Source organism: Archocentrus centrarchus, chromosome 11 (assembly GCF_007364275.1).
Source record: "Archocentrus centrarchus isolate MPI-CPG fArcCen1 chromosome 11, fArcCen1, whole genome shotgun sequence".
Lineage (NCBI taxonomy): Eukaryota > Metazoa > Chordata > Actinopteri > Cichliformes > Cichlidae > Archocentrus > Archocentrus centrarchus.
In genome coordinates this window covers 26,534,302-26,605,459 of record NC_044356.1, presented here as the reverse complement: position 1 = coordinate 26,605,459, position 71,158 = coordinate 26,534,302, and the positions used below count along the sequence as shown (strand labels likewise).

The following is a 71,158-nucleotide window of genomic DNA, read 5'->3' as shown; positions in this document are numbered from 1 at the left end:
TTCCCACTGACTTCTATAGTAGTCAAACCTCTTTTTGCAACTAGAGAACGACCTTTTCAGAGCTAAAAACTAAGCCCATCTTTTAAAGATAATTTGTGATTGTGAGGTCCTTTTAGCTTAGAGCAGTGTTTTCATATCTTGTAAGTAGGGATGCAAACTTTAAAGAGCTCTCCAGTATAGGCTGTTGACAGATTTATTAAGTATAAAATGACTCAGCAGAATACATAGAAAAGTCAGCTACCGATGGAGTTTTAATTTGGCTCACAGACTAATTATCTGACTGCAATTCCACTCATTTTAATTTCTGTCGCGTTCTCTTGTCATTTCTGCTGTCAAAATCAGCTTGGCCTGGAAAAGGAAAGGCCCTCTGTTTAATTATTAGTTTTAGTTTTGACTGCAGTTATTCAACAAGGCTTAGTAAATGGTCAAACAGGAACAAGAAAATACACTTTACAAATACCACAAAACAAACATTATCCCGACTGAAGATATTTAATTTTTTGCTTACTTTATACAACATCTTAACTCTAACTGCCTTTTGTCCTTCTTCGAGTACAATAACTCTTTTTCTTTCAGATCCTGAGACCAACAGAAAGCCATTCTCAGAAAACATACTGAAGAACAGATAATCCATTACAGAAACTCTTCTTGACACAATGGAGAACTCTACAGCTACAACAGGCACAAACCTGAACTTGCAAAATGAAAGGCTGCAAAACAGTGAAACAGGAAACACCAGATGATAAAACTGGACACAAGATATAAAAATGGCCATCGGACAATTTCTTCTCAACGAGGACTGCTTAACTCGTATGTTCCGGTTACTCGTCATCGGTGGCGTCGGATCTGGCGAGCAGATCGTTAAACGTGAATGTCAGCTTCAGGTTTGTATCGTCGGTCAGAGGTGGCAGAAGTGCAGACTGCCACGCACGAATAGCTGGTCCAGGTACCAGTCAGCACACAACAAAACAAGCTAAAGACTTTCTCTTTTTCTATGTCTGTCCATCTGCATTACCTCCTTCCTGTCTTTGTTACAGCCCTCTGTGTAGCAGCTCCTCTCTCTCCCTGTCTTTCTGTGTCTGTGTCTCAGTGATAAGCACATTGCTGTTTGGTGCTTCTCCTGTTGTGAGTGTTCGAGCCTTTACAATCCCGGTCTTGACTATGGAATGATTATATTGTTGGGTCAGATGAATTGCACACTGCACATTGATTTTTTTAAGGTTAGGGTTTTTCTCCTTTCTTAAAGGGAATCTTAACTTCAACTTGTCAATTCGGGGATAAAAGATGACTTTTTTTTATTATAGCTCGCTGTTTTGCTGATATGAGTTGGGTGAATACAGCAGTAGCCAAGGATGCAGGATACACCTTGAACAGATCATACGATCACCATAAAGCAAAAATCCATGCATGTGTACAATTACAGCCAATTTGTTAGTAGTTAACGTACCATGATTGTCCGTGCACCAGGGGAAGAAAAATAATGGCATAGCTGGAAAGGAACTGATTTCTGCTCATTAATGCATATTCAGCACCATATGTCATCTGTGGTCTGCAGCAGGATGTGCAGGGAATTTGGATGAAGATAATGTAGGGCATCATTCCTAATGAAATGTATACAGAGGGCAAAATGTTTGCCAGACTTTCTTGAAGACCAGCGGGAAAGCCAAGAAGTAGAAACTCAGAGACGACGCACTTGGCCAAGCGGCTGATGCTTCTTTGTCCATTTTCTGTCTGACCTGCTTTCATGCCTGGCGGCAGCTATGGGTTGGAATGGGTTCAGCTTAGCCAAACAGGTGTTTTGTCCAGGAATTCTTTTATATTCAGCAAATAGCACAGAAACCACCAGTACTGTTTCAAACCTATGATGGGATAAGTAGCTTCTGTGGTGCAGGAGGTAGAGTGGGACATCTACCAATCGCTACCAATTGCTCCCCGGTTCCTCCTTGAAGCATCCTCGGGTAAGATACTAAACCCCGTGTTGCCCCCGATGTGAGTGTGTGCGTGAATGTTAGAAAAGGGATGCAGTGACATGCCTCATCAATCATCCTGCTGCTGGAAAAAAACTCACCAGTGCACCAAATGCGTATTTAACTGCAGCTCAAAGTAGACCCCAACATATATAATCTGCTAATTCCTGATTAAGTAACATTTGTGACACAAAAAAATATGAGTGCCCAGATGCTTCATGTTTAAAAACAGAAAGTAAATGTGTTTATGGCAGTTCTATAGGTTTATGTCTTCAGCGGGAACAGATGGGTGACAAATGAGCGCTGCAGGCAGTTTAGCGAACAGATTGTCAGTTTTGGTCTTTTCTTGGGATTTGCTGACAAAAAAAAAATACAATAAGAAGAAACAAATTATCAAAACCAAAAGTAAATGGAGATATTTAAAGTCAGGGGAACTCATTATTTGCTACTCAAGTTCTTAAGCATGTGGATATTGTATTATTAAATGAGAAATCCAGTGTACATTTTTTATATTACTACTTCAAGGGATATATGTGCAGGAGCAAAACACTTCATCCAGCTAAAGATAAGGCTTCATTATCTTTTTTTTTTTGTTTTGTTTTTTTAGTTTCCTCTTAAATTATGCTGTATTAATCTACACAGTTACAGATATACTGGACCCCGACCCTTTCACCGATGCTGTCTAGTTGAGTTCACTCAAAAAGTCAGACAGACGTGCTGCGAAGCTGAACTCAGCAGAGTTGCATCCTTATTAGAGATAATGGGTGAATGTCTGAATGCCTCGCTGGTTGAGATGACTGCTAATAAGGAGCACATATACACACGTACACGTGCACACACGCTCATGCTGGATTTAAGTATTGCCATGTGCTGAGAGATAGCCAGGCTTTGTGTTCTCATCTCAATCAATTCTGCCAACCCAGCTCACCCTGCCATCCATTTTTCACCCTCTCCCTACTTTATCAGCCTTCCTTTTTCTTCCTCTGTCCCCGTCCACCTTCATCCGCCTCCATTCTCCCGTTTATGACTTTACCCCCACTTTCTACCCCTCTGTCGTGATGCTCTCTTCCTCATATATCTCTTCACCCTTCCTTGTTTCCACCCTTCACCAGTCTTGTCCTCACTTCTCTTCGCTCCCAGCTTTCCTCTCCCCTGGTTCTCATTATATCCACTCTCAGGCTCCCGTTAGCTGCTTTTTCCCTCTCGGCATCAGCTCTCCGCACTCTCATTCATTCGGCCCCGGCCCGCTGCCCACCCCTCGCTCCTCTGCCCATTTATCACCTTTTTGTCTCAGACTGGCTGAGATGGACACTTTACCTAGTAAACAAGTAAGAAAAAATAGACCAGTGGGAGGAGGAGAATGACAGAATCAATAAAAGAGAACTCAGAGGAAAAGGACAGATAAGATGCAAAGTGGAGAAGAAGCTTTTTTTTTTTTTTTTTAACTCTTAAGCACATTTAAATACAGTATGAGCAGCACTTAGGCCTATTACTGTACCTTTTTAAGTTTGTGGCTTTTCTAAAACAAACAAAAAAGAAAACTAAAACCAGAAGTGGAAGAAATTGTACTAATTTGAGATATAAATGTTAGCATGACTGGTTAACTAGCTAACGAGATCATCCTCGTCCAGACCAGGCAACTTAGCATTTATAGTTGCTAATTTGCAACTCTGCTCCTCTCTTTATTGGATTTGGATGAGGAGCATTAATTGTGACAGTACCAAGCACATTGGTTAGTCTTTATCCTTAAAGCATTTGTGTCCTTTGATGTGATAAGTGAAGGTTTGAATGTAATAGTTAATGTCCTCTGAAAAGCATCAGTTGGTGATTTTTATACAAGTCTTTTTGCATGATAGCATCATAGGCAAATCGTATTCAAGAGAGGGTTTTAAACCTGTATTTGGGGTTAACTCTAGCGTCACTAGCTTGATAACTATAGCACATATAATATGCTAGCATTCAGTGTTTTTTGAAGGCCAAAATCGGCAGTCCCTGGTTAGAAATGAGAAGCTGTTTTTGTCTAAAGTTGTGCACTTATTCAAAAAGATTAACAAGAATTTCAACTTAGGGGAGGTTTAGCACATGAAAAAAGGACATTTGGTTCAACACCTACAAAACCTTGTCTTTGCTGACCGTTGGTGGCTTAATTTATATTCCTTGTCATACAGAGGTGTACAGGCTTGACACTTTTGATCACAGAAGGCATAGAAACATGGGTTTAAAAATGAACTAATTCATTCACATACCCATTTCTTAAACCATATTGATGTAAAACAAGTGTTTCTGCAGAGCAGAGGGATTAAAAAAAATTACTTCTAATTAATGATGTGGTCATCTAGTAAAGTTTACGAACAGATTTTCTGACATTGAGAAAACCAAGTGTTTTCCACTGGAACAAAAACACAGAGGCAAAGACTAAAAGAGAAGCCTTGTGATTTTGGGGAGCACATGATACTTGAGGCGATGACAGAAGTAGGGCACCATGACCAGCACTGTAGAGCGCAGCAGAATTAAAGAACAAGCATGTCAAACAAAGTAGACTCCGGGGACGTGAATGTCAAGCTTTTCTAAAGTGTAGCTGGTCTTTTAGAAGCTGGAGTTAGACTGAGTGTTGTTGCTCCATCTGCACATGTGTACAAGAGGGAAAGCAGAAAAAGGTTCCAGTCAGCATATCTGGAAGTACTTTTAAATAACCCTCTTGTTTCCTGTTTAATTTAATACTGTGAAAAGAGGACAAGAAGCATATTCCTGTTGTGTCGATGGTGACCTGAGCACACTTGTAGACTGCTGTTACTGTCTTAATTCTATTATTTGCACCTCAAAGACAAATTCTGTTGACTGTTTTGTTATCAAAGCCTGTCCAATGTGAATTAGACCAGCTGTTAGCTAGGATAGATTAGTTCCAAGGCTCAAGCCAGGTTTTAAGCTAAGTCTTGGTGTTCAAAGTCCAACCTAACAGTTAATACCTGTTGCAGCATCCAGGCTTAAGCCTGGATGCATGTTGCGTATACGCAGTCGGGAGCACAAACCTGTAGCACTGTTGCACATCGTGCCAGATTAATGACTTCTCAGAAGGCAGGGACAGAAAGCAAAATTATCTGCTGAGAATATGCAACAATGAGGAGCTGACTGAGAGGTTTCATTTACAAATTATGTGAAGAGCGGTCACATGAGTAGCAGTTGGTGTTGGACCATATTCTATTGGCACCACTGCTCTCTATGTTGAGCAAACCAGGCAAACGCAGGTGAATCCTCTTTAAAATCATCAATAATTAAGTTGGTGCCCATTGATGTGCTTTTGCTTTCATTTCCCCTCCTCTAAGCAAGACAGCAGAAGACAGCATGTGCACTAAGATCAGGGTTAGTAAAAAACAGCTGGTGCAGTCAGCCCCAGATCTCAGAATCACTGCAAATATCCCTGATTATATTTGAAAATCAGGATGGATGGATGGATGGATGGATGGATGGAAATTGGTGCTAGCAGCTCTGGTTGGAATGAGGGCAGCATCTTCCTAGCTGGCTACACCTGGAGAAAACCATACGGTATAAAAGATGGGCATACTGTGACATCACCCATTGATTAGTGAAGTCTCATCTTCTCATCATTTTCACCATTGTAATTTTGGTGTTTTGAAACCAGATATGGTGAGAGCTGGGCAGGTCTGACTGTGAAACTGCATGCTCATTGGCTAACCTATTACTGACAAGTCATTAGCCAATGAGCTGGAGAGGCCTCCTTTCTTAACCAAGTTTTACAAAACTGACCTTATTTTTGTTCAATATGACCCAAAATGAATGAACACAAACTCAGCAGAAAAGCACTTCCAGAGGTCAAGTTGGATAGGACCAGTAGTCTTTTTGCATCTACAGTTATCGCCCCCTGGTGGCCATTAAGCAGAATGGATATTTAAGGCAAGTTGTGCTGCACAAGCTGTCATTCAGATTTAACAAATACAAGCTCCTATATTTACTTGTCTTTTTAACATCACTTTCTATATCACTTGTAATATGTTCCTTTTGGGGGGAAAACCTTTTTCTATAATAGTTCCATGATTCTGTCTCATAATGTTAGATTAATTTGACATCCCTTTGATAACAAGAATAATTTTTCTTTTAATAAAAGAGGATTTTTATTGTTTTCCTCAAACTCTGGTCATGATGTAAGAGTCATACTTTTACCAATTATGGCTTACAAGTCCATAAATATGATGAAATTTCTTTTGTTTTATAGTTTTTTATTTTGGAATTTAAAAAAAAATGTGGACTTATGAATGCACAGATCCAAACTGCTATTGCTTTTGACTCATAATAAAAAGGAGAACTACTGATTGAAATTAAGCTATTTGTAAGTGCCGGCTGCATCCTTGTTTGGATATTAATGTTCTCTTGTGGTTACTCAAAGAAAGCTAATATGTTGATATTCTTGTCACATACATGACGAGTGATCTTTCATCTTAATCGGGATGCATGGGTGTGGGGGTAAACGCTGAATGTTAATACTGTATGAAGGTGATAAAAGTACACCTTTACTTAGTAACTGTAAGGCTGCTGAAGCTGAAGTCATAATTTTCCTATACTGGCCTAATCCAAGCACAGATAGACACACACACTCACACACTTAAACACTCGCACATCCACCATGTCTTTTCTCCAACTGGCTGCAGTCCAAACTGACACATGGGGAGAAAAGCAGCAGAAGGCAGGCCTGTCCCAGACAGCTCAGTCTCTGTCAATCTGAGGCTGCAGGAAGCCACTGAACAGCTGCTCAAGGTGAACATCCAATGAGGCATGTGCAAATATGAAGCTTGAGACTGGGAGAGAGACCTAAAGACAGAGAGAGACCAAGTGAGACGCACAGAGGGGAGGATGAGTCAGAGACTCAGAGGGAATAGACTCATGAGTGGCAGACGCAGAGGGGCAGAGAAGATCGTTGCACCCAGTGGGGTTTGCTGAGTCAAAGCTCCAATTTCAGTCATGGTGACATGTTTGAATGCTAACATGGGTGTCTTTTGTTTGTGGCATGAAGGGGGCCTGAATGTGTCATCATCCACAGCAACTACCCCAGTAAAGGTAAAACAAACATTTGCACCACAGTGGATCTGACAACAACGTATCACACTGGCCAAATAATATCTGATCAGTCACCAGTTGTTACTCCACTTTGTGTCCATGAGGGTCCAGAAAGCAACTCGTATTTGCTGCAGAGGACTTTTAAGTGTTTATTCACACTCACAATCTCTCTTCTTTGTACGCCATAAACCCGGATATAACTATGTGATTTAAGTCATTGTGACATGATGAATATCTGTGAGCTTCTCAGTAACCCCAGCCTTAAACTGAACTCCTGCTCATCTTCAAACTGAAGCCTATAACATGGCTAAATTCAGCCAATTCCCACTGGTTTGCCTGTACTGTAGATGACTGGATGACTGAATATTGAGAACCTTGAATAATCACTCCAAGGCCCCACATAGTGTAGCAAAGAATAGGGCCGTTTACTTATGGCATATATTGTTCCTTATGTCAAAGCAAATAATCAAGAAGCATGGATTTACAGCAGAATAATGGAGTCTGTGTTTTATGTACAATCACGATGTCTGTTGAACCATTTTGATGTTAATGGGATAAAACCTGTTCATGAGGGCTAGCATGACTCTGCTATTGTTCACACCCATGGTATGTATAAATATACTATTTCTATGAAAATATAAATGTCTAATTATGTATCAACACAGAAAAGAAATAAAATATTTTCAAAGCACCACGTATGTGTCTTCTTGTTTGCTGCACCCCCTATACATGTGGAAAATTCTGTAATAATTATACATTTATACAATCAATTTAATTTCAGTTCAATTTTATTTACTGTATATAGCACCAGTCCACAATAACAATCATCTCAAGGCCTTTAACATTGCAAGGTAAAGATAGAGAACCCCTATGACAAAGTAGTACTTGGTGACAGTGAGGACGAAGAACTGTCTTTAAAGAGGAAGACATTGTGACAGAACTAGTTTGAAAGAAAGGGAGTCATCTGCCAGGACTGGTTGGGGGGCAGAAAAAAAGGAGCAAAAAAGTTATTGACCTGTAATAGTGGCACATGAACATGTGGGGAGTAAAAAGAGAGAAGTGAAAGGAAACCTGTGCATCATGGGAAACACCCCAGCATTCTTGGTCAGCTGATCCTTGGTGTTGTGGTGGGCCTCATTTCATTAAAGAGGGCAAATGCTCATTTTGAATCTACAAGGGACGTTCTATAGTGTGAAACCAGCTGTGAGAGTGAGCCTGTTTTCTATGTTGTGTATCCTTTACATGCAATTGGGCATAAAAAAGGGCACTCTATCCAATTAGAAGCCCTGTTGCTGCACTTCTCATGCTAAGACTTTTAGCTGCTCCTATTCATGCTGTGAAGAAGAAAAAGTATTGACTCAACCCCAATATTAGCCACCAGCACTAGAAAAGTGGAGTGAACAATAGCAAGATGTCATGGCTTGTAAGCTGCTGCCACTTCACGCTGTAAGGCTTAAAAGCAGAATATGACATAAATGAGAAATAAATGTCACTCTGAATTAATGCCAGATTTAACATATTTAAATTTAAACAAGCCCCCCCAAACTTCAAAGCTTGTTTCCTTCTCCTTGGTGAGGGAAGTTGGCAGATGGACTGTGATTTATTTTCTGACTACGTTTAAGAGTAAATGTAGCAGTCTTCTATTCTGTGCTCCATGGTTGACAGCAGCAGAGTTAAATAATCCACAGCATTCCCTGCACCTGGCCAGGTTTGGACCAAATTAGTCTAAGTTAATCTCATTAAATGCTGAAAAAAAATTGCAGTAATACGGATGCTAAAATTTGTTTTTTCCCAGGGCTACATTTGCACATGGGGCCATAGCTATGGGTGAGTTTTGCATATTCCCAAACCAACATGTGAAAAATCAATAAAGTCTAAAATGGTCAGGAGCTCTAGGGCCCAGGATATAATTCAACCTTGCTCCAATAAAAATGAACAAATGCTTAAAGGTGCAGAATTTAACTAAAGCTTCCACTTTCAGGGAGCAGCATTTTACCAGTATGTGTGTTTAGATGTAGTAAGATGTGAATCAGATTTGAAATTTCATATATATTCTAAGCTGTACCAATTTCCTCAAAAGGTTTTGCCTTTTGTCAGGTCACCATTGTAAAAATGTGCTCTTGCATGTAATGAATTGCCTGGTTAAAAAAAACTTACAGTGGATCACTGCACCTTCTTGTGACAGAAAGTGGTACTGCACAAAAGGACAGCCTGGCCCTACTTCAATTTCAGTTGATATCACTACAACACAACACATAGATTTTAATTTTTTTTTTTGGACATAAAGTCATAGTGGTTGTTTTCTCACATTCCTTTGATAGCTTTAGTTAATTTTTGGAAGGTTTTAAAGCATTTTTAAAACAAGATAAAAGAGTTTGCTTTACAAGGAGGATAAAATGAGGCTGCACCAAGGCCCAGCATAAGATAAATAAGGATACTATTACACTGTAAATCATACAAAGCTACTCAGGTAGAAGCCAAGAATGCAAATTTGTAGCTGGAAATTAATTAGAGGTCCTTTTTATGGAACACCATTTGCAGGACTTCTTTCCAACACATTATTCAATCTCATTAAGATGCATCAAGAGTTCCAAAAATAGACCTTGAGTTAAAATAATCAGTATATTAATGATCAAACTGTATCATGTCCATTAAATAGGAGGCAGGTAGCGCTTCACGCCAGCCTAGATGTGATCTCAATGAAAGATCAGTATCGGCCCAATATAGCAGATCACTTCAGAGCTTGGGAAGAGCAGATGTTATCTCTCTGAATGCTAATGAAGGGTGTGGGTGGCCAAAGTTGGCCTCTAGCATATGGGGTGTGACAAGGTTAGATTGCAATGGATGTGGCCCACGCCTTCCAACTCAAGGCTGGTTTACTGGGCTGGATCTTTAGTCGCTCTGCATCAATATAGCAACCCAGGAACACACACACACACACACACACACACACACACACACACACACACACACACACGCACCCAACTATCCAGGGCATCCTGCGGAACCAAAAACATAAATTAGACTGAGGCTCCAGAGAGCACACGACCACAGGTGTTCACACACTTTGGCTCACATACGCACACCAGCTAATGGTGTTGTGTCAAATAAAATGGTGATATTTGCTTTATAATGAATGGGGTAAACAGTGGTGGCAGATGATGACTGCGTAGATTGTCGGAGGAGGCTGAAGGAGCCTAATGATGCAACCACTTCTGTCTGTGCCTGCCTTGGATGGCTGAAGCTCAGATGGTGTCTGTCTGATGTGCCATGGATGTCAAAGATGAAGACAAGGACATGAAGAGGGACACACAATCATTCCCCATCAGCAGCACTTTAAACTGACTGAGGCTTTCCCATCCCCGTCACTGCTGCTTCATTTTGCAACCACTGGTGTTAACTGACGGATGGCGAAACAATGCAAAACTCATATCCCTTTGCAACTGCTCCAGTACACTACTGTGAGTAGGTCCCTTTATGGATCAAATTTATTAGATATGCGAATTAAAAACAGAATCAATTGCAGCCACTGTAGATTCATTTTCTTTAAAGCTATGGATTAGTTTTTGTAAATGTTTATTCAATGCTGTGCCAGCTCTACTGCAGTGCTTGTCTCAGCTATTCAATTACACTGAGCACACACCAGCAGTTATTTGTGTGTATGACATAAGCACTGGATATCCTCTTTGACCGCTGCAGAGTCTGTTTACCCATGAGATTTTACTGTTGAGCATAAGCCAGAAACTTGTATTCAACATGCTTATGCACGTCGGCCACTCTCTGCTTTATTCCCTATTGCACCATCTTTGCACTTGCATGTTTCCAGTACCGTGATTGAAAAAGGAAAAGAGCCAAGGAACAGTGTGACAGTTAAACAAATTGACATTTTGGGAAACACTCTTAATTGCTTTCTCTCAGAGAGTGAGAGGACAAGATCAATAGTACTCTGTCTGTATGCTCAATATGAAGCAGGGGTTAGGTTAATAGTAGAGAGAGACATCATAAGAGAGAGACACGGTGCTCAAAGAATCCTGGATAGAAATCTTTAGGAGAATTCTGCATGGATGGTGGTGGAAGTAGAACTTCCAGGGAAAACCAAAGCTTTATAAAACTTTATTTTGTTGGAAAGTTGACGGACTTTATAATCTGTTTTTATTCAGTTTGAATGCTGTTATGCATGCAGATGTACATCCTGGTGACCATCTTCTATCTTGTGAGCATGATAATTTGACTCTAACTCAGCTCATCAAGTTTTCCTGGGAGAGCCATAAATTGAGACACAGGATATGCAATGTACAGGCCTTCAGAACGCAAAGCCAATGATGTACAGAGTACAACAAAAATTTCACTGCATAACATTCCTAAGTCAAAATAGAACTTTGAGTTCCCTCTACTATATAGCCTTAAAGGTAGTTTTTTTTTTTTTTTAGGTTTTGTAATAGAAAAAAAAAATGTTACTCATAAATATACTTTGATTAGTGTGATTAAATTGATGCATTCTCATAAACTTCATTCCCCCAAAACCATATTTGAATACAGTGGCTGGGAAGGACATCCTCCTTCTGACTAAATGCATTTACGTAGTACACCAAAGACGGAGGAGAAGTCGTAGGTGTCTGCGTGCCATTGAGGAACATTTAAATTTGTGTCTGCACCTTCAGACTCAAGACATGAAGCATCATGCCTATGTTTTATTGCCGGAGAAGGGTCAGGGCTCCAACACAGGGAAACACGCATAAACTTGCTTATTTATTCCCAATTTCACCTCAATTATTTACTGTCAGCAGATTAAACAGGAGACCCTCCCTCTCCAAGAGCCGGCCAAACAACTGCTGGTTATAAGCCAACATTATACCAGCTAACGTTAGGCTCGAATGTCCTTAAAAAAAAAAAAAAAAAAAAAAAAAAGTTTGTCCAATTACTTTTGAGCATCTGAAAATGGGGGCCTGTGTATAAAACACTGTAATTCTTAAAAGGTGAAAGCAATTAAAAAAAAACAAACCTAGAATTAAAGTTGAAAGTCTGCACTTCAATCACACGTAAACTGATTTAAAGTCCACTGTGGTGGTGTACAGGTGTCATTGTCCAAAAACATGTGGACTTAACTGTATTCAGCTTGTGTAGATATTAATGATATCCATCTTCTTGGGATCATGGGTAATGAATAAAACCGTTTCACCAAAATCTACAGCTAGCCGATCAGCAAAGTTCACCCCTGCAGCAACAGATGTTAATTGATGGTAAAATGAACACAAGGTGAAAGAATTATTCCCAGAGTTTTGACTGCTGGCTTGGTTTTGAGGAGGATTGTCAAACCTCCAACAAGCTGCTCTGCCTTAATGCTCAGTTAAGCTACAGCTATGTTCTAGCTTAACTATGCTCCATCTGAGCTCAAACCTCAAACCTTTCATCTCACTTTAGGCAAAAAAAAAAAGTTAGAAAAATGCTTGGATATTTTTTCTTCCTTGCTACCTTAGAGGAGAAGAAATAGTGTTTTGCAGGTGATTTGTTCTCTGTATTTTTAATAGGAAATGCACTGAGGTTTACTGCAAAAACCTTAAAAGGAGGGCAATGGAGGAGAAAATGCAGAAGGTGCCTGAATTTTAGACTAGTACTTTTAAAAGGTTTTCACTGATGTGGTCTTCACAAAATATAATATTCACTTTGATGTAAAACATATACCACACACAAAGGAAAATCATCCCATTTAAAATCTGTTGAGTTTTCTCTAAATATGTCATATACGACAGTTTTTAGCCACCTGCTGTCACTTGACCTTGATGCCCAAAGACTCACTGAGTCTTTAGCTGTTATTGTCTTTTAAGTGTTCGTGCCTATAGCATCTGTCTCTTTTTTTTGATGGAGAGGAGACTTTTGCTTGGCTGTTTTGTTTTTTCTTGTACTGTGCACGCTTTCATCAAACTTACAGAGAGTGGAGACAGAGCTGGAGGTCCCTTTGAGGAAAGACTGTTAAATAATGCAGGTGGTTAAGTAAGCTTGTCGGGACGAATTGTAAAAAAGCCCCTGCTTCACTGAGCCAGAGCCTGTTAGAGAGAGAAAAGAGGGGAGACCGCGTGACTTTCAGCCCTCCAGAGTCCTGCTCATACACACGGGTCGAATACAGAACGTGGCGAGGAACGTGTGTGGGTCTGATGGGGTAGCCAGACAGGTCCAGGTGTCCTCTCTCCCTGATATTATGTCCTCTTGGTGGTTTATGGAGCAATCTGACACAAAGTATCCTTTCCTCTTTATGACAAACCCTCTCAGAGCTAATAAAGTTGCATTTATTGACCTACACTGTCACTTTGAATCCAGGACAACAGGCTTATTAAACAGAATTAGACATCAGTGCATGGCAATGGAGAGCGCACACGACCGCCTTGGTCCAGAGCTGAAGATGTGACCAGCATCAGATGCTGCTAAAAACTCAAAGAGCAGTCATCTCAAGTATACCGGGCAAGCTTCATTTCATTTGACAGTACGGGGCTGCCCCCTGGTGCTCATACATAAAATGACACCTTCATTTTGTATCCATGTGATAATGTAAAGAACCTGAATAGACAGAACTAAAAAAAAAAACAGAATAACTAATTGGACCTCACGAACTGTCACACTTCCAGTGATATGTCCAATTATTTAATTCTACTTTTCTATAAGTGAATCTAGCCAGTGTAATCTTACCAAACCTACATGAATATACCAAAGGACTACTATAAATATGACATATGCATGATTACATTTTATTTCTATACAACACTGGAATATTCCACAGCGAAATGAAACCTGGACTTCATTCAACACCGTTACACTGCTGCCCTGAAAAAGCAAAGCCTGTAACATGTCCTAAATGAGTCACTGGAAGATTTCATATAAATACAAGTGCAATGATTTTTCAGATTACAGACATAAAACAATTTTCATTTTTGCATCCAAGGCAGATTTCACTTGAACATAGGGAACAGCTGATTGTCCTGCCGTTATTAAGGCCTGGTGTTACTGTCTGTACATCAGTCTAAATTAATAGTTACTTCATCCACACACACACACACACACACACACACACACACACACACACACACACACACACAAATAATTCAACTATAAATTAGAACTAAACACATACAGAACACTGATTAGGATGCCACAAACCAGAGAAAAAGGAAAAAAGTAAACAAAGGAGAACAAGTGCTGACAGAAGAACATAAGTTAGTAGTGATGCTGTGCAGAGTAATATGGGAGGAGATGCGACAACATTCAAAGGTGTTATTATTGCTTTGGTGCACAGGGGCAGTGGCCTGTGCTGTTTCCACAAAGAAGGATTTGCTCATGCGAAGAGTACAACAACAAGGTGAAGAGGCCAAACTCCATCTCACAGCTCACAACACTTAATTCCCTTGCTGATGTACGGTAAACGCATCTTAAATCTTAAATACACACTGATAGCTGATTAATTCATGGAAAGACAGCCCCCAGCCCTCCTCCTCTTAGTTGTCGCCTCTCTCCCTGTGGTGCAGTAGTGGTCAGAAGCCCAAGAAGTAATCTTTAAATGCGCTGACAGTGTTGTGAGTGTTCCCATTGGTGCTGTCCCAGTCGAATTCAGTGAGCCAATCCTGGGGCGTCACCCCAATGTCCAGGATCTGGGAGTTAGTACGTGACACTGCCAGTCTGAGAAACCAGAGCAAGGAAAGATTAATGACCATCAACTGTCAACAACAGTTCCCCTTCTAAAGAACGTAAATAAGCAGAAATTCTTCTACTTTGTGTGAACCAATTCCACGAAAAGTCCAAAACCAGCAATGTGGTAGCCTCTCTCTTAATAAAATTCAAATCACAAATAAAAGAGCTTTTTTTTTTTTAAACCAGCAGCTAAATAATGTCCTGAAACAGCTTTGTGCTGCAGTTTTTAGCAGAGCTTACAAAAGACAAAGGACATAATCCTGAACAAATGCACCAAAACTTTTGGATCCATGAGAAACATTCTTCAGTTCATTGTTGGTTTTGGTCTTTTTAATGTGACCATGTTCAGCTCAACAGTCAGGGTTGTGCTGAACACGGTCTAAACTATCAACAGAACTAAACAGGAACCAAAAACTGACTTGATAAGACAAAATGTGATTTTTGCTCCACAAAAGGCTGATGAACAAAACTGGGATTAAAACTGAACTCCAACATTTCCAGATTGAGTCATAAAAGGGGGAACTTCCCCAGGTGGCTCAAACACAATGAAGTCAAATAAACTGGAAGACACAAGAAGACAGCAGCTTATGTAAATACCACTGGGTGAAGAGAACTAGCTGTCATTCCATTTCCTACTCTTTTAACCCCACCCCCCCTCCAAAAAAAAACAAAAAAACCCTCAGGGCTTAATAGCAAGAAAAGCTGTCTCAACTCCTGGCATTCAGTTTTGTACTGATTTCAATTCACTGCAGCTCAGCTTCTCAGACTCATTTATGTAACTACACCCTCAGTCTGTTCTAATTTGGCTCCCTGCATTTGGCTGAAGCACCCCTTCCTCTTGGGGATAAAAATGTCTATGCAGTGCGGGTAGAGGTCAGTAGGATTACTTCAAGACATTAACTTCATTTTAACTGCGGGATCAATGGTGTTGATCCATAAATGAGTTCAAATGACCCACTGCTCCACTTTTAGACCGGCGACACAAACACAGGAACTGCTCAACAAAAGCCCGCTGTGTGAAGTGGTGGTCACATCATCCCCACGGCTTCAGTCAAATCAGAGAGGAGGGTTATCAGACAGATAAAGGTAGTTTGTGGTGATGATGAAATGCGTGGAGAGAATAATATTTTTTTCATTTTGACTGTAATTCAATACTTTGAGTCAGCTGAACGCTGCCAACAACAAATGCGTTTGGGAGGCAATAAAAGATGTTTCACGCTAAGCGACTAACGTTTCTGACCTATAATCTGTTATTGGGTTTGGAGGTGATTGAATGGAATGATGTCAGGTTAGTAGTTGGGACTACCACTCTAAGGCTTGTGACAGTAATGCTCAACTTTACCTGGAAATGAACCATAGCTATCCAGAGCACAGCTGGAGACACAAACACACAGCAGATTGAGGACAGTTTAAAGTTCAGCTAGGAAATCAATTCTCACCAACTCTGTAGCCTCTATTGAGATTATCCCTTCATTTATATTTTTATATTATCAGAGACTGGAGGGTTTATAGTCTGCAGTATGCTGAAATCACCAGCAAGTGGCGACATAGAGCCAAGCAGTATGAATGTGAACTACAGTACAGAGGCAGATTTGGGGTTTGGGGGATATTTTACTAGGAACAAGCAGTAAAGAAAATCACAGGGGATTAATTTCAGATTATCTGAAGAAGTTATAAACCAATATCTCACCTGGAGAAGGCTTCATCCAAACCATCTTCTATTTCCTGCAAAAAAAAAAAAAAAGCAGTCATTCCTTAAAAAATGTAAGAAGTATTAAATGTGTGTGGTATTGGCACAAACGAGGAACATAAGGTACACGTAAGACCTCTTTAAGACTCAGAGAAATCTCACAGTATTTTTAACTGTACTCAAAGCATTTTGAACATAATTTTAAAGAAAACTTTTTCAAAAAGCTGCAGAACCAAACTGAGCCAGACAACATCCAACTCTCAAACTGAGGATGGTCAATATTTCAGTTGATAGAAAAGTTAAGACAGAACAGTTATTTGTGACTGATTCACTTGTTAACACGGAGCCAAAGCGAGAACACAAGCAGAACGTACCCAGGCAGGATTGTTATTGGTCTCAGAGGTCTCTCTGTGGTTATCCAGCTGATCCTCTCCTGTGTTTCCATTGGTCTCCTCTGCCACATTCACACTGTTCTCCAAGTCCAATAATGTGTCTGTAGCCACATCTAATTGAAAGGAGATGGAAGGACAATCGATTGCTGCTATAGTAACAGCTCATAGTAACATACAGTGCAGGCCCCACACCAGAAAGTAGTAACAGAGGGGCCAGTTAAAAATGATGATGGGGCAAATCATCAGATCATTCTGCTGTCTGTTTCTGCCTTTTTATCGTGACCTCTCTTTCTCATGAGAAAGTTGATTTATTTCAGTAATTCTATTCAACAAGTGAAACTTATAGATTATATTCATTCATTACACACAGACTGATATATTTCAAATGTTTGTTTCTTTAAATTGTGATGATTAGAAATGACAGCTAATGAAAATCCCAAATTCAGTATCTCAGAAAATTAGAATATTAATTAAGACCAATACAAAAAAAAAAAAGGGTTTTTAGAAATGTTGGCCAAAATGAAAAGTATGAGCATGTACAGCACTCAGTACTTAGTTGGGGCTCCTTTTCCCTGCATTACTGCAGCAATGCGGCGTGGCATGGAGTCCATCAGTCTGGGGCACTGCTCAGGTGTTATGAGAGCCCAGGTTGCTCTGATAGTGGCCTTCAGCTCTTCTGAATTGTTGGGTCTGGCGTATCACATCTTCCTCTTCATGATACCTCATAGATTTTCTGTAGGGTTAAGGTCAGGCAAATTTGCTGGCCAATTAAGAACAGGGATAACATGGTCCTTAAACCAGGTACTGGCAGCCTTGGCACTGTGTGCAGGTGCCAAGTCCTGTTGGAAAATGAAATCTGCATCTCCATAAAGTTGGTCAGCAGCAGGAAGCATGAAGTGCTCTAAAACTTCCTGGTACACGGCTACGTTGACCTTGAACCTCAGGAAACACAGTGGACCAACAGCAGCAGATGAAATGGCACCCCAAACCATCACTGACTGTGGAAACATTACACTGGACCTCAAGCAACGTGGATTCTGTGCCTCTCCTCTCTTCCTCCAGACTCTGGGACCTTGATTTCCAAAAGGAAATGCAAAATTTACTTTGATCAGAGAACATAACTTTGGAGCACTCAGCAGCAGTCCAGTCCTTTTTGTCTTTAGCCCAGGCGAGACGCTTCTGACGCCGTCTCTTGTTCAAGAGTGGCTCGACACGAGGACAGCTGAAACCCATGTCTTACATACGTCTGTGCGTGGTGGTTCTTGAAGCACTGACTCCAGCTGCAGTCCACTCTTTGTGAATCTCCCCCACATTTTTGAATGGGTTTTGTTTCACAATCCTCTCCAGGGTGCAGTTATCCCTATTGCTTGTACACTTTTTTCTACCACATCATTTCATACACAGATATATCAGTCTGTGTGTAATGAATGAATATACAAGTTTCACTTTTTGAATGGAATTACTGAAATAAAATCAACTTTTTCATGATATTCACCAGTTTGTCTGCCAGTACACATGAATAAATTAATTACATTTCATGAGTATTACACAGACTGTGCGACTGTGCTGGACTGAGTCATGTAACCTATTAACAAGGTTAAATACCAATGTTACAAACCTCAAGTTTCAAAAGCAAGCAGATTTTCACAGCAACAATGAGGCAAAAAGCGTATTAAGCCTGTGTGTCATAGGGAAAATAACACTTTGACCATGTGACTACAGACATAAAATAATGCTTCTAAACAGTGAGGCCTGGTGGCTAAAACCAGCACAATAATAGCCCAAAGCATCACAGACCCTCGTGTGCCACAGAGCGCTCTCTCTTCTTTAACAAAAACTTATCAGTTGTTTACATTCAGTGGATTTTTTCCAATGGAAAAAAAAGAACTAGACGGGAACGTTTTTGGCCACACTAACACTGTTTTTGCTTACAAACTGGACCACCTACCAGTTTGTGCCCCGTGAACATACAAATATGGGACTAAGGCCCCGTGTGATGTTTGGTATGCGCATACAGAGGCTCTTTCCTTATTTGCCCACAATCAGGATTTGTGAGAAGTTACAACATTTTGCAGGAGGATAAAATTATCAGCCAGTGTATGTGAGATTACAAAAAACTACCAGGTCATTTTTTTAAAACCCAAGATGTGTTTGTAAATATATGCAGACATATAAACTGCATATATAAATACCATATGTGAATGACTAGGTAACAAATGACCTAATGTGGCTACAGCTCTTGTATACGTCACTTTTTTTCCTTTTACCTGTCCCTTTCAAACTCCCAAAGCTGTTTGATCTCTCTGAATGAGAGCTGCTGCTGGCCTCTCCAGCAGAACCGGACTTCACTCTCTTCCCTTTCTCTATCAAAGAGATAAGAGGAGACACACAACACAAACAGATCAAGTCCTTATTACAAAAGAAGATACCAACATACTCTGTGACTCAAGGCTGATGTAATGCAAACACTGATAAAACTCCTGATAAATGAGCCCCACTCCCCGACTGTGCCCGTGCATGTGTCATTTTCAGGACTTGTAAGGAGAAGCATGTGATGCCTACCTTCTTTGGCCACCTGCCAGAGCTCGAATGCTACTGTGAAGGCCTGGGCTACTGTTAAAGCCACAGCCTGAGCCTGGAGAAAAGGAGAAAAACACAAACAGTGGCTTTAAGAAAAGAGAGACTACATTAGTGTTTACAAACCCTAGTGGCACCAACTTAAAGTGAGAGAGGTAGACATTATATTCAGTGTTTGCTGTGTAAGAAAATATTATCTTGATAGTAATGCAAAGTTACATTTATGACATGGGCAGCTGTAAAAAATGGTAATAAAAGATGATCCCATTCCGCAGTAACGCTTTATATTCTGCAAATTACTCAATACCTGTCCACAGTCTGTCGTCACTGTCACATAAAAAAAAAAAAATTAGTCACTTCTGGGTTTGATGTTGCTTTCTGCACTATTACAACTGCAGTCATTCATTCATTCATGCAGTCATTCATTCATTCAGACTAAATGTGGGGCTACGTCTCTCCTGCCCTGCAACGTCAGACTGCAGAAAATACTGAAGTATTAAAGTGGAGAATAAAGGGTTTCATGGTTAGCTGGTGAAATGAAGCACAATCCTTTCAGGCTGACTATCAGAGACAAAAACAAACAAAGGCCCTTAAAGTGCACAACATCCTGCTGTTCTTTCAGCTTTTAGCTTTAGATTCATAGAAAAGGCCTCTGTCACTTTAATATTTAAGGAAATCACAATCATTACTTTACAACTGATTACATTTAAAAATGGAATATTATAATAGCTAATTAACCATGCTGTACTTCACTTGACAAAAGTAAAATTGAACCACATTGTTGATTTGGTAAAATTTTTGCTCTCTCTGAAAGATTTATTTGGGTTTTTCAGCCTAATGATGACCTCCCTCCCTCACTTGCACTGCTATCTGTTTTATCCTCAATTATACTGAAACACTATAAAATACAAACTCAACACTCTCAATCAACTTCAGATATTATGCCTGCTTCATTTGTCATGAAATAACAAGGGAAAGGCTTCACCTGGCCATGAAACCGCTTGTCAGTCAATTGTACAGTTACTGTAGAGCCTTGGATATAGATGATTGTGCATAAGAATGGCTCTAATTCCTAAACAGTTCATGCAAAACTTTTGTTAAACCCTTTGAATTAAAGCTGAAAGTCTGCACTTCAGTCACATATTGATTGTTTGACTTAGAATCTAACAATGTACAGAGCCAAAACAAAACAAAAAAATGTCTTTGTCCAAGAAATTATGGAGCTAACTGTAACTCATAAGCTCACTTTCCCTTCAGCTCCACTGAGTTAGTTGGCTATTTAAAGTGCTTCTAATATACTTCTCTTTATTTTTGTCAGCCCAAGTTTGAGACTACTTTCTAACTGGTTTGAACCAGGGTTATTATAGTTAACGAAAACGAACGAAATAACGAAAACTGAAATTGAAAAAACATTGTCGTTAACTGAAATACATAAAAACTATTATTAAAAGGAAAAAAACGATAACTAATTAAAACTGAATTGTGAGTTTACAAAACTAACTAAAACTAACTGAAATTATCGATAAACTGACTTTCATTTACTTGTTTTTTTTTTTTTTTTAAGCCTTGTGGATTGATATGAAATCATTTTTTCCGCTCTCCAAGTTTAAGCTGGGAGCGCCACAGGACAACTGTGTGAGTGAGTGCGCATGTGCTGGTCCGCAAAGTAATGGCTGCGGTCTGCAGAGAAAGCGGCAGAGTCCCGTATGGAGGTTCTTTGAGTACAAACACCTGCACACGACCACAAGGTAATTAACACACACAATCCAGCTACACAAGCATAAATGCGGACATGAGGTCGACAACTTCTGTAGGTTGTGTACAGAGGCTGCAAAGACCCTGCAGGTTTAATTAGCGAGCATCTAACCAAGCTAGCTCCAAAACAGAAGCAGCTTCAGGTGGTGAGAACATCAGGATGCAGCTGGATTTGAGCTTTGACTCCTTCAAAGAGTTTGTTTTTGTTTAACACCACATGTAGGCGTTATTAATCTGCTGCACTGATGCTGAACTTTATTGTGGAGTTTATTGTAGAATTTATTGAGTTTGGGAGTTCATGTTTTTCTTTGTTTCTCCCTGCTGATATTCATGTGTGTCCTTATTATTACACAAATTTAGCATGTCTTGTGAACAGTTGGTTGTTGAATATATTTCTTTAAATGGTATCTTTTTGTCATTACACAATAGTCACTTTTGCGCCTTGAATCTTGCACCTGATTAGGTATGAAAATACTAAAACTAATACTGAAACTAACTAAAACTAAGCATGAAACCAAAAATAAAAACTAATAAAAACGAGAAAAACCACTCTGAAAACTAATTAAAACTACCGTATTTTTCGGACTATACGTCGCTCCGGAGTATAGGTCGCACCAGCCAAAAAATGCATAATAAAGAAGAAAAAAACATATATAGGTCGCACTGGACTATAAGTCGCACTTTTTTGGGGGGGGAGGGGGTTGATAGAATCCGAGACCCAGAGCAGAAATTCCATCTTGAACGGCAATTTAAAATAATAATGGATTAAAGAACAGGACGAACACGGTTACGCCTACGTTATGCTAACGTAACACATTCAGCTGCATGACGCACAACGAACACGTGTTCGGTATGTTAACGTAACATTAAGTTATTCAGATAACCACAGCATAAAGAACATACTAACGAGTTAACCAAACCATCAATCCATTGAATTCTTCATCCTCGGTGTCACTTCTAAACAATTCCGTACACTCCGTAGACGAAGCGCCGCTTCCTCTTCTGTGTCGCGTTAGTCAGACTCGTCGTCAGCTGCAGTTCCAATTATTCCAGCCTTTCTGAATACCAACAGGATGGTTTGGTTGTCACTGAAGCCCATGTTTTCTTGATCCATCCAATGACTTCCAGGAAAGTTGGGTGGCGCATTCTCCCAGTTGCCGTTAAGCTGTGCTCTCCATCCATCATCCACTGCGCCCACAGGTTACGCAAGACTGCCTTAAAGCTGCAGTTCACGGAGATGTCAAGTGGCTGGAGTATTTTGGTTCATGTGTTATAAATGTCACATATACGTCGCTCCGGAGTATAGGTCGCACCCCCAGCCAAACTATGAAAAAAAGTGCGACTTATACTCCGGAAAATACGGTAACTGAATTAGAGAAAAAAAGTAAAAACTAACTAAAACTAAACTATAATGTAAAATCCAAAACTATTATAACCCTGGTTTGAACAATGAGTCTTGCAGAGCTACTCTCAGAATAGAGGACACAGAAAGGTCATCACAAATATCTTTATAACCACGATGATAGAGGGGAACATATTAAGGAAGTAGAGCATTATCATGTTATCCTGGGAGAAAAAGAGAGGAGTGAGGAAGCAGGTAAGATGAGAAGAAAAGTGCCCTTCTGCTTTTCAACACAAAGGAAAAGCTAGGAAGATGACTGGAGCTTGACTTCTAGGATTTCCTCTTCAGGATGGAGGATGAGGTGCAGGAAGAGCTACGGTGACAGCAAGACACTCACAAGAGGCAGTTACAGGATGAATGATGGGCTTTAACCTCAGATCATCAGGAAGGTGCCAAAGCAGACCGACTCCTCCACAGCCACAGAGAAAGACATACTAAACACTGATTTTGAATTAAAAAGCTAATACACATGCTCTAAACTCACCACTTTCCTCTTTGAGCAGAGATAGGCGTGGCACTCCAGAGTTCCATTCAGGGTGTTTTGTGCGATATAAGCAAAGACTTTATCGTGCAGTTTGTCCACCGTGCAGTAGGATATCCTGCAGACCAGGAGGGACGGGTTAGACAAACAGCACACAGAAACTCTTTTTCACAGACACAGTGCCGCTTCTGATACAACTTCTGTTGTGATGCCAGTTCTGGCAAAGGTTTGAGACCTGAAGGTTACACTGCACAATACAGCAGAGCAGAACCTGTCAATCTTGTAGCCCCTCCCATAGCCACATATGTCAGTGGTTCCATCTTTGGGCCAAGTCATTTTGTGGTCTAGTTATGAAAATGGTTCTAGATTAGGTACCAGCACTGTGTGGGGTAATGGAGGTCAAGCAGAGTTCACAGGGTCATTAAACAATGTGAAGACCTTATAGAGAAACACACATAAACTAGGAACTAGCAGCTTCCTACACACAACAATACAGTTTAAAAAGGAAACCGTGAGACTGAAACCTCAGCTTGCCTATACATACCTGTATATGGAGACATTTTCCAGGAGCTTATTTGTTGAGCTGTCATGTACGACGACTCCCTGAGGAGAAATCATGAAAGCAACCTTCTGAGGTTTCTTCCCACTGGCTTTAGCCTGTCACAGGAAAAATAATACAACAGAAATTAATGATCGAAAGTATTATGACAGAGACGCAAAACATTCACACACTGCTTGCACAGACTACTCAACCGTGCTTGCTTTTGGACAATGTCTATTTCTGGCCGTACGCTGGAGACAACATTGTACATTATTAATCACAAGACACTTTCAAAAATCCCCCGGCATTTACTGCTCATCTAGATTTAGTATGCTGGAGTATGGAAACGGGTACAGTAAGATACAGAGAGCAGCTTTATACCAAATTTGATGCGCAGTTTATAAACATACACACGCTGGTAAAATCCTAAATGTCAGTGTATTCTGAAATGTAACAAATCTCAACAATGCAGAGGTTCAAATTTAACTAAAAAGGTGACAGTCGCTTATGTGGTAGAAAAATCATGTAAGCCTCAAGTTATGAAGCCTCTTAAAAACCACTGGAACCCCCCCCCCCCAACATCTCCATTGTTGATTTTGGCAGGAAGTCAAAGCAGAGCAGTGAAAAGTGGACATAATGTAAACAGTGAGTGAGTGAGCTCTGACCGTGGCAACAATCCTCTTTACAGCAGCTGCTGACAGCTCCTCTCCTTTGGGCTGGTCCACCAGTGTCATGCCGAGATGTCGAAGGTTAAAAGTCATGCCCTCCAAGACGGTCTCCCGTGTGTCTGTCCAGTTCTCTGGGAGCTCTACAGAGAAGACGAGAAGTAGCTGATAACACTGATCAACTGTAAGGATGTTCTTGTCAAGCTGCAAACATCAAATATTTATCTGCTTTTTTCCCATGGTTCATGTTCCAAAATAAATAAGTGCAACATTCAAAGACTTTGAGAAAAACACAAATCAGAAGGAATGTAAACAGTCTTGAACTTAAAGTTGAGCCATTTCATGTTCTCCCTCACTGAAGTGGAAAAGCAAAACAGGGTATCTAGGTCAGAAGTACTGGGGTGTAAAGTAAATATATCATCTTCCAAATAGCTTATAGGACTTGACAATAAAAAAAAAGCAAAGAGTAAGGAGCAAGTGTACATGCACTGTGACACACTGTGATAAGAGGAAAGTGTGGTAACATCAGTGATCTCTCCAACACATCAGCGTACGTCTTTCTCAAAGTGCATTACTGTCTCGATTTTCAGCTTTCACTGAAAAAGTCTGTTTAAAGTGTAACTGCTGAAGGAACAGCTGCGACCTCCTGGTGGCTTCTTTCTTTCTTATCAGGTTTTGCGCGGTGCTGGCCGGCCCTGAACCTCTAACACTGTTTACAGTTTCATCAGAGAAAAGGGGGGAGGTGAAGGAAGGCAAGAGTGGGGGGGGGGGGGGGGGGGGGGGGGGGGGGGGGGGGGGGGGGGGGGGGGGGGGGGGGGGGGGTGTTTATACCTAGAATTTCACGCTCCTAGCATTTTCCTCCTTTGGGATCCTGGGGAACAACTGACCCTGGTGCCAAGTGACTCCTCAAGCAACTTTGAGGAGAAAATGATCACTTGCTCCCTAATAAATCCCACCCACTAACAGGTGCCATGATGAAGAAATAATCAGTGTTCTTCAATTCACCAGCCAGTGTTCATAATGTTATGCTTGATCAGTGTATGTTCACACACAGAGTTTGAATCAAGACTGCACACTGTCAAGCTGGACCAGCAAGAAGAGCTTTAAAGGGGGCCTAATATGCTTTTCCTGATTTTCTGTCACATGTACACTGCTATATTAATGGATGTTCATATTATGGCCAAAGTTTCACATAATGAAGTCAGCTTATGTTAAGTAGTGAGGTAAAATCTCATGCTGCTGCTGTCATCAGGCTATTATTTACAGTTTTCCAAAATGCCAGAAGCCACAAAATGCTCAGAATCACAATTAAATTGTATGTAAAGAAAGAAAGAAAAAAAAAAAAAAAAAAAAAATCGATAGAGAGAAATGGGGGTGTGGCTGTATACAAATGGTATACAGATTGCACTGAGTCTGATTTACTAACATATACACAGTGGTTAAGAACCAAATAGGTCAGTTTGCACATTTCACAAACTTCACCAACTGACATATTTTAATTACAAAAAAAAAAAATCAGTGACGTGAACGACTTGAACTTGGTTCTCTGACATGAGCAATGAGATGATCAATTTCATCACAAGCCCCTCTAAAATGTCCAAATGTGGACCTTTGTTACCTTTAAAAGGTGGGAAATATTTGTTAGGCTACATGGACACAAATCAGTACATGTGAGAGTTGATGGCTAAAAAGTTGTGTTCAGGGACATGAAAATAATGTTAGGAAATTTTGTGTTGAGGAACTTTAGAGAAACTGTAAAGTTAGTGTCCCAAAACACAAATCAATAGATTAAAGGCCATGAATATTTCACGACTTGCTGTGACACTTTGTTGGTCCTCCACACAGCCAGACAGAAAACCAGTAGTGTTTCAGAAGCAGAGTGTCTAGCATTAGGTTTATGATTTACTGCCCTCCACATCTGCTCTGGGCAGCTAGACACAGCTTCGATAAAAAAGGAGAGTGCCACTTTTGGGATGCTCCTGATTCACGCTGTGACACATTTACTGTCTTTGTGCGTACTGTACGCATGTATTGTCACGATCAGCTGTAGCAAGCATTCTTTATTCACAGCCAAAGTTGTCCCTATTAAGGTTATCACACATCTTTGACATCACACAGAGCCAAGAGCAGAAAAAAACTTCCTGAAACTGAGCATTTAAGGCAGTCTGAAGCCTTTGTTTCTGGCTTACGTGGATTACTGACCTCATTATGTGAAACTCTGACTATATTTTATATGAGCATCCATCACTGTAAGAAATTAATTATATAAAAAGTAAAGAAAAGCATAATGTGACACTTTGAAATAGTGGGGAATAAGTTTACTCTTGATGACAAATAGGTTCAACCTCTTTTGCAGTTCATCGGGTAAACATTTTACCCGGAGCACATTAGGAGCACGTGATGAAAGAAGTTTGAATCAGGGAGAGTCTGAAACAGTTGAAATGTAACCAGCTCAAACGCACTGGTTACTGTGAAAACCTTTTCTGTGTATCCACTGCTGTTTCCTGTCAACACATTACATCAGAAACATGTAATGTGACCCCATAGCTGATAACTGCAAATACAGTTTTTCATTTTATCTTGAACCATTAAGAAATTTCAAAGCAACACTTAAAAACAAGTTTCAATTTTCAAAACTTTCAATTTACACGAAGAAGAAAATCATCTTTTCAGTGGCTCACTGACGCAGGCTTTTCACTGTGCTCAGGAAAGACAGCGCTGGACGGCTAACATGAAGCTTGTAATAAAGTAGCTCCATCAGTTTTCACTTTGTTCCACCAGCAACAGCGAAGGTACCAGGCACCACTCAGCCCAAGAATGTGGAGGCCTTTGAGGATAAAAGGTCAGCAACCGCTACACAGCAGAGGAAACAGCTGTGTGAATGAGACCAAGTAAAACCAGGTGACCTTCTAATGAAAACTTACCATCTGTTAGTGGTAAGCAATTACTACCTCGCTTCTCATTGTAGCACTAACAGAAGTGTCTTGATGTAAGGAGAGAGAGAGAGAGAAAAAAAAAAAAGAAAAAGAGAAACCCTGAAAGAAATGGAAGACAAAGCCACAATTTCAGCTCTGTAGATATCCATTACATCCAACACTGATGGATGAGTACCCATTTCATGTGTCTAAGTGCAAAATAACTCTTGGTTGCAAACTGTGACAACAATGGTGCTGATCCAAAAAGGTCCAATTGACAGGCAATTTGCATCCTGGCTGATTTGTGTGTCTACACCAAACACTGGATCACTGGGGAAACCGCCAACTGTGGTCCTACAACTTAGGACCCCTCCAGCACTCGGTGCCAAATGATCTTTTACCCAGTCTCTGCTGCCATTTCACTTTCCTCCAACTTCACTATCTACGCCTGCACGGCTCTGAAATTATGATGCACAGAGTCCCAAATTCATTGGAGTTTGTGTTTGGGATTCTAATGATGTGGGGAAACACATTAGTGAGAGCGCGTCAATTTGGAAGTCTCTGCAGATGGACAGTTAAGTAAATTAGGGGCAGAACGCCTCTGAAATGCTTATCAGTGAAAGACCTGATGTGCCAAACAAGCTCTTTAGATCTAGAGAAAATAAGGTGAGATAAATTCTTACTGCATTCTCATCACTTTTAGAAAAACAACACTTCATTTTTTTTTCTCCCCCTAAAGAAAAACGAGCCCACCACACACTGAGGATGAATTTGAATTTGTTCAGCTTTCTGCCCGTCACATCTACCAACCAGGAAAACTGCAAACCACAGCTCCTAACCCAGTTACACACATTAAAGCTCATCTAGTCTACCATGTTCATATAAGTTCATTTTGAGAGGATTATGTTGTAAAAAGATAGAAAACAAGCAACAAGACCCGTAACCGATCGGGATATCCTCCCATGATTAATAAAAATATAAAATGAATGTGGATGTCAGGATAACATTACAGCCCCATTTCATAATAGAAAACCCTTCAGCATACATTAACTTCTGTAAAACTATTTTGACCTAAACTTTTACCCAAATGACGCTGTAAGAGACTGATAGGCTGTGATTATCTTAAAGATAATCACAGCCTTTCTACAAATACTTTTTGGTAACCACATCCTAGAACAGATACAAAAAATGTCCACGGTGAACAAATCAGAGAAAGCACATACTGCACTCTTGTACAAGGATGTCTACTACATAAATGTCTATTTATATAATCTATAACAGGGGTGTCCAAACTATGGCCTGTGGGCCAAACATGGCCCAAACTCAGATTTTATATGGCCCGTGCGCCTTGTCCATACATGTGTTATTTTTGGCCCGCCGGCCCAAGCAATGAATACAACTGAGCATGCAATTCTTCTTTTTAACTCATGGAGGAAGTGTTGTGTGATAGATGTCTGCCAACTGCTTCAAAACCTCAAAAAGAAGAAGACTGAATGATTAACCAATCACAGCCCATGCTGTGTGAGTCCGTGTGCCTTGGGGTGGGGGTCATAGGTCATAGGGGTCATAGGTTTTAAAAAAAAAAAAAAAAAAAAAAAACAGCGCTCCCTTTGTACATCCGGACTTCACTTCAGCACTAAGGGGACATCCCTCCCCCCCGGATCTCGCTGCAAACAAAGCTACAACTTTTCCAAGAGACAAGTGTCACAAATTGAGTCCTGCACCACACACTTCCCAGCTCTGTGGGAGGTCCTGGTTGTCAGTACGAGTGCACAAACGAAACGGTATGCAGCAGTTAGCGCTGGTAAGTTATAGCTCAACGACAGTTTTTGGGATTTTTCCGCTACTGAAAACTACATGTTGATGTTTGACCCTGATGATGCTCCACCTCACCTCCCCCTCTCGCCTTTTTACCGGTGTTGTGCCTAAAAGTGATTTTTGGTATTTGCTTAAAGAAAAAGAAAAAAAAAAAGAAAAGAAAAAAGATTTGCTGTATTTAAACTGTTGTAAATTACTTTTTGGACTATAATCTGTCAAACATATCTCTCATGAATGATATCAATTGATTCTGAGTGAGAAAGAACCCTCCTGTCACAGGTGGAAGCTGCAATCATATTTTGGCAAAGTGATTGAGAGATCTGGCCAAGGAGGTAGCAGAGGGTGCAATAAATATAACATCACAGCTCTATAAAAGATAGTTGATGTGGCCAAAAAGGACCAGGTTGATAATAATGTAGATACAATAACACAGTCATAAAGATACTTGCAAAGCAGATCATTTCTTTATTTATAAGCCTTCATAAATCCTGCTGACTACAATCTACTTACCAATAAAAGCCTAGACATTATACATCAAAAACACATAAAAACATTGGAATGTTCAGCTTGATTGGCTCCACGTTTGCGTGCGCACAGTTTCTCTGTTCTGAACTTAAACAAGACGTGCTTGAGATAAAGACTAAGTAACTCCCACCAACGTGAAATTTTACATATGTGTACAGTGCCCTGGAGCCAGGCCTGCCCTGTGTACCTGTGTGCCCTTCCATTAGTGTCAGTAGCTTATCTGCTGTTCTGTTATCAGAATTACTCAGCAGTATTTTACAGTTTCTGTATGTTATAAATTTCAGTTGGAAATTCTGAGCTTTTATGGTCTACATTTGGTTACTTTATTAAAACAACATTATTATATGCATCTTTGATTCTTTTAAATAATGCCATCGGGGACTGTTGGCCCTTGGGCACTTCCACATTGTCAAGTCTGGCCCTCCTTGAAAAAGGTTTGGACACTCCTGGATAGAGCTGCAGCTATCGATTATTTTAGTAATCGAGCATTCTATCCATCGATTAATCCATCGATTCCATCGATTAATCGGGTAATCAGATAAGAAATACTTTTTCGTATTAACAGTTCATCTGCATATTTTAACTTCCGAAGTACTGCAGTTTTTTGCCGTGTGAAACAAACGGGGTGGATGGAGCAACTACAAAGTTCTCTTTTCTTCACTTGCTGATCAAGTGGTTGATGAAGGACCTCCAGCTGTTTCCCAGTAAAGGTTGAATGGTGGTTACAGGAAAAAAGCTTCTGTTTTGGATGCTAGAAAAACATTTCCTTTCACTCCACCTCTCTATAGTAGTGGTGGGTGGATTGATCCAAATATCGATACCAACATTGGTATTGATATCGATCAATGCCAGTGTAATGAGATCGATACTTCAGCTTCAGTTTCTCTCCTGTATGCAGTGCTGCAGTTTCATCAAAGATGCGAGCTGACTGTCTGTTTGAGTGCCGCTCCTGTGACAGCACAGAGCAGGCACACTTTGCTCCTCCCCGCAGTGTTTTGACGTTATACCATCACGTGACATGTAACATATTTTACTTGGGGAAAAAAAAGGAATTTGTCTCAAACTCCCAGCCCACGGGCCACTTCCAGCCCCGCCCCCAACTTCTGGCCCACGATTTGATGTCAAAAAATAAGACAATTTGGACCTTTAAGTTACTTTTTTGACATTTTGCTTTCCCCTCCAATTAAGAGGTGTTAGCGCAAATATAGCATCAAATATTAAAAAAAGTTAATTACATAAATGTGATGCAAAGCCTGCCACAGCAGTTTGGGATTTCAGGGAGGGGAGACACCAGATGAAAAGGAAAAAGGAGCCCTGAAATTACAATGTAAGTCATAATGAGAGTAACACTGCTAAAAATAATGCAGCACAAATGATCAGCACTATGCATTCACATCAACTGCCACCTGCTGAATCTGCAACTTCAGTCTCTCAGAGTTATGGATAGATTTTTCTGCATGTAATATTTAACTAGTTCTCACAGACATCAAAAGTTCCACTATAGCCAGTTTAGAGTAACTGACACAGAAATACAGCTGCAGAGAAAACCAGTCGTTGGAGATCTGAAGAGCAACTCCCAGAGAAGAAGATTCTGGAAAAAGGCTGTTCAACACAAACGAATGCCCTTCGGGGGGCCCTCGACACTGCTGCGGTGGGTCGGCTAAGGTGACAAAGTCAGGGCAGAGGAACAGACAAGAGGATGAAACCTTGGCTAGCTGAAAATGAGGCAGTCCCTGCGGTGAACTGAATAAGTATCATCTTAATGTAAACGTACAGTGAGAAAATAGAATATGCAAAGATGAGTGGCTAAAGATGAGCGACCAGCACAGATGTGGTGACCACGAATTCAAGCAATGACAGGTGAAATAACCGCAGGCGTTGAACTGTTCTCAAATTTGAGGTGAGCAATTCAAGCAAGTAGCAATGAGAGGAGAGGATACTGGTGATTGACATATGACAGGTTAGTAAATATATTAGAGGGATACTTGGGCAACTGGAGCTTGAAATGCCCAGCGACAAAAGCAATGCGTTATAAGCAAATCACTTCTTGTGTGGACATCCCTTTAGCCTATAGAATAAATTAAATGTAAAAATTCAGCACGGCAGCAGCTAGAATGCTAATATCTAGAATGTTTTTAACAGCCTCATTAAAAGGAAACATGAAATGGGAGTAGGCTGCCTGGGTCCTCAGGTGATCCAGTCCTGTACTGCAATCAGCTGACACCCAATGTAATCAGTACCCCGAATACGTGGAAATGTAGGACGATCCCGACTAAGCCTGAGTCAGAACTGGAAGTCTGGCTTGAATGATATGGGTCAGTGCTGGTGAGGAATGCGTGCCCTGCAGCCAGGTAATCTGTGACCACACTACAATACTTTACTTCTATAACAAGTGGGTCAGTACCTACATTTACAGGAAGATCGTTAATTCCAGCAATAATCAGAATAGCCCACTTCCGGTCAGAATGCCTCCCGCACACACCTCATACAGAACAAACTAGCACTGTGCAAAGGAAGTGTTGGATGGATTACAATCAGATGTACTGCTGACAGCTGTGAAGATGTAACATTAACATCACAGCCTCATCCACTAACACAGTAATATGCTGCCAAGACGTGTAGGAGCCCATCCCAAACTCCTGAGGCACTGCCTTTTTCCTTGTGAGCAACTAAGGCTACACACAATAGTGGAGTGTGTTTATGTGATACACGCAGTACTCTCTAATATCTCTACAGATGTGACATTAGACTTTCTGGAATTTAAAAAACAGTAGTGTGACTTCAAGCCAACAGGCGCAGTGCACAGACTCACCCCCCAGCATTCCTGGTTTGTCCTCTTGGTTACAGGCTGTGGACTTTTTAGGCTTTCGAAGTCACCCCCCCCTCAACTTCACAGGCAGGATCAAGTAAGATTTAGCTTACAAAGTGGCCCTTGAGTCCAACAATGGGTGCCAGAGCCTTCTTAAAGAGCTTTATGTTAATGCAGCTGCATGGGAACGCTCCTGCCCAAGGCAAAGTGCTCTTCAGCAAGAAACTATAATATATATATATATATATATATATATATATATATATATATATATATATATATATATATATATATATATATACACACATATACACACACACACACACACACGTGCTGACGATGACCTCTGAACTTCCTCTGGCAGTGTTGGTGGAAAGGGGGAGGTTGGGATTATCCACAACAAAGCAATGAAGGCAGTTTTTGTACTGTCCACCTGAGTAAAAAACTGTGAAAGTACAGCTTCTCATCTTAAAATAATTCTTGAAACACGTGAATGGGAAGAGAGCAAATTAAAAAGAAAAATCACTATTTTGTGAGTTGTTGTTGTTGCTGCTGCTGATTCCAAAATAACTTGAATTCCCGGAAAATTCCTCGACAATGATGAACCTCATTCCCTCCACAGGAAGAAACCGCTGTATAACAACCCCCCCCCCCCCCCAAAAAAAAAAAAAAACACCAAGCAGGAGAAACTGTTCTGAATGAAGCCGTTTTGTAGCGACCTTTACGCCCTTGGACAAACAAAACCAGTCGTATCGCTAACTACGCACCCTAAAGAAATAAAGCACGTGTGAGACATCTTCTTTGCCACCTCGCTGTGACAGCCGACAGCACAATACGTGATGTTTTTGAGACAAAAGTTTGGTAAAGTTAACTTATACAGACGTCTTAATTTTTCACTATCTGTCACGGTAAAGGGAAACTGGATACAGAAGTACGCAGAAGCAAACTTCGGTTCGGTTAAATTTAAAATTCGTTCCTAAAAGTGAAAAAAGAATAACATTTTATTTTGACGGTTTTCTCTTTAGCCAATTTAACTATTATTTCTTACTTCTGTGTTTGCCGGCACTCCACGACTGTTTCGCCATGCTTGGGCTCCGGATAATAGCTCTTCCAGCCGACTTGAGGGCATCCATGTCGGTGTTTAAAGTGGAGGGAGTCGGTGAAGTTTGCCTGAGTGTTCAGAAGAAATGTTGACCGGACTGCTGATGGGCAGAGGATGGACTTGTGGTGCCTTCCAGTGCAGTCAGATATCCTGCTATTTAGGAGCCGAACAGGGGAGTAGAGCCGCATTTGGGTTACATGGGATATTACGCGGAATCTGAAAATATGCTAAGTAAATAAATAAAGAACGAACGAAAGAATTTATATAAGAAACACCACAAAAAGAAAGAAAGAAAGGGTGCCAAACAAACAATTACATATGACCAGCCCTGTGGCACTGATGTATAAAAAAAAAATCAACACATTAAAAATATATATTAAATAGAGTCGTGGTAAAAAAAAAAAAAAAAAAGAAATTATACTGTCTGACAATTATAAGGTTTTACATATCAGGAAATAGTAAAAGGAAAAAAGTATGAAATCCTTCCCAGGTTCTTAAATTAGGTAAATACAACCCTAGTTGTATGAACATGACATATTACATCATGCCAAAGTTGAACGTAAATGAAGCCAAAATGCAGACAGTGTGTGAGAAACCAAGTAAACTGCATGATTCAGTAGCTGTTTATTAAAATAAACTGGATGTAATCATTTTCTATATGACTTTATCAGTCTCTCACATCACTGTGGAGGAATTTTGGCCCACTCGTCTTTAAAATGGTGCTTCATTTCATTGAGGTTTGCAGGTACTTGTTTATGCACAGCTCTCTTAAGGTCCCACCACAGAATTTTATATAAAACCTTAGAACTGAAAGAGGTTTTTTTTTTTTGTTTTGTTTTATAACCATGACTGTATGCATGTTTCAATTTAAAATTGGCTGCCCATTACATGCCCTATAAAGGCTTTAACTGTAGTCTTTAATGCTGTTTATTTGGTCATTTTAACATGGAAGTCTATGGGACTTAGAACCAGCTTCAACTTGTAGTTTTTGGCACCCCTGCTCTAGCTTCATTATCTGGCACTGGAGGATGTCACATGACAAACTATGTAATCACATAACTTTTAAATATATAAACATGATGCTGACCAGTATGTCAATGTGACTATTTGGTTGCTTGCCTACTCTATGTCAAGTGAATGAAGTTTATCTGGGCATTTCTTCAGAAAAAAAGAGCGGTATTTCCAAGCAGCACCTGAAGGCAGCATCAAACCACGGGGCGTGCACATTCTGGCAGAGTTTGAGAGAGAGGATATAAACAAAATACATAAACCAAGATTAAAGGTTGGGACGCTGTCAACAAGATAAGGATACTGCTTTAAATGAGTGTGACTAGAAAACGACACATACAAATTAAAAGTCTCACAAGGTTCCTCGAAAATATCAACCGTATTATTTGCTTGTTGGCGCAGCAAATTCTGCGCACCACAATGTCACCATCTTGTGGTAAGTTTTATGTAAAAAGGCTGTGCTTGTGTTGTGCCAGGAAAAAAAAAAGTCCACACACACACACACACACACTCAACAGCTCTGCGTTTCCACCAGCAGGACTTTCTTTAATAGTGATGACCAAAGTGAAAGGTGTGACACAGCCACCATCACTTTGAGTAAAGAAAATAAAGACGGTGGAACAATAAAAAGATAAAACAAACCACTTTTTTTTTTTTTAAACCTTCTCTTCCTTCTACACAAACTCGTAAAAGCAACGTGAGAACTGAATTCACAACGCCAGAGCGAGCCACAAACAATACTTTTTTTTTTTCCTTTTTTTTTTCCCCAGGTAGGCGACATGACATCACAACAAATGGTCAAATGGTTCAGGGGGGGGGGGGTGACCTTTTCCCAACACGACACATTCACACAACCCTTCCTGGTTAGAAAACACTGGAAAACCAACTGATCGTGATGGGAAATATCAAACAAGTGCCACTCAATAAAAAGTCTGTCACAAATAAATAAATGTGCGATTAACACGAGCGAGTCCGACTGACCATCTGCTGCTGCTGCTCCATCGTGATCGGCCCGGAACCTTTGTAAACACAACACTATCCGAATATGTTCTAATGACAAATAAAAAAACAAACAAAAAAACATAACAGCACTCTTTTTTTCTGCAAACATTATGCTAGCTACATCGATCGGAGTATGGATGGAAACAGAACGGCAACACTTGGCACTTAAGAACTGAAACGAAAGAAAGAAAACATTCCTCAGTAAGTTAATGTACATCGCTGTAAACAACAAAATGCCGGCTAGAGGGCAAGACAATCAGTTTGGTTTGGTGTTTGGCACACCAAGACTGTCACTGTGAAATCACGTGTACACCATGTCCAGTGTTACATTTTCCCTTAAAGTCAATTGGCTGCGATATGACAATTATTTTATCTTTTAAATACTGATGTATGCGATTCGTGTGAGTGGATGTCCAGGATAGAAGGAGAACAGGTCTGAAGCTTTTAGATCCCAGGATTGCAAAGTATGTATTTTCTACATTTTTTTTTTTTTTTTTTTGAAAAAGAGAAACTGCAAGGCACTGTGAATCCCCAAATAAAGGTAACAATGGGGTTACCTCGACATCATTAAATCCAGTGAGCGAAATGGCCTTAACCGGTTCTAATTTGGTCCAGAAGGGAGAAGAAGAAGAAGAAAGGCGTCTGCAGCAAACAAGTGAATGTTGATGGAACATTTTTGGCAGTGCCGGGTCCAATCGAGCAGTAGTATTCTACATCTGCTTCATCCACTTACTGACAATCCTGGAGAAACCACTATATTCCAGCATTGAGAGACTAAAAGTGTATCCGAGAAACACAGCAAATGATTATCTGTTCAATATCACTATTTTTAGAAGAAACGTACATCGCCGTGACTGAACTGAAACATTACAAAACAAACAATCACTGATTTAAGTTAATGCTGATATCAAAACATGAACAGTATTACATTCATGTATCTCTCACAGGGCTTTACTTTACAGGTGAGCTTCGACTTCACATCTGAACTGAAAGCATGCCTTCTGTCATCTACAAACCATCACGAAAAGCCAATTCTCCTTAAATTAAAAAGCCTGGCTGTCAGTTTACTCTAGACAAAAGAAAAAAATATATATAAATGCCTGTGAGGGAGGTTCACGCTGTACACTAAAAGAAGACTGACATGAAGCGATGCATGATGGCTCTTCAGTACATTTGGCCAAACAATTGTTTGTTCCTTTCTTCAACCTTCAAACAGATCACACTGTTTGATGGCTAAATCCAAAAAAACTCCCCTGAACCTAAAAAAAAAAAAAAAAAAAAAAAAAATATATATAAAAATCCCCCCCCCCCCCCCCCCCCCCCCCCCCCCCAAAAAAAGAAAAAAAAATCAACTGGAAAAAAAACCCAGACTGAATACCCAAATGTATGGAGGGGCTGTGTGTGTGTGTGTGTGTGTGTGTGTGTGTGTGTGTGTGTGTGTGCATGTTTAGAGTGCAAAAACTTTCTGGGGCTTTGTGAACTCAAAAAATAAACCTGAAACCAGAACTGAGATCAAAACAAAGACTGAGGGAAAAAGTTCCATCTGACAAACATGTGGACGTCAGAGTCACTTTTTAAGGGGCTGGTAAACTGAGGCGTTGGGGTCCAAGGAGGAGGGACTATTGTCCATGAACTTGGAGGAGTAGTGAGGGGTGACAGGGCTCAGGTTGCTGCCGTCTGACGAGTAGGTCAGGCTGGGCATCACTGCCATCACCTCTGCTATCTTCTGCTTCAACTCTGCGATCTCCTGCTCCCTCTGGTGGATCTGGCCTGGATGAAATGAGAGGGAAAAGAAATGATGTTCATTTAACAGCATTAGAAACAGTCCGGGGGGGGTGGACAGACCAAACCCTTAAGAATCTTAGGGGTGCTCTTGTATAGCAGTGATGTTTTACTAGCCCAGTTTCTTATATTAAAGCCACATTTTGTAGGGTTTCTTCTTTTTAATAGATGGGGCAGTAATAATATTAACAGCTCGTGGTTTTCATCCAGGCTCAAACACAAATTCTGAGTAATTTTTCAGTGGCTTCCTAATTGATCTTCTGTTTTTCAGTGAACTTGATGGAGCCTGTATTAATATCTTTCAAATCTGGAAACCACAGCCACCAGAAAGAGAATAGCAGGTCCCACACCATGCCCCCAGTCAAAGGATTATTTTGGCGCCATACGCTGAGTTAGCTATCAGAAAACTAGTGTTACCTATGTGTTAGCAAGCTGCTCAAGTTAGCTACTTGCAAACAATTGATTTGAATTATCCACATTCACTACAACACAAGTTTGCTCTATTAAAATGATTTAGCTAATTTTACAGAAAAATACCCCAAACTGACATCTGGATATTTGACTTCAACTGATTATTTTTTCTATTTTTCACAGTTCAAAGGAAACAAAGAGCAGTGAATCATATTCCCTCGCTAAATGTGAACTCTCCATTAAATGCATGCTGAACTAGCAATCAGCAGCACGTTTTTCTGATGTACCCATTCATGTGCAGATGACTATTATGGACTTAATTTCATACTGAAGTGCTTCTTCTTTCCCACAATTTCTTATGGACATTAAAATTGTGTATATTTACTTTCTATTTTAGTTGATGCTGCTACATGTCTCATCCAAATGGGCTTAGATTATCCTTGTAATAGTTCATCAGAATAATTCTATTCAATTTTATTTACATATAGTGCCAAATCACAATGTGGCATTAGCTGACTGGTAGAGCTTCTAGATTCTAGAGCTTTCTGTGGCATTTTTAGCAGACAGCACAGGTGGAATTACTAACAATTATTTTAAAGGTGATTCGCAACACATAACCATGAGGTGTGATGAACTGCAGCGCTGCATTCTATGAAAACATTATCAGCATTATCTACTACTATTTAAAAGCTTATTTAAAACTCTTGACTCTCCAACTGCCATTACAACTCAGTACTTAACATGTTCATAAATACGGACACATTTTAATGCATCTGAACATCAGTGCTTATGGCTGAGATGAGAAGATGAATAGTTAACACTGAAGGGGACCTCTTGGGCTCATTTCCACTTCCATATTTTTTATTCTTGGACTTTACTAGAATAGCTTTGCACGATTCACAGTTCAAAACAATCCTTATTTATTTTACACCAAGCATTATTATAGCACCTCAGTTCATTTTCTATCTGAAAGAAGCTGCTTTAGCTCCTTTTAAGGAAACTTACTTCTAAAGACATCAGAGAGCCAGAGCAAGTCTGTAGCCTGAGCTTTTGGCTCACATTGCTTGTGAACAGCCTTGACTATGTGTAATATGAGCATTAGGGGTGGGTAAAATAATTGAAGAATCGATGCATCGCAATAATTTCACGCAAAATTCATAATCGATTAGGGGGCTCCTCAGAATCGATTCACCTCCTGACATGTTGGGGGCGCTGAGAGTTTGGTTACTGTGCTGAGCACTTGAGCGCATAACAACAGTCATGGCGAGCAGCTGTAGAAAGCTAACTCCGTCAACTTTTAAGTCAGATGTTTGGGCTCATTTTGCTTTCCCGTCTAAATCTGGAACTCAAGAAGTCGACAAAAGCAAGGGGGTATGTAAGCTGTGCCAGAAAGAATTAAAGTACTGCAGTAACACGACAAACCTGTGCAACCACTTAACCAGATACCACGCAGATGCGCTACAAAAACACGAAGCACAACCTGTTGTTGTCATGCCAAGCTAAAAGGTACCTTTGCATCCCAGGCAGTAGTGTACCTGCTGAAAGGATCTTTTCCACAGCAGGTGACATAGTCACAGCCCAGAGAAGTGCATTGAAGCCTGAGCATGTGGATTAGCTGCTTTTTCTGAACAAGAATCTCCACGTGCCCACTTAGTGTGTAACCAGAAATGAAGAACTGTACTGTTACAGTACAATTCTTTATTTCTGGCTACAGTACTATAGTTCAGTTCAAGATATGTTCAAAAATTAGAGGTTAATCACTACATGTTCAAAAGCTAAGAATGTTTACAAGCACTAAACTTTTTCAGTGCAATTCAGTTGAATACAACCCTATGATTTGTGTTTAAATCTGCACTGATATGCACAGATGTTATTGAAATGCATTTTTATTTATATTAGACTTTCAAGAGATAAGCTATGCCTAATTTTATTTTACAGGCACTTTATTTTTTATTGTTTATTAAGAACAGTTTTCTACTTTAAGCACATTGCAGAAAGAAGTTTGTTTCTTTGCTCAGAAATGTGATGTTACATAAGTTTGTATGAAAATAAATATTTTAAAAATATCAACATTATCTAAAATCATTTGTGTCTTCACAACTTTAAATCAATATCGAATCGAATCGAATCGAATCGCAACAGCAATAATCGAAATCGAATCGAATCGTGAGGTTCCTAACAATACCCAGCCCTAATGAGCATCCACCATTCTAATATTTATATGACAGTAAATCAGGAAAAGTACAATAGACCCCCTTTAACATATACTATAAAATGTAAAACTGCACTTTTTCAATAGAACAAATAACCACATAACAAAAAAAAAAAAAAAGAAGGCCCAGGTGGCCGGTGGAGTCGAACCCAGGACCTTCTTGCAGTGAAGCAAAAGGGCAAGGAAAAAACAGTAAGTGGAACCCCCTGGGGCCTTTATTTTTCATATTCAAAGCTTTTGGTTTTACACAAATGAAGCAAACAAAGAAGACAAAGAAGAGTTTTGAAGCAAAGGCAATGATTAGAAAGTATGAGTATTTGACTGGATTCCTTCAGCAACAGTCTACCTTGTGCTATCTCCAGCTGCCTCTTGGCATCCCCCAGTGCAGAGAAGAGGTCCAGTTTGATCCTGGTCTCAGCGCTCAGGCTGTTCTCCAGGTGTTGAGTCTTCTCCTGCATGGCAGACAGCGCTGACATCAACACCTCGGTGTCCTTCTCATTCTCTTTATACTTGCGCAGCTCCTTCGTGAGGCAGGATTGAGAGAGAAACAAAAGGAAAATGAGACAAAATGGTTATGCTATTAAATATTTTGCTTTCTGTGTTTGCTTTAAAGTCGCTCTAAGTTGTTATATTTTTATTTTCAGACAAACCTTTAACTGTGCATTTCAATAAAACCCAAGAGAGACCCTAAGGTCTGCTTGTTTAAGTTCATCACTTACACTATAATTATGTAAACATTTATAACAGTGGTAAATTATGTTGTTGTCGGAGTACTGCAGCAGCTTGTTAACTGCAGATAGGAATATATTAGCATTTATATTCATAGCAATTAAATAATATATTTTCCAATAACTTTAAACCTAGTATACAAACATTCATGAGAATAAAGCACAGTGGGAATAAAAGAAAGGATCGGCTGCTCTGTCTTACCTGACATTTGCCCTCCAGGTCCCTAATCTGCTCTTCTGCGAGTTTCATATCCATGCTGAGCTTCTTACACTCCGTCTCCAGCTCTCTGATACGACCACGGAGAGAATCGGTAGACTCCACTCTGTAGGACAGAAGAGGAAAATGGCTTGTGGTTTTAGGAGTTGGAAAAAAGTGGAAACAGCAGTGAGTCAACAGAGAGAAGTAGTAAGGGGTAGTACCTGGTTGCAGCTGCTAGAGCTACAGCTCTGGCAGCAGTGGCCTCCTCCATCTTCTTCCTCTTCCTTTCCTCAGCCAGCTGTTTCTCAACCAGAGCCCGAGCCTCCTGCTCAGCCTTTAGTCTCTTCTCCAGCTGGGAAATGGTCTGCTTATCCTTCTGTTTGGCCTGGACAGCACTGTGGAGCCTAAAGTACAGACAAGAAAATAGTCACTTATGAAGTAAATTTTTTTGGGAGAATTTGGTGTATTTAATTACACTAAATTTTATTCTGATCCTACTGTATATACAGTCATACAAAAGAAAGTGCACTCTCTTTCAATTCTAAGGTTTTACATATCCATGCATAATAAAAAAAATAAAAAATCTAGTCCCTAGCAGGTCTTAAAATTGGATAAATACAACCTCGCTGTGCCATTACTTATCTAACAAAAACTAAGCCAAAATGCAGAAGCAGTGTGTGAAAAACTCCATGATTCAATAGCCTGCAGAACCACCTTCAGCAGCAAACTGAAATACTCAATTAAGGGGAGAGGAGCTGAAACAGCTTGTTTGAGACAGTGGATGAACTGAAGGGCTGTACCCAGGCCCCATATAAGATAAAGAAGGATCATTTTAAACTGTGACTCATGCAAATTTCTCTAGAGTCTCTTAAAATAAAAATTTTGAACTGGAAATGAGCTTAACGGGCAGTCCAAACATTTGTAATTGTTAAAAATTTAAAAAAAAAAATCATATCAACAGAAAACAACTTGCCCTCTTAGTGCAAAATGATGTCTGTTTAATATACATGGGCATTTCACAGGCACTGAAGTTCTAAAGACAAAGTTCCACTGAGTTGCATTATGGGAACTGTAGGCACTGATCTGCCTCTCTTTAGTCAAACGTGACTTTAAAAAGCTACTCAGGCTGTGCCGTATCATATCATTTATGATCATACAGCTCTAAATTTTTATGTGATATAAAAGTATCATATCGTGATATTAATGATATGGAGAGGTCATGCATTTACTTCCGCCACACAGTGAGACAAGCCCCACACATCTGGAGCTAGAGCCACGTGCCAACCTCTGATGACAATTTAGCGAGCTCCATCAAGAACATCCAGCAAAGCACAGTGCTAACTAAATGTTAACTCTTCAGGAGCCTGCACAGTAGTGTCACATAACAAAACTGAAAAATATTCTCTATCTTTCCTTGAAATATTGTGACTATTGAAGTTATATCGCCCACCCCTCAGCTTTGAACAGTCATCTTTTTTTGACTCTGGTGGTCCGGGCTAGTGTACATATTCAATCAGAGCATATGCACTCACTTGTTCTGTAGCAGCTCGTTGTCCTGGCGCAGCTGGCTCAGCTCAGAGCGAAGGCTGCGGTCCTGGCTGCTCAGAGAAGAAAGCTGACCCCGCAGCTCCGACTCCAGCTGCCTGTTGGCCTGAAGATCTGCCTTCAGACGCTTGACATCCTGCTCCAGCCTTTAGGAAGAGACACCACAACATTAGCAAAACACATTTCCTAAGAAAGTCCGTTTCAGTATAGTTATACTAATATAGAAAATGCTGCAATCATTTTAGTAACTTCAGAGCTGAAATATGAATTTCATATTTCCTGTTAGCTTGGGTATCCAATAGAGTTACAGAATATGAAAAGTAGCTCTACTGGATACCCAGTATTTAAGTGTCCCTCAAAGTATCCAAGTAAAAATGGATGTTGGAATGACGGGTTTCTTACCGCACTAGAGCATCTGGCTTTCCCAGCTGGTTATTGGGGATGCAGTTCTCCACCGGATCCTTCTGCCCCTTTCCTGCTCCCTTCTGCTTCTTCTCATTCTTATTGGTTGAGGAACCCGGCGGCACGCTGCCATTTGCGGAACTGTGATTCCGTGGAGACAAGTTGCTTCCTCCGCTGGCATTTTTGTAGTTTTTACCCATCCCCCCAATTTCCTCTTTAGAAGAAGTGTGTGTGTTGGTATCGGCGTGAGTGTTTTCGCCTGCCAGGTCGTTGTTCAGTCTCTTTGCCCCGACGTAGTTCTCAATATATTCCGTCTCCTGTAGTTTGGAGTCCAGTGCATGCATAATACTGTTGTTATTGATTCCAACTGTGTTCTGTTTTTTGCCCTCTTTTGCAGAGCTGTCCTTTCCTTTTTCCCGGTACTCCAGCTCAGGTAACGGTACTGAAGTGCTTTTCTTTCCAGGAGGTGCTCCGTTTTGAGACACCACTGTGGGCTCTACCTCCGAGATCCCTTTAGCTAAGGCAGCTAGGTGAAAGCAAGTGTATACAGCATTAGAACACATATAAAAACATAAAAAATAGATTTGACCAAATTCCAAAGCAAACTGGATCCATATTTGGCCATAAGCAGAGACCAAGTGATGACCTTGACAATTCCTAAGATATTATATTAACAGCCTCATAGCAGCAGAAGAGTTTGGAGTAACAGAAAAGGGTGATTTCAGACCTAATCTGTTTAGTGGGACCAAATCTGGTGCATTTTCTGCTTTGTTTAGTTTGTCTCGGGAAGCGTACACACTGTCAAACTCTAGAAATCTGGGCTGAGCCTGCCGGAAACAGCAGGGTCTAGTTCTGAGTCTAGGTTTGCATGTGGTTTGAAAGAAAAGCAGAGCATCCGAAGCATACCAGAGTTTGAAACAGAAATTGCCAACTTGTGAATTTTTTAAAAAAGTGATGGCTGGTAGCCACATGGATGCATGTCAGAACAAATGTGTTATTGTTTTTCTGGTCCCATAAAAGCTGAGAGGTTGTTAAACAGGTGTCCGTTGAGTCATGCAGTTTGCATAATGTAATGTACTTAAATGAAGCAGTACACTAACCATTCCTTGTTGAGGTGAGGTCTAGTTGTAGCACCTAGTTTAGCGCTGAAAATGAATACATTTAACTAATAAACTTTAACCATCGCAAGTAAATGCCAAATCCTTACCCCAGCTGTAACCTAAGTCTAATTGTAGTGCTTGACCAAGTCTTAATATCAGGCTTTTGAAGAAGTGTGAAACATATGTAGGGTTGGCCAAAAAGTCCTCTCTTCATAGAGCGCTTCCATCCACTTTTACACTAATAACTGCTAATTGTGACGTAGCAGGGCTGCATTTACTTACTTCAAGCATGAAGAGTATCATAATCTCAGCTACTGGACAGCTGAACATAGTCAAGGCAGAACATTTGCCTGGTTCCTTATTCCTGTTTTTGACTTCTTTATAGTTTTTTTTCAAGCAGCTTTTAAGTGTATAAAATGATTAACATCCGTCCAATAACATGTTTTAGACCTTTTGTCTAAAAAAAATAAATAAAAAAATCAAGGGTCCCAGTAGCTTATAATGCACTGGCAGAAACCCTGCTTTATGACTGCCTACATGTGAAGCGTGCAGGGGATATCTGTATCTGTAATTTGAAGCTTTGAAAAAAATAAGTTGGATTACACGCTCTCTGAATGGGATCTGCACCTGTAATTTAAATGTAAGGACTTGACGCCTCTCTTTGTACATTTGGGATTACTGGTTGGACAAAACAAGAAGCAGCATGATGCCAAATGTGACTGCAATCTTTTGATAAAGATTGAAACCAGTCTCTGAAGACTGAAATCTACATCCTGTACAAGTATTGCTTATAATCAGTTACAATTTAATGAGCAATTCATGACACCAGGACAGACAATGCTGATACGCGTTTGGGATTGATTGATGTACTATAAATCACAAATTTTTTTTCCTAAACTACAGATATGAAAGCATCCCTACAATTGAAAGCTTTACAAATACACCTTTGCATATTACATGAAACAGGCAATTAAGTTTTTCAATAGCTCTGAGACAGAATGGCAACCTGTCTGCGGTGTACCCTCTTATTTGCCCTTGGGCAGCTGGCATAGACTCCAGCCCCCTGAACTGGATAAGCAGAAGAAAACAGCTTGAAGTTTCACAATTTGTCAATATTTACACCCAATAATATAGATGATATATGTCCCTTTCATCATTTCTGCATGTCCATGTGTCTCCTGACCTTATTTTTCTGCTGCCATTGTTGCATCTTCAGTCTGCAGGATATTGTCTGAGTGTTTAAAGGGGACCCATTCCGCTCATTTTCAATTCCATATAATTCTAGACCCTGCTAGAGCAGCTTTGCATGATTCAACATTCAATGTAATGCTTTTTTTTTTTTTTAAATGGGGTTTTGTGCAGCCCCTTTGTCCATCCAGTCTGAAACAAGCTGTTTTAGCTCTCTTCCGCCTTCCTTTAGGCCAGGTTTCTGATTGGCTGCCCCTGGCAAACACAACGTTTGAACAGCAGGTGGTTGGGACTTTTGCACACTTGGCCAGAGGTATGTGAGTGAGATGACCCCATTTAGGGATATCCACTCTAACTGACATCATACAGAGCCAGGAGTAGGAAAAACTGTCTAAAACCAGGTATTTATAGCAGCCTGAAACTTGAGTTTTTGGCTGGGATTACTTGCACATACACTGACCTCATTATTTGAAACTCTGGGCATATTTAATATGAGAACCCACCATAGTGATGACATATACTATGGTGGCATAAGAACTTCTGCTCTCACCATTAGTTGTTGAAATGTAATTTTGTTTACTCTGCAACACCTCCAGGTGCTGCAACCATCTTTTGATGTCTATCCATTTCTTTCCTTTTGCACTATTTTATTTCTTGATTTTTTATGTATATATGTATATTGTATATTATGCACCTCAAACTTGAGTCAAGCACAATCTTAATTTCGTTGTAATCTGTGGATGTCAATGACAATAAAGCTTATCTAAAAAAAAAAAAAAAAAATATATAGACGAAAGAAATTGATGAAAATGGATATAGAAACCTGTTAATGCATTTTTGTGACTTACCCTCTTCTGCCTCCCGCTCTTGTCTCTGTAGCATCTGCTGCTCTGGAGGTAAAGCCTGCTGTAGAAGCTGCATGTAGAACTCATTCTCCTTTTGCACTTCCTTCTGTTTCCTCAGTCGCATCTTGTAGCTAACGTAGCTCTTGAAGCCAAAGCCTAGAGTCACCACTGGATAGCCAATACTGGGAGGTGTGGGGAAATACTGAGAGTAAACACTCAATACTTTGTAAAATTATCATAAAATTCAAGGAAATCTTGGAATTTTTTTTTCCCCCACTAGTTAACATTGACAATAATCTAAAATACACAACAACTGATGTTCACCAGTGAGCAGCAAAGGGCCGGCACAGGTCTACATGAAAGTTCTTCAGATCTTTGAACCGTATGGCAGCTTCGATATACACAAACAGGATCCACAGTGATACAGTGGGTAGACACACTCCTCTCTCTGCATGAAAGATAAGAAAAAAATATCAAGTCAGCAGAGAAGAAACTTGGCAGCTTTGAATTTCTTATGCACCAAGTATTTGAGGTGAAAGTGGCCATTTGGCTGCCAAAAGGGAAAAAGAAAACAAGAGAGGAAAAAAAAAAACAAAAACTTGGACTAACCTGTGTGCCAGACATACTGGACCCATACGTAGGTACTGGCAGCAAAAAACAGCCATTGGACGGGGATGAAGAGGAGGCATATGATGTCTGATGTAAACGCAACACATACAAAAAAGACAGAGAATGCCTAAAAACGTAGGAGAAAAGAGATGGAGAATGAAGACATTTCATCTTTGGTACCACTTCCAGTGTGCATTATCAGCAAGTGAAAGGAGTGATGTGATCAGGGTCATTACAACTAAGCTCTTACCAGCCCCTGATATCTGAAGGAGTCGTAGACACTTCGAATGAAAAGCCAAAAGGGCCACAGATACTCAAAGCGGAACTCCAGCACAAAGTCGGCCAGCAGAACTAACACCCACACTACCAGGAACTTCAGATACAGGAACGTACTGTGGAGAGGAAACAGAGGAAAATATGGAGGAAAAAGAAGGTAAACAGAGAGACAAGAAAAGAAGATAAAGACGAGATACTGGAGAAGGCTTATTGTAGATTTAGACTGTTTAATGACAATCATGCTGGTCTCAGGTTTATGCAACAGTCTAATGTGTTTATAAGAACCACATTTCCAGTGTGACTTGCAGTGTTACCTCTAGATATGAAGGCAGATTTGCAAAATTAGGAACATCCTGTCTCAGAGTGATGTTGAAAAAGTGGTCCATGCATTTGTTACTTCCAGGCTTGACTTCTGTAATTTGTTATCAGGTTGTCCTAAAAGCTCCCTGAACCATCCCTTAGTTACACAGCTATAGACTCAAGCTGCTGGTGTGTGTGTGTGTGACACACTGAATGCTTTACTCCACTCCCCGCGCGATGTCCTGTTTATTCTTTGCGGTCTCTCTAAACTCCTCTTTTCTCTTCCTTCACTTTCCCCAAACTAGGTTTGGCAGTTGTCTGCCCCTCCCTGACCTTGGTTCTGCCAGAAGTCTCTTCCTCTTAAAAGAGAGTTCTTTCTCCCCACCATCACCAAGCACTTGCTAATAGGGTCCCTGGGCTGTCTAATTTTGTAGGAAGGTTGACTAGGTATCTCACTTTGAGGGGCTGCACATCATTTTTACCCCTTGCCCTCTGTTTCTCATATCATATTGAGACAATGTTGGTGTGTAATTGCTATGTGTGGCTCAAAAGCGATGTGCCAACCTATGGATGCATTCCTACAAAAGCCCAGATTACTAGACAGAACAACTGCTCGAATAACACTTAACAGCATTTTTAAGGGAACATGTGAGTTTTTGGTTTACTGCATAAGACCATGAGAACAAACTTCAAGCTTCCTTTTATGCCTTTATGAATTTAGTTGGTGAAGGAGGTGAGAAAATTGCACACAAATAGTGTATATTTATTCTTCACATTATAATGGCTGAAAATATTTGATTACATATAAAAAAATTAATAACTAGCTTTTTTTCCCCCCATTTTTAATACCCAAAAACAGTGACGCAGAGAGCATATATGCATATAGTCCATATCCATAAACAATAATAATTTCCCATGATCAAAAGCTCACAATAACGTTGAAAACATCCAAACACCTTAAGGGGTAAACACCATGTATAGAGTTTCATGTCTGGACATGCAAGCTGCTGCACAGCTGCTCTGGCCTGCCATCAGTCAGTCTATAGGAAAGGCCGTGCTATTTTGAAATTGCGAGCCCTTCTTGAATCTTGTGTTCGGCTTTTAGGGGTTCAAGGCGTTTTGCTGGGTGCTAACTGTTCCCACTGAGATGTTTAAATTTAGCCCGCTGTCTGGCAGACAAAGCACAGGTGAGGAAACCCCTCGACTTCAAAACGAGCGCCTCTGACATTGCTGCTGTCATCTCGAGAACAGCATTTTTCCCCTTCACAAGTTCACGCTTCTTTTTTTGAGCGGATGTCCATTTAACGTAATTTGCATCATTCTTTTACATTTAACTGCCTAGCCGTGCGTAAGATGTCACACTAGAAACGTTAACCTAGGCCTATAATTGTGACAATAAGCGGGCATGTTCATTCAGCTCGAGAACAAAGCGTTAATACGCTTCAATATGCACACAGCAGAGACTGGCCTCTCTGTCTTGACATATGCAACGCGGCGCCATTGTTATACAATAACGTCCCTCCGGCCCCCTTTTTTTGTACCTGCTATATATACCCTCGGTGATTCGGTTCCGTTTTAACGGCCGTCGGAGTTTGCTGCAGTCCGCATTGCGCCGCTTCATCATCCCCCTGTTGATTCACTTGTGATATCGGCCTGGTAACTGGAACTGGAAACGTCATTCGCTCATTCTAATATTCACACTTCTTCAATTATCCACCATTGTTGTTGTTTTATGCACATGAAACAAAGAAATAAATAAAAACAGTCCGCGGAAGGCCCTCCCCTTTTCACGACACGGTGGCGTTGACTTTGCTGGCGTCTGACGTCATGACGCTGTTGGAGGCGTCCGAAACATGGCTGCTTCCAGATAGTTGATACGTCCCTCTAGATTTTTCATTGTTTAATGTTCGTTTTTGAGCGGTAAGTGTAACAGTAACGTTTTGCGGTGATGCTCTTTTACATTTGTCGCCAGGTTTAATCGCGTTTTAGGCCGAATGAGCTGTTATAGCTAACATTTCTTGGTAAAACTTGCCCATGCGTGTTCTACCACGTTTGTTTTGGAAGGGTCGGCCGAGAAAAGTAGTAGGAAGAGTTGTAGCTCATCTCTATTTAGCTGCAACAACGCAGCATTAAATAGCTCATTTCGATGAAGCACTTGGTGATTTTTATTTATTTATTTTTTTGGTTTGTTTTCGTGGGGTGAAGAAAAAGGCAAATCATGCCACTCTGCGGCAGTTGTTAGATAAAAGCTGTATGTATAATAACTAGTCAGACCTGATTTAAAAAAAAAAAGTTTGCCGTTGTTGCCCCAGAATAATTTCTAGCACCAGCTTTGCTGTTTTGGAAGGCTCCCTTAGATTTCAAGTCATGATTCTTTTTATCCCATGTCCCTTTATAATAAATTAAGTTGTGTATTAACTTTGGCATTCTGGTTACCTAATAACAATTTAAAAAACCCAATCATTTCCCCCCATATGAGATATTTTTATGTTCCACTAGTCTTTGTGCTGCGCTGTTTGCTGTTATCACAGGATATGTATTTATATTTCAACAGATGATGGTGCACAAACTGGAGAAAATGGTGTCGTCTGCTGAGGAAGAAGAGAAGGAGACAGATGACGATGGGGAAGAAGAAACAGAAGAGGAAGAAGAAGGAAGTGAGAAGGAAGGAGATGATGAAGAGGAGGAGCAGGAGACATTGCCACAAGGCACAGATAAAAAGAATCCAATAAGTGTACAAGGTAAGAAGAAAAAGCAGACAGATGTCCTGAACCTCAACAATGAGGTGGTGAAGATGAGGAAGGAGGTGAAGAGGGTTAGGGCATTGATCATAAGGAAGCTGACACGTCAGATTGGCACCCTGAAAAAGAAAAAGGGGAATGAGACAGAGATGGAAAGGAATCAGAGGAGAGCTGCGAGGCTGCTGGAAGAGATCCACGCCATGAAGAGCCTCGTACCAGACCAGGTAGGTTTGTTGACCTTGTTGACCTTTGTTGACCTCTCACAAATCATTTCTACAATGGCTTCAAAGCCATTTATGCTATATCTTTTAATTTTCAGATGATATTGTTTTCCCACCTCATTTACAGGTGACTAAGACAGCCTTACAGAAGAATCTCAGCTTTGAACAGGTGTGCAAAAACCCCAAGTCTGCCATATCTGACCGGGCCATCGCTCGGATTGCCACCCACCCTCAGTTCAACAGGAAGATTGAGAACATCAAAGCTGCTGTGAAAGCCTTCAAAGACGAGCGGATCAAGAGTGGAAAGCGGGGTGGAAAGGAAAAAGTGCAAAATGAAGCTGGAAAGGCAACTCTGCAGTTACAAGATGAAAGGGACGAAAGAAAAGGTGAAGAAAAAGAGGAGCTTAAGGAAGACGGGGAGGAGGGAGTTCTTAAAGACAGCGAAGATGGGCCCGTTGCCAAAGCTGGAGAAGAAATGAAGAAAGGTGAGACTTCTGCTGTTCAAACACAAAAAAAGACAGAGCCTAAGAGTCTTAGACCAGCATTGGCAAAAACTAGTGATGTAAAGCACATTGTGAAAAATAACCCTCCAATTAAAAAAGAGAAACCCAATATTCAGGCTGACCCAGGTGATAAAGAGAGTGATTTAGAGTCATCGGATGATGAAGAGAAAGAGTACTTTGATGACAGCACAGAGGAACGGTTCCACAAGCAGTCCTCGCAGTCAGAGGAGAGCGATGACGATGACTTCTTTGTAGGAAAAGTGAGCAAATTCAAGAAGAAAAAGAAAAAGCCAAAAGATGAAGAGAAGGAAACGGTGGTGGACAAGAGCCCTCAGGTAGGAAAGGACTCGACAGATAATGCGAAGTCTTCAGACAAGCTCGACAGTCAGCTCGACGAGCTTGAATCAAGGCTGAAATCAAAAGCGACCAAGCTGGAATCTGTTTTCTGTTCTTCTCTGGCTGCGACTAAGGCTGGTGGGGGCGGAGGTGTCGGCAGAGGGAGAGGTGGGGATAAATTTAGGAAACACAATAAAGATTTCAGTAAACAGTCTAAGTTCCAAAAGCCTGAGAAAGGAACGGAGAGAAATTCAGAGTCCAAGTACAGCAAGCCCTGCCTTGATAGCAAACACTCAGAGTCTGAGGACAAGGGCTTTGTTACTGCCGGCAGAGGAAGGAGACAAGACAGAGGCAACGCTCTGAGGCAAAAGGATCACAGGGGCGGAGGTGTCTCACATCGGGCACCACAGCAGGCACTGCATCCATCCTGGGAGGCCAGTAAGAGAAGGAAGGAGCAGCAGGGACAAATCTTGGCTTTCCAGGGGAAGAAGATTAAGTTTGATGATGATGACTGAAAATTGCTGGCAATTTGTATAAAGTATGAAGATTCAGCACCAGTAGTTCAGTGTTGATCTGTTGTAGCGTTTAAACTCCTTTTTCATGCTGGTAAAAGACACAAAGGCTTTTTTATGAAACATGAATGGAAATATGTTGTTAAAATATTGTGATGCTAAAGTTGTGACCTCGACGTGTAACTTTTCTGTGATGGGTTTGTCATAGTTTAAGAAGCACATATAGTCTGTGGCTGTACTATAGTAATGGTACAGATTTCCAATTGGGACATCAGGAAGCTATTTGTGTATTTTAACCTGTACTCAGATCTGTTTTCCCTGACTCAGTTGTGCTCTTTGGTCCTTGTGATTCCAAATGGTGGTTTTGTTATCTGCACATTCTGTGACACACTCGATGTGATCCACTACAGCAAAACCTGTTTTTTTGTTTGCATCTTCCTTTATTAGACATGTTTTCATAATACAGTTTCAATCTTTACATGAGCATGTTATGCTGTTCTTTGCTGCCTGTGTTCTGTAGAGATTTTATGTACAGTGCAAAGGTCTTGAGCCACTCCTCATTTCTTTACATTTTGAATCTTCAGGCACTTTGTTACTAGCAGCCTCTCGCAAAAACACATCATCTGTTCCCAGCAGCCAACATCCAAAGAAACCTGGAGAACTATTTCTGAAGACTACTTAAAGAAATTACGAGAAAGCTGCCTCAGACAGTTCAGTCTGTGTTCAAGAATAAAGGTGATAAACCCAAACTTGTTAGAGTTGTACAAATGTTCTTGCCTTACATACTGGATTTCATGTTTGCATGTTTCACTAAATTGCTGCACCTATTTCCCATTTTCCTAGTCAAATATAAAGAAATGAAGGATGACTCAAGACTTTTACACAGTACTGTAATTCATAAAAAATTATTAAAATCCAAAAGTAACCTTTATTAAGAATAGCAATCTGCTTTGTTGCCATCTCTCTTGCTATTGGTTGGTTTAGAGCCGTGTCATATATTGGTGTGCTATATTGCAAATTTGGTTATCGATATGATACCAACTAACTACGGGGCCAGTATTGATGATACCGATACTTTTAAATTATAAAGGCAGCTCATGTAGGGGAGAGCAGTGTGTCGTCATTTATGAGATGATGAATCATCAATTTGCCAAATCTGAACACATCTTAAAGGCCACTAAATCACTGATTTTTTATTTTCTACAATAATGAGTTAACACAATAAAACACAGCTTTCAGCTTTTCATGTAATTTTAAACTTTTTATTTGGAGACCTGGAACGTAAATGTTCCTGTGTTTAAAGCTCAGCTTCTGTTTAAAGGTTTTATGTAAATAAAATCAGCTTGACAGCTAATACAAAGGGTTATTATATTCAGACTTTTTTCATAGTTCATGTTTGAGGTATATTTTTTGTCAGTTCCAATATAATAATTTATTGAACACAATTCAGTGGGACGAATATGTTATTTGAATGCCTGAATACAGTCTATATTAAATCAGTCTGCTGAAGTAGCAACTATGATGACCAGTAGTAACACTTTAATATTATCTAATGCTGAAGATCCGACATGGTTGATGGCTGAAACATTGTTTACACTCTGTGAGCTGCCTAGTTATTCTTTGCCTCTCTGTAAGGACTTTGACATTAACCTTTGACCTCTTGTGCTGGAGGTCTGGGTTTCAGAGGGATTTCCTTCCTCTTCTTAATTTCTTTTGCTGCTTGTTCAGGGGCACAGCTTTCTCTTTTTTGTGGTCTTTTATTTCTTTGTATTGTAAGTTGGTGATGTTGCCACAGTAGAGAATTTCTTTTCAGCACGTATCACAGTTTCCACTGTTCTCATTTACAGCTGTAAAGTACCTCTGTGCAATGTTCTGCTTTCTTACTCACTGCAGCCTACATGGCTCTACTCAGTCACATGACCACAAGATAGCTAATCAGAGCAGGAGGGAGTGGGCGGAGGAGCGGTGTTTGCGCATACATGTCTCCTTTCTGATAAACGGGACCAACGTGCTGAACTTTCAGAAGACAAATTAAAGAATCGATCCTATCACGCCAGTATCGATCAAATACCAGCGTGGGTATCGATACTATCGGTATTTGGATCGATCCGCCCACCCCTGGCGTCAGACGCACACTGTTACGTGCAGAGTTAATATCGCATGTAAATCTGGTTTAAAATGATAGTGGGAAATCTGTGTTTCCTAGAACTTCTTCCTATAACTAAAATTCCTTTTTATTTGCAGCATTTTAATAGGTGTGGCCACTGAGCGCATGACTGTGTGCTGAGCTTGTTTTACTTCATAAATTAAGATTGGAAAAGGCTATTGAATGTTTGGCTGTAGAAATGGTTGCTGTTTATCAAATTGGCAACATAACGTGAAGGTTCAAGCAGCACCGCCCCAGGTTATTATCAGTCAGTCGTGTGCGGGTTAGCCAGGAAGTACGCCTTCAGAATAAAGGCGTATTTTTAAAATATTGGAAACGAGTTGAAAAGTTTCGTGTGACCTAGATATATAATCATTAGAGTATAAAGTCTGAAATAATAATAGCACCAAACGTAATAAAGCTAACTCGTTGTACCAGTATCCTATCAGCGTTAATTTATAATAATATAGCATTAAAAAAAAACTATAATAGATCATCCCACACTTTAGATTTATTACTCTGCTCATAAAGATGTCTAAATTTCCATGGAATGGAATTTTTAAACAAGTGTGAGAAAAGGACAAAATAATAGAATATTTTGATTGCATGCCTTTACTTAGAAAGGTATACTCTGACCGTTCGTTCACGTTTGTGTAGTTCCGGTAACTTTACGCGTGTTTTACCTCGAGCTAAAAGGCATCACACCGCGCCTTCTCGGGGACTTGTAGATGTCAGACTTCGGGTGTCGCGTATTCTGACTGCACACTTTACCCGCCGAGTTTGTGTGGGGAAACATTGGTAAGGAGCCCGGTAGCGATGCACTGTTTATCACTGCTGGAAATGAGGTGCTGTTCAGGCCTGTGCTGTGCATGGCAGGGGGATGGGGAGTGTTCCTCCTGTTAGCTAAATACACTGGTGAGAGAAGCTAGCCTTTGCCCCAACTCCGAGGTTATTCGTGACAGCCTGAAATGGCTAAAGGAATTAGTCCTTGAAATCAACACAGGTTCATTATTTGAAGCAGAGGCATGCTCATTTCTTACATTCATCTCAAGTGAAGGCAGTGGACTAGTGACAGGTCTCTACTGTAGAACTGTCCTGTGAGAAGCTAAGGAAAACAAAAATCCAAAGTTGTATGATATTGCAAAAAATGAGCAGTTATTTGTAACTGCTACGTTTAAACAAGTTGTGATAAATACTTTGCTTCAGGTAAAAAAAGAAAAGCTGGAGTTGGAAGCCAGTGACCCCCCAGACCGAAAGGATGGAGGCAGTGTTGCCGAAGCCAAGACACTTGTGGCCTCCCTGACCAGCGCAGGAGGAAAGAGTAAGGCTTTGTAGTGTAATAACTTGTATTCTGGATGTTCAGATGAAAAGCACGTACATGCTGAGGAAGAAATTGATAAAACTTTCCTCTACATGGCTTGCTCTTCTACAGGTTCTCTTGGGGAACCAAATCAGAAATGCACTATATGGGTAAAAGAACTGGGCCAAACTGCTTAATCACTGAATCGAGGTGTTTAATTTAGTTCCATGGACACAGGTGTATAAAGTCAAGTACCGAGCGGTGCAGTCTGCCTTTACAAACATTTGTGAAAGAATGGATCATTCTAAAAATTCACTGAAATCGAGGTGGTAGTGTAGTAGGATGGGCACTGTTGCAACAAGTCACTTCATGAAAATTTTCCCTCCTAGATATTCCACGATCAGCTGTAAGTGGTATTCTTGCAAGGTAGAAGCATTTAGGAACCACAGCAGCTCAGCCACGAACTGTCAGACTAGATAAAGTTACAGAGTGGAGTCACCAAGCGCAGAGGCACACAGCACGTAAAACACACAAACCCTCTGCTGACTCAGTAACTCCAGAGTTCCAAACCTCCTTTGGCACTGGCACGACAAAAAGTGTGCATGATAACAACAAAACGAAACATTCCAGCACGTGATCTCCACCTGTTCTTTTAACCTCCAGCCCCCATTTCCCTGACATGCAAGCGGGAGAGGTCGCGCTGTGACACGTCGCTGGGTCTCTTGACTCGGAGGTTTGCAGAGCTGCTGGGGTGCTCCGCTGACGGGGTTTTGGATCTAAATGTTGTGTCCCGGGAACTCGGTACCTCTAAGAGGCGCATCTATGATATCACAAATGTCCTTGAGGGGGTCCAACTCATCAAAAAGAAGTCTAAAAACCACATCCAGTGGTGGTAAGTATATGCTTAGCCAGTAAGTAGTGGATGTAACAAACATAGACCTTTTATGCATGAATATATATTTCTTAAGACTAACCATGAACATCCGGCACCCTTTTATTTGACTGTTGTTTTGCTGTTGACCTTGTTTTTCTTGAATGTGTGTGCACAGGGGTGGACAGATGAATTTAGGAAATAATTCAGAGCTGAAGGCTCTCTGTGAGGAGGAGAGTAAGCTGGATGAACTGATCCAAAGCTGTACGCAGCAGATCCAGGAGCTGTGTGAGGACCATCACAGCCAAAGATATCCTTTGTAGAAATCCTTTTAAGGCAGGATTGTTTGAACTGCTAGGATAGAAATATTAATTTTTCCTGTTAAAGTAAATCAACCTCAGCAGTGTATTATTGTATTGTCTTTACTTTTTATAATATCAAGGGTTGGTTGTTGTGTTAATACCAAACTCAAATTCATGCAAATACAGTCACTGGAGTGTTTTTGGTGGATTTTACAGCTCATAAATATCCACCTTAATTCCAGAGGGAAAATACTTCCTATTAAAGTACAAACAGTACCTAGAATTGAGTATCAGTAATGGCTCAGACACACTAGAGTAAAAATAGGATGGCAACCTCCTTGCATTTATTAAAAAGTGGTGATTGCATTGAAAAAGCTTTTCCTCAATTGGCGGCCAATTCCAAGTAGTTGCAGCAACCAGATGGTCCCCAATGACCACTTTCAATTACAATGTGATTGGTTGCCTGGTGGGAGGCAATTTGTCTCCCGGCAATTGTGGTTTGACTCGGACCAACTGCAGCGTTACAAATAACTGCCGTCTAATCAATGAATGAGCACAGGCTGATTGCAACTTGTATAAAAGAGCGCACATGTCATTTTGCAGTTAAATTGTCGTCATTATTTGTGGAGGAATTTCTGTTTCAGATCTTTGACATTCGGGCTGGACTATTATTGGACTATTATTCTGAATTTATGTACATAGGTGGCAGATTTGCAATTTTTGCCAATTTATCACATTTATCAACATTAATTGCTGAATTTTTAGAAATGGATTGCATATAATTGTCAACTTGATCTCATTCAGTTGCACACTGAAAGCAGACTGATCCTGTCTTATTGCTGTCTTAATGCACCAAAGTCGCTTTGAAGACAGTAGCTGACTGCAAGTGGTTGCAGGCCTGGTCCCCGCCTTCGAAACAGCCATTTTAAAGGCAGAGAGATCGTAATATTGGTTGTACTGTGTTATTCAACCACTGTCTAATATGTATAGTGAATGAGACTGCCTCAGTTGTCACCAAATGGCAGTGACAGTGTTTTCCTGTGCCTCTGAGTGGCAGTGACCTCAGAAGACAATTTAGGGGAGAATCTCAGCTGATAGGCTTTCCAAACATAGTCTCATCCTAATTTCCTGTGATTGTGAATTTGTGTCAAGTTCATGTTTTTTGGGGGCACCTGGGTGGCTTGGTGGTGAAGCCGGCGACCACATACACACGCCGCGGTGCAGGTGGCACGGGTTCGTGTGCCGGCCCGTCGCCAATTTGCCCGAGTGTCTTCCCCTGTATCTTTCCCCCATTTCATGTCTCTCTCCACTGTCATAAAAAGCCGCTGTGGCCAAGAATGCAAAAAAAAAAAAAAGTTTGTTTTTTGGGGAGAATTTGTGTGCCATTGCGTCATGCAAAAACTTTGCTTCGCTTTAGCTGTAAACCATAAAGAGTATGCAAAAAGACACATATGGCTTTTGGGTCTCAAAAATGAAACCCGAGTGCCTTAAATCTGCATCCTCTCTAATGGCCACCAGCTTCTATGGTAGCAAAAATGAGACTTTCCAGGTGAGTTTATAGTGTTATTTGCCACTTTCAAAACCTTTTGAATGCATATTTATTTTAGGAGTTATGGCTCCCATTAGTGTCTGGAAAGCAGCTCTACCTTGTGGTAAACAAATTGCTACAGTATGAGCGAGCAGTGTTTCTCAGTCGTACAGTCGTACAATCCCGGCTTACGATTATAAAAGCTAACACGGTGATGATGAAAATGCTCCGCTTGGGTACAGCATGTATTGCTTGAGTCTAACTCCAGCTGTTGTCTTCCTTGACTTTGTGGCTCACATACGCCTATTTGACTTACGAGGATATGCATAATATTCCAAGTTTAAGAGATCAGACTGTGATTGTGATCAAAGCCCCTGCAGAGACAAAACTTGAAGTGCCACATCCAGAGGAGGTACGTGTCAGTGGTGCAATGGTTAATGGAGTCATTTCTGTCCTCTAGTGGAAATTCTGTTGTTGAATTGTTAATTGTCTGCTTTCCCAATGCTCAGAGCCTCCAGATCCACATCAATAGCATTCAGGGGCCCGTTGATGTGTTCATCTGCTCCGATGAGCCCTTCCCTATCGAAGCCACAGATAGTTCAGCTGCTAACGAGGCCAGTGGAATCCATTTACATGGCAGCGACTCCATCCTTGATCCACCTTTCATGCCCGTTTTCCAGCTGTCTTCCAGAGGTGAGTCTTATATTTGACTCTCCTTTGGAATGTCCCAAATAGACTGGTGATGCAATGGAGGAAACTACGCATCCTCATGGGAACCTTAAACAATATTGGATTTAAGTCTAATTCTACTTTGAAATTGTTGGCTGAATTTTGCTTTTTAAACCTTCATCGCTTTTCTTCCCCGTGTCTCACACCCCATGTCATTCCAGAAAACGCTAACGATAGTTGCCGAATTGATAGTCTCTCCAAGCCACAGTCCAAGTCGACACAAGGCTTATCCCCAGTTACCATCACCCCCGTTTCCCCTATGCCCACCACTCTCACCTCCCTCCAACCCCACTCTGAAGACCAAAGCAGTTTTGTCGCTCTCACTCCACCTCGGGCCTGTTCTCTCAGCGAGGAGGGGTACCTCCCTAGCCTGGCTAAGAGCGAGGGCATCACTGACCTCTTCTCCTCTGTCGACATGGACCAGTCGCCTATGGATATTCCACTTCTCTGAACAGATGTTTTTGAAATGCAAAACTGAATATGAAATAGATTTTTGTTTTGTTTTCTTAAATATTTGCATTTGCCTTCTGGGATTTATGGACTGTAAAGGAGGTTGCCACGTACTTCCATCCCCATCCAGGCCTCTTTTTCTCCTCTTTTGGACTGGAGCCGAGACATTCCTTCTGTTTTTGAGACCCTTTTGACAGCCCTTCTCTAAATTGTCAGTATTGCCGTGTCAGCAAAAGGACTTGGGTTTTGAACCAAGAGTTTTTATTTCACTTATGGGCACGCCGGTGAACTGTTGTGGAGAGATGACATGGATCATCATCAGCTGTTTGACATAGTGGGACCTACACTAAAGGGTTAAAAGTAGCTTCAAAGTCATTCGTAAGATTTGTTGCTTGTGTTTGAGTTTTTAGAAGACAAACAACTGCGGATGGCATTTGTGCACAACGGTATGATTTCACAGCGTTGTGGTTTTTTTACTGATTCACTCAACTCAGTCAAGATCCTAATGCAGATTTTGTGTCTTATTCCACACAGGTGGTCTGGTATTACCTGGCAGTGATAGGCGTGTAACTTGCCTGTTCTATATTTTGCCTTCCCTGAGAAATTCACTGATCCAGGATTTTCTGATACCTTAAGTCAGGATTATGATTTATGAGTCAGTCCAATCACAGTGTCCTCTCTGCCCTCTCATTTATTGTATTGCACAAGGTCATTTGAATTGCCTTATTGTGCAGGTAATTAAAGACTGAGTTTGTGGTTTGGCATGACAGAATAAAGATATTGTCTATGTAATATTTTCTGATTACATAAAGTAACTGGTGAATGTTGATTGGTTAGGCATGGCCAGCGATTGATAAGGTTTATTGCATTGGAATAGTTTCTCTGGCCTACTTAAGCACCTCACAGCATCTGTGTTTAAACACGTTGGTTTTTCTCAGGGTTCAGTTAACTTTTACACCAGGTACAGTTTCATATATTAAAGGCTGATTCATACACAGTATTTACTAGTGCCCACTGATAGAGTATTTTAAGACTCATACCAATATATCAAATTTTTGCATCACCAAATATCAGCCATTTTTTTCCCCTTTCAGACACAAAGCATGACCAGATTTCCATAACCTTTGTGTGTTGTTTAAAAATCACATTTTATTATCTCAAGTGGATTATTTGTTTACACTCTGCCCAGCTGTTCTCAGATCAGCTGGTTGTCTGTGGTGCCCTCTGGTGAACAAACTATTCAACATCAACACTCATAACATGGTTTACACTTTTATTTTTCATTTATCTGCTGTTATAACTGCAGATACTGATAAATCTGCGATTGGCTAATATCGGCTGTTTATATCTGTTGTGCTCTAGTACTTACACTGTTCACCAAAGTGTGACATCGTACTAGAACATTGCTTTAAAAGTGATCATCAGTTAAAAATGACACTGTGATGCCAAACATTTCAGTAAGTCACCTGCTCAGGTACCAATGCAGCCTGTCTTCCCTCTTGTAGCTGTTAAGAGGAGTGGGATCGTCTGCTGATGACACACTGAACCACTAAAAGCACTGAGAAGAGGCTCTTCCACTTAAAGCCTGTCCTTGTTTGCAGAACATTTTAAATTGTACCTTTTTCACAGCACGCTCTTCAGCGATGTTTGGCACCACTAAAAACAAATGCATTGCATTTGGGTGAACTGCTTTGTCGTCGTCCTCGGAGAATGAAAGGGCTTCTGTTGCTGAAGGGACTGTAATACTAAACCCTTTTCATCTTCACTGCAGCATCTGTTATGAATGCTAACCAGAATTCTTGCCATTTGTTGTCAGTATCAAACTAGGACGGCGCCCAACTCAAGTGGCTAAACTGCTGTATTTATGGGGCATTGAACAGCTAACTACCGTTGAGTAAATGACTTCATCTGCTCACATCTGGTCTTCTGTAATCCACAAAGTGGGCTAGTCTCTTCATGATGTTTGCTTGGCAGAGGGGGGGGGATCCTGTGAAAACAAAATGTTTTCTTTGATAACTAAGGTCTAATCTGAGACTTCAGTTTTTTCTTTAGTTGTTTTTACCTGCTGTTCACACATCCATGTCAGTTCCATCTTCTGTGAGGATCATTCTTATTCTTATTCATTCTTATTTGAGGACCTTTTACCACTAGTTCTGTGTACCAGTTTGTGCCTAATGCACCTTTGTACCCAGCAGACCTTAGTTGTGTCACTGTAATTTCTGTTTAAAACTCTGTATAAAAACTTTAATAAATGTATGAGCTCATACACATGTACATGTTTACTTATTAACTTCCAGTTTAATTTAATTTTCATTTTAGTTTTCAGTGGTTCTGTGTTAAATTACTGTCATTAAGCTTTTCATTCTATTCAGACAGCACTGAATGCTTGGTTTAAGAGTTTTTCCTACCCTTGGCTCTGTATGATGTCATTGAGAGCGGATATCCCAATATGGTCATTTCAAGCACACAGATCTTCCCACACACAAGTCCAACCTGACTGCTGTCCAGATTTTCTGTTAATGAGGGCAGCCAGTTGGAAGAAGGTTGAATAAAGACACTCGGTATAAGACGAGTCTGAGTCATACAAAGCTATCAAGATTAAAAATATGGAGCTGTTTAAGTCATAGTGTAGTTGTCACTTAACAGTGACCCCTGAATCATTCACACCTAACTGAAGGGATGAACCAGTGTTGGGTTGACAAATAATAACTTAGCAAAGAGACAATTTTAAATTGTATCTTTAGGCATTTTGTTACTAGTAGCCTGCTGTAAAAACACATTAGTTCCCATTTCTTAAATCTATAAAAAATTGCAAAGATAACACAATTTGACGGGCATAAAATAGAGCTATTATTCAAAAACCTGGCAAATCTCAGCATTGTGTGTGGTATGTTCTTTAAAAATTTGAGGAAACTGAACAAGTCGAAGACAGGAGTAGCAGGTCTAAAAAGCTACAGGAGGAAAAATCCATCAAAGACCTGACGGGACCTGAGAGATACATCTGGCCATTCAGCTGGTCCTTCTACTGTTCACTGAATCCTCATCAGAAATGGTCTCAGTGGAAGGGTGGCCGTTTTAAGGAAGGTAAAACAGAAGTATGTTAAAATAGGAACTGGACTGAAAATCAGTGGCAGTAGGTCTGATGGAGTCATTAATCCAAATGTGACATTTTTATTTCAAATCATTATCACGATGTGACGAGGAGGTCAGGAGAGTCATCTGTAAAACACGGTGGAGGCTCTGTCCTGGTTTGGGGTTGTATTTCAGCCAATGTATTGGAGATCTTTCATCAAAATTGCTGGATTTACGAGTGCATGAAAGTACCATCAGATTTTGATCCACCAAGAATACCATCTGGAAAGTGTCTGATTGGCAACAACTTCATTTTTCAGCATGACGGTGATCCCAAACACACTGCTAGTGCAGTAAAAGCATAACTGGATAGAAAACCAAACAATGGAACACACTCAGTCATGGTTTGACCTCCCCAGAGCCCAAACCTCAAGATTACTGAAGCAGCGTGGGATCATCTTGACAGAGGACGGGGAAAAACGGCAGCCAACATCCAAAGAAGAGCTTTGTCCTTCAAGAAGAATGGAGAGTTCAGGCTGTGTTGAAGAATAAAGCTGGTCAAACCAAATACTGACTTTAATAGCTCGTTCAAATTGTACAAACTTCGTTTTTTTGTTTTGTATAATGTGTTTCACTCTGGGTTTGCACAGTTCAATACATTGCTCCTGTTCTCCTAGCAAAATATAAAGAAATGAGGAGTGACAAGAGTTACAGTGAGTGTGTCCAAACTTTTGAATGGGATTGTGTATAGTGTATATAGCAGGATAGTGTAGTGGTAACATTACCTGTCTTTGGAACAATAGGTCAAATCCCAGCCAGGGCGTGCATCTAGTAAGGGACCCCAGGCTAGATCCCCCATGCTACTAGACGATGCAAATGCAGCATTACAGACTTTCCCCAACTGCTCATCATGAGCAAGTGAAGCTTAGCTGGTACCGTCAGAAAATCAGTCCAGATGAAGCATCAACACCCAAAATGTCACAGATCTGGATACCTGTACAGTTGGCGTCTACAGGTTACAACAAACAACAGCAATCACATCCTGACCACATGGAAACTCTATGCATGGTCAAACTCACATCTCCAACAGGGCAAAGTTGATGGAACATTTTGAATCCAGCAAGACAGTCCCAGGAAGCTGCAATACCTTGCATTAGTTGTAGATGTTGAGAATGAATACATCCATTTAGACTGTATAAAGCAGCTTCTGCACAGTCATTGACCTCATAGTGCTGAATGTCAAGATTACAGATCATCACTGTTATTCACAATCTGACAAAGTTTACCCAAAATGCACAGAATTTCAATGTGTGTGTCATTAAAATTTCATTTTGATGAAAGATTATGTTTATTTTAAACTATGAATCATCCAAAGCTGCTCTCATAGAGCACAAGAATAAAATCATGGAGCTGGAAATGAGCATAATTCCCATTTAATCAAGTATTGTTTTCTTGTGGTGCTTAATTTGTCTTTAATATGTTTTTAAATTTATGCAGTTGAACCACTTCTATACAAATGTTTCCACAGTGGGGGGAGATCAGCTGTTTTGCTTTGGTGCAGTCCCAGTGTGTGCTTTTCAAATCCCAAACTGCATGCCAAGATGAAGCAGCTTGAGGTTTCCTCTCACTGGCCCGCTACATAAGAACAGTCATCATGTTCTGTGCTTCTGTTTAGTGTTCATGCTGTCCAATATGCAGGACTACATCAGTAACATTTTAAGAAGAAGAAGAAGAAAAAAAGCTTCAGCAGTTACTTTAACCATCTTACTTGCTGCAAAACCCTCAGTGCTGTGCACAAATGGGCTCTCACTGCCACTAGGAGGCAGTGAGAGCCCACAGAATCCTTAAAACACATTTTCACAAGCTTGTGTTGTTGTCAAACTGTGCCATAAAGTGTTGCCCATCTGAGGACTGGCTTTCATAAATTCAAGTGGGAATGAGCTGAGATTAAATTATGTGGCGCCTCGCTGGTCATGTTCAATCTAAATAGTGGAAGGAAAGTTTTAGTCACTTTTTAAAGAAAAATCAGCAGACACAGGCTCGGTGTCAAACCGAACACCCACATGCTCGGTTTTGTTTCAGCCCCAAGCATCACCTCCTGAGCTGTTGGGAGCTATATTTATTCATCGTGTTCACTTGTGCGGGACAGGCGCCTGCTGACATGACGATGACAGTTTGTCATCTCGTTCAAGTGAAGTCGCCAAGATCGCCCCGGGCTACTTATCAGACACATAATCTGAATCGGTTTGGAGGCATTAACAGCTTTAGAAGAGCAGGGGAAAGGGGTAAAATGCAGGTTTGACTGACATCATTGACTCTGCTGATCAGATTACCATTTCCTCAGGCCATTTACTGGATATGAAAGAAGAGACTGGTAATTACATTGAATATATCTGGCTGGCTTTCATCATTGGAGGAAGAACACGTTAGTCAGATTGAATCATTGCTGCACAACAAAATGCTCTGTGGCACATTGGTGAGGATGGTTGTTATTGTCAGATGATCACAGATCAAATCAGGGTTCTATTTAAAGTGATGTAGAAATCTGAAATATTCCTGAACTCTGTTAAAAAAAATACTTCTGATCTTCTTCTTTCTTTATACAGAAACACTCACATCTCGGAAACTTTATTTCCTTTCCTGTCCCTGCTTCTCTTTGTCTGAGCCACAGCATCTTAGAAAAACACATCATCGCCCTCAACATGATGATGTAATCTGTCAGGTGCCTGCAGCCTTCGGGGTCCGACTATAGATGGCAGTGTGGTACCTTAAAAGTCCCTCATGAACCCTGTCAACCCAGTTCCACAAACAGTGGCACACTCACACCGAGTTCATGAAGTCACTGGATCACTGCTATTATTGATTCATGTGTGCTTCTCTGGTAGTTTTTTCAGCTTTCCTCTTTGCTGCTAAGATTTGAACATAGGAAAAAAAACAAAGTGAATATTGAATCAGGTCATATTGAATTAGGTTCGATGTCAACCACCCTCCTATCTCAAGAGGGCACACTTAAAGATCAGTCAATATAGCTGTCAATCAGGCGATCAATCAGTCGGTGAGGTTTCATTTTTAGAGTGCTTTTCCTTGTTGCCTACAAGCAAATGATGTACGGTGGCTTTGAAGGTTTTGAAGCGCTGAACAAAATACACAGATGGCTTTGCTTAAAGAGTGACATAGGACTAAGTCATCACTTAAGACTTGCTCCCTCGGTGGGGTGTGTGTGTGTGGGGTGGGGTGGGGTGTTAGGAGTGACCTGGAGCACGTGCAGTCCACTCTGACACTGCAGGTTGAGAGGCTTGTCCGGCTGTCCCTTCTCACCAAAACATAGCACTTGTTTCTACGCTGCGCTCTCTTCAGCCAGGCTGTTGTTTTGACTGCTGTAATGCACTGTGGCTGGGAGTGAGTGTGAGAGAGAGAGAGAGAGAGAGAGAGAGAGAGAGAGAACAAAAATAAGAGAGGGTTAAAGAGGGAGCATGAAAACCAGGAGAGAGAGGGAGCGAGCGTACTACTCGTCTTTCATTGGCGGGGAGAGCACGGCGTCTTTTTACGTCGCGCCGTCCCAGCCAATCGACTACTTCTGCAATATTTTGGGTTTATGAATGAAATGAATAGTGAGAAAGCAGGACAGGAGTAGTTTGATTCATCACCCGTAGCTCAGGGTGTGCGGCGTAGACCGAAGACATAGGTGCGCTTGTTTGCTGTGCAGGCTGCCTCAGAAGGCCTCTGGCTGTAAACAGAGGGATCAGTGGGCAGCAGCGACACAGTGGCACATGCAAAACACACTTGCAGGCACACCTTTGTACATCTTTGTTACAGTATCTCACAAAGAAGTGAGCACAGTCTAGACAGTGGATTTTCATGTCAGTACCTGTGGCCTGATCAGTACGGGTGGACCAAGCTGAAGGAGACCTGGTCAATTACCTTCTTTCTGTTTTCTCTACATGTCACAGTGTCACCATTTCATTCTGTAAAGAGTCATTGAAAGGGGAAAATGCTAAACTCTTATAAGCTTTTAAGCGTATAAGCTCAGCTGCTGATGGAACAAAAAGTTCACAAAGGTCATCCAGGGTTCAGGAGATATTGACTTATTGCTGCAGTTGTGGAGCAGTTTATACGCCATATAGAGGAGCTGAAATAAAAACAGATGGTGAAAATGGCTATTAACCTCTGATTTGGATTCCCTTGGCTCTCAGTTCCTTCAAAGGTCGTCACTGTCAAGATATTTGGTTATTGATCAGCTGGACTCAAATGTCACTCACCAAAATTTTGCTTCACGATTTACTTCATCTCCATGTGTTGCTCCACTGACGGAACAGTGATTCCATTGACATGTATTGATTTTTGACTCCTAAATTTCACACGTTGTTGGATAGGCTTGACTGTAGCTTGTGTGAAGGTAGTTAAAGTCTCAATCTGTAGTTTGAAGCAGAGCCTGGATTCTGCAAAACTTATCCAAATGATGCCATCTGGAAAGCACACATATTCTTTCAAAACCTGCTGAAAAACTGATGAAGCCACAAGTTGTTTAAATAATCCACATATGGAAAGCACACACACTCAATGAATCAAAACAGGATTGTTTAAATATACCTTCTTCATCGTCTTATCAAACCATATCATCGTCTTATTCTGACCCTCTAGAGATCATTTAGACCATATGAAGCCAATGATTAATTTTACAATTGCATCTGTGAGTTCACTAAGTTTATTTAAAAAAAAACAAAAAACAAACTCAATAAGAGATAAATTGCTCTCTTAAAACTGCAGCGTGACTTGAAACTATTAATTTTAATCTGGACTAACCATTTAAAGCACAACAGCGACACAGTTACACAAACTAATCAGTTGAGTCAGCAACAGAACTGCATCGCTTGTTTCCCTGCAAATGAGTTTATGTGTGTTTGACAAGAGTGCTGCATATTACTGTTTCATTTGGAAATATGATAGCAAGCACCCACAATAATAGGTAACTCCAAGGACTTTGATATGATCAAAGTTAATAACAACATAAGCTACACCATGTTCCAATACACCATGTTCATTGAAATGTTGCTATCAATGTAAAATAAATAAAGTCCTTAGTTCACCAGATGCCAGGAGCGCAAGGCCAGCAAGGCTTTCCTGCCAAAAGCAGAACATTTGATGACGTTTCATTGCTTATAGATGAGATGTATATAGAGAGACGAGTGAGCAAAACTAACCTCTTAGGAGGCAGTATAGGCCTCAGTCACACAGGCCTAGAGATTATGTATTCCCTGTTCAGCGCATGAGTGGTTCCATGCAAACTAGGGGCAACTGCTGCAATCAGCTAGTGACCAAAGCAGTCACAAGCATCTTTGCAATCAAATCAACCTAGTGACAGCAAGCAACCTCCAGCAACCCCACTGCCAACCAGTTGGAGACTATACTTTCTTCTCAAGTGACCAGTGTTTACCAGGGGCTTACTGACCAGTCTCTAGGCCTGCATCACTGCCAGCAACTTCCAGTAACCACTCGTAACAGTCCAGGAGTAGCAGTTAGCATGAGCCAAGGCAGTTGCCTGTTAGTAACTTTCCATATACATGGGGCGATAACTCACCACTATGATCAACTTGTCCTTCATTTTGATGTGAAATGACAGGCTGCCCTGGCGACCACCTCACCCTCTCTGTTCATGATATGATTTGATTGGCCAGCTCCTGAAAAGCTGTACTCTTCTTAACTTTTCAGTGCATGCAAAGCAAAGCCGCAAAGTCAGTTCAGTTGGGCAACACATGAAATCGCCCCATTTAAAGTAAATGAGAAGTGGGAGCGCTGAAGCCTGAAATGCATATGTGTGAATCCTCCCTAAGAGGGTGGGTCTGTGCTTCTGTGCACAGCTGGCTGAGACACACTTTGCGATCTATGGAGAAAAGAAAGAGGCACAGAGATGGGCATTTCTCATATTTTGTTGGTCTTGTTGCATACTGGGGTTATGTAATTCTATTCAGAAACAAAGGCATGATTTTTTTTTTTTTTTATATATATAGCTGAAAAGATGCACAAGCAGAAGCTGCCACTGGTTAATTTCCACTTCTGCTGATGGTTGGTAGAAGAATGCAGGGAGGATCAATTTATTGCTCCTGTGTGAGGGAATCCATACTGTGGGTCGGTATATGGACCGGGAAAGTCATTTTCTTCAGCTTCTCGGTCTTCAGGGGCTTGTCTCTACAAAGATTTGATCACTTCCCAGGGGGCTTTGGATTTAGATACGCTCTCTGTCAAGTGTTAATACAGGCCTGGTAGGATTGCCAAATTTATATGTGGGCTTTGTACTGTAGGGCTCAATCTCAGCAGTGAATATATAAGGCAAGGCTCCAGATGATGTAGGAGTTGGCTGGATCACACACAGCTGGGTCCTGGCTTTGGTAAATGTGGAGCGGTCGGAATGTAATGTCTGGCTCGCTCGTGTTCTTTGGTCTGAGGTTTGTATTTTTCCTCTCCTGCGCCGGGCCGCGCGGTGTGGGTGTATAATGCTTCAGCTGTTGCGATGACAGCCTCATGACCTGTTGTGAACCCCGTCCACCTCTCCAGCCCTCTCTCCAGTGGGTATTTACTTTCTTTAGTTCCACTTGGATACATCAAATATTTGCATAGACAAAACTAGACATGAACCTGAGCCCGTAGGCTCCTACCCTTGAGCCAATAGAGACAAAGACCGTCAGTTGTCATTTGCATGCAATTTGCATTGGATCCCCCTGTGACTGTTTGCAATGTCAGGAGGCCAAATTAACCAGTGTTCCGTTTTAGCTTGATTTACATCTCATTTGCATTAGAGTTGTTTAACTAGGGTTATTTAGCTGAGTGACCCTTGTGGAAACTCCTTACCTCGCGCTCAGAGGAGGCAGATACTGCGACCAGCTAATTTCATTAAGGGAAACAGCCGTTTGACTCAGAGTGCCTTTGGATGTAATCATTAAAAGGGACGAGGGCTTGCAAGCTGTTTGTAATCAGGCTGTTCCTACGTGCATATGGACATTGTGTCATATTTACTGTAAGGATGAAAGATTAGGCATGGAGGGGCTAGTGGGCAGCATCAATCTCACTCAGCATCTTAGAGCAGGCACATTAATCATCCCATCTACGGGAAAATCATCCTCATCAAACTCCGGGGCCACAGTGTGCACACATGGTGATGATCACTGAATGGACAGAAGGAGAGTTAGTGGCTGACTGAGCAGAGGCACCACAGCCAATGCCTCTTCATTGATCCTAGGAAGTTGGACTGGGTGTTAGACGGTGTTTTGTCTTGCTAATGCCTTCATATGGTGCCGTCTGGCAGCGTTGAAGCCTCAGCACGCTGAGCGGGCCAAATTGTTTAAGTTCTTCCTCCTCCCACGTTGATCGGGGCCTCCTTTTCCAGGGGAGGCTCCCGTTTTCCTTCCTTTTCCCTCTCTTCGCTCTCCCCTTCAGTCTGCTTTTATTTATAGAGGGCGAGAAAGCTTTATGGCCAGATGGATCCCCTCAGATATTACGTGGCGGATTTCAATAAGGGGAATCAATTCTGGCTTTGTTTGCGGAATCAACCCCACACCACACTCTAATACACTGACATCAACTGGGGCAATATATCATCCACAGAAATTTCATCATGTTGTTTGTTTGCTTCGGAAAGAAAAAGGCAAGAAATGAAAGTTAGAGATCAGATCCATATTCCACAAGGAATTGTGACACCACTCCTCAGTAGTGTTGCTATAAGTATTAGCTCCTCTTTTTTTTTTCATTAAAAGAATGCTACATCCAGGAAAATGTGATCAAATCTTTTTTCTCTCTCTCTCTCTCTCTCTCTCTCTCTCTGTCATACATATTGTATATAGTGTTTGGGCGTGGGTCCAACAGCATTCTCTCTCCCACTGAGTGGTTTTATTAGGAAAATGTGACTCCTGTTTGCTGTATGTGTGCTAATCCCATCTATACAAGGGAATGAAAATGCCCATGTTGGCTAAATCTGCAATTATTCCTTCTGTAAGCGGACTAGCCTGCACTCACACTCTCATTACTTGTGTTTAAGTGTTTAGTGTAGTGTGAGGTGCTTAGACGCCAACCCGCGCACACACACACACATGCACGCACACACACACACACACACACACTGCGAGGCTGGTGGTAGGTCTAATGAGGGAGAAGGCCTTGAATGGTTCCTATGCTGTGATGCATTAAAGCTTAATAACCTGTCCTTTCAGCTCTCTCTTAAGAACATGCTCTGGAGCTGATAATTGGAAAGATATTTGCCTCTTTCTCCTGCTCTCTCTTGTCTCTCTTTTGTCTAATGGCTGCTTTCAGTTCAGTTGGGTCCATTATTTGCCCTTGAAAGACTATTTCTCCTTTTTTTTTTTTTTATCCCCCCAAATTCCTGTTTTGGCTCTTTATCTAGAGCTTAGTTGATGAATTTAGGTGAAAGTGGCCAGTTTTGCTGTAGTTATCACTCAGACATGTGCCACATTTAGCCCCATATAAATAGGCAACATTTACGAGGAGACAAAAGGTTAGTTGTGTCTTTTAAAATCTTTTGTTTAATCATGTTGAATTAGGAGTAAGCAGATGCTGAATGTAAAAATGCACCTGTACTAACATGCATCCCAGCAGAACAAAAAAGAAAGAAAGAAATGTTTTCCTTTCCAGTGGAGGTGCTTCAAATTTACCTCAGCCCAATTCAAGGTCTGATAAACCAACAGAAAGAGATCACCAAAACGACAACTCTGCATGAAAAGCATGGAAATAGAAGTTTGATAAAACATCCAACTCAAGGTCTGCCTGCAATCTGTTTCCAGGGATCTCAACCTTAAACTTTACCCGTGTTTAATAGCTGCTGAGCTTGAGCATCAGCAGCTCCATCGCCATGACAACTGAGCAAACGCCATCGCTGGTGAAGATCATGAGTACAGTAAGTGGAAGGAGAGGACCTTTGTCTTGTTTGATTAAAGTACTATTTCTAAGGTCCTGAAGGTGCTGTGATTTTATCCCTGCCCTTTAATGAGCTCACATGTCAACAGAGCCATCTTTATGGCTGGAAGTTCATTCAGCTGGCCAGCAGGTTTGATGCACAGCTCAGTGCAATGTACTGTGGCAACACTTTATAGTGACCATTGTTAATAAATTGAAAGTTGATATGGTTATGTTATTTACTGTTAAACAACTGGTTGGTTAATAATGAGTTTGAGGTTTATTGTAACATTGTTACTGTCTCTTGATGATGCAATACACCCACTTACTATAAAGTGTTACGCATGTTGTTTCTCTTGCATTATATGGACTGTGGCTGTGGAGGCGACCTGCTCAGGTAGGGAGGCTTTAGATCATTTTCATACAATAATAAGACGGGTTGTAGGGCAAAGGCCTGTTCCCACTGCATGTGTCACAAAGAACGAGTCGAACAGGTAGCCACCTCTTGTTGTTTTAACGCTCAAACTGCTCACAGTGAAGGTGTTGTCAGAAA

At 40.8% G+C, this 71,158-nt stretch overlaps 5 protein-coding genes across 6 annotated transcripts in view; 3 read left to right on the top strand and 2 right to left on the bottom strand.

The window, feature by feature from the left end:
* Positions 1-2,150, top strand: part of fndc5b (fibronectin type III domain containing 5b) — a 21,997-nt gene extending 19,847 nt beyond the window's left edge. Inside the window, exon 6 of the mRNA XM_030741514.1 lies at positions 577-2,150. The gene's annotated coding sequence lies outside the window, so the exon portion shown is untranslated. The remainder of the gene's footprint in view (positions 1-576) is intronic.
* Positions 2,151-13,480: 11,330 nt separating this feature from the next.
* ldlrap1a (low density lipoprotein receptor adaptor protein 1a) lies at positions 13,481-33,510 on the bottom strand. 2 transcript variants are annotated; one of them, XM_030741190.1, is made up of 10 exons: positions 33,333-33,510; positions 24,218-24,360; positions 23,556-23,668; positions 23,015-23,129; positions 19,359-19,431; positions 19,064-19,159; positions 16,779-16,909; positions 16,405-16,439; positions 16,057-16,088; positions 13,481-14,702 (listed from the first exon to the last, which is right to left on the bottom strand). In XM_030741190.1, the coding sequence occupies exons 1-10, from the start codon at positions 33,415-33,417 to the stop codon at positions 14,656-14,658; spliced, it is 870 nt and encodes a 289-aa protein (XP_030597050.1). In that variant the 5' UTR covers positions 33,418-33,510; the 3' UTR covers positions 13,481-14,655. The 2 variants fall into 2 exon arrangements, with proteins under 2 accessions (XP_030597050.1, XP_030597049.1); XM_030741189.1 differs by lacking the exon at positions 16,057-16,088.
* Positions 33,511-36,732: 3,222 nt separating this feature from the next.
* Positions 36,733-48,617, bottom strand: maco1a (macoilin 1a). Its single transcript, XM_030741287.1, has 11 exons — positions 48,535-48,617; positions 46,668-46,809; positions 46,418-46,544; positions 46,133-46,256; positions 45,812-45,990; positions 42,676-43,201; positions 42,261-42,419; positions 40,950-41,132; positions 40,732-40,852; positions 40,148-40,322; positions 36,733-37,166 (listed from the first exon to the last, which is right to left on the bottom strand). The coding sequence occupies exons 1-11, from the start codon at positions 48,615-48,617 to the stop codon at positions 36,964-36,966; spliced, it is 2,022 nt and encodes a 673-aa protein (XP_030597147.1). The 3' UTR covers positions 36,733-36,963.
* A 199-nt stretch (positions 48,618-48,816) lies between these two features.
* srfbp1 (serum response factor binding protein 1) lies at positions 48,817-52,530 on the top strand. The gene is made up of 3 exons (XM_030741288.1): positions 48,817-48,913; positions 49,548-49,958; positions 50,083-52,530. Exons 2-3 carry the CDS (start codon positions 49,548-49,550, stop codon positions 51,307-51,309), a joined length of 1,638 nt encoding a protein of 545 aa, XP_030597148.1. The 5' UTR covers positions 48,817-48,913; the 3' UTR covers positions 51,310-52,530.
* Positions 52,531-53,983: 1,453 nt separating this feature from the next.
* Positions 53,984-60,898, top strand: e2f3 (E2F transcription factor 3). The gene is made up of 8 exons (XM_030740483.1): positions 53,984-54,021; positions 54,181-54,250; positions 54,659-54,773; positions 55,416-55,644; positions 55,802-55,933; positions 57,751-57,865; positions 57,963-58,146; positions 58,344-60,898. Exons 1-8 carry the CDS (start codon positions 53,984-53,986, stop codon positions 58,631-58,633), a joined length of 1,173 nt encoding a protein of 390 aa, XP_030596343.1. The 3' UTR covers positions 58,634-60,898.
* The last annotated feature ends 10,260 nt before the right edge of the window (positions 60,899-71,158 follow it).

Bases quoted from the DNA above. Each gene is read 5' to 3' on its own strand.
- ldlrap1a (XM_030741189.1), bottom strand. From the start codon at position 33,417: ATGGATGCCCTCAAGTCGGCTGGAAGAGCTATTATCCGGAGCCCAAGC. The intron at 23,669-24,217 runs GTCAGAGCTCAC...TTCCTGTGACAG, and splicing joins TAAAGAGGATTGTTGCCACG to GCTAAAGCCAGTGGGAAGAA. The intron at 19,160-19,358 runs GTAGGCATCACA...TCTCTTTGATAG, and splicing joins CTGGCAGGTGGCCAAAGAAG to AGAAAGGGAAGAGAGTGAAG.
- maco1a (XM_030741287.1), bottom strand. From the start codon at position 48,617: ATGATGAAGCGGCGCAATGCGGACTGCAGCAAACTCCGACGGCCGTTA. The intron at 46,257-46,417 runs GTTAGTCCAAGT...TCTTTCATGCAG, and splicing joins CCAGTATGTCTGGCACACAG to AGAGAGGAGTGTGTCTACCC. The intron at 37,167-40,147 runs GTAGACTGTTGC...CATTTCATCCAG, and splicing joins GCAGCTGGAGATAGCACAAG to GCCAGATCCACCAGAGGGAG.
- srfbp1 (XM_030741288.1), top strand. From the start codon at position 49,548: ATGATGGTGCACAAACTGGAGAAAATGGTGTCGTCTGCTGAGGAAGAA. The intron at 49,959-50,082 runs GTAGGTTTGTTG...CCTCATTTACAG, and splicing joins AGAGCCTCGTACCAGACCAG to GTGACTAAGACAGCCTTACA.
- e2f3 (XM_030740483.1), top strand. From the start codon at position 53,984: ATGTCTAAATTTCCATGGAATGGAATTTTTAAACAAGT. The intron at 54,251-54,658 runs GTAAGGAGCCCG...ACTTTGCTTCAG, and splicing joins GTTTGTGTGGGGAAACATTG to GTAAAAAAAGAAAAGCTGGA. The intron at 57,866-57,962 runs GTACGTGTCAGT...CCCAATGCTCAG, and splicing joins AAGTGCCACATCCAGAGGAG to AGCCTCCAGATCCACATCAA.